Consider the following 57,243-nt stretch of genomic DNA (forward strand, 5'->3'; position numbering starts at 1 on the left):
AACAGATGCAGTCACCTATTACATAGCGAAAGATATGGTTTCAATCTTTACAGTAGAAAAGCCAGGCTTTAAAAAGCTGCTAGGTACAGTTGACCACAAATATCAGCTGCCAAGCTTCACGTGCTTCACGGAAGAGGCCCTGCCGTGATTATACACTGCTACCCGCGAAAGACTGGCAGAGAAGCTGGCTAGTGTTTCTTATTTTTCCACCACAGCCGATCTATGGTCGAGCAGAACATTAGAGCCATACCTAAGTTTGACAGTCCACTACATAAACGAAGACTGGAAATTGCTAAATGTCTGCCTCCAGACGTCGTACTTTCCCAATGATCATACGGGTCTCAAAGGGTCTCAAAGACTCTCTGGCATCGCGGAAGATGAGCAAAGACCGACAGGTGTGCATGACAACTGACAGTGGGAGCAACATGATAAAAGCACTGCGCTTGAATAACTGGACCCGCCAGCAGTGCTTTGGGCTCAGGCTTCACCTCGCCAGCGCTAAGCGTGACATTGGATAATTAAAGTGCATACAAAATAGTGATGTTCAGGCCAGCTGTAGGCGAATGTGTTAGTAGTTGTGTCATTCTGCCAGTCCAATAACAAATAACCACAGGCTGTTCTAATTATAACAAATTAACTAAATTAATACATTTTCAATCAAAATTATCATATAAATTACATATTCAAACAGCTTGTGGTCAAACATTCCTAAACAACAGAATAGACGTGTGGGGGTGTGTGTTGTTCAGTTGTTTTGCACAAATAGGCCTTGAGGTCTTGTATATTTTTTAAATTTTAATAAAGAAAATTAAGTTAAGAATTATGTCTTGGCCTTTTTTAATTTGTTTAGAGAAAAACAAGAAATCGAGATATATATATTGTGAATTGTCCAAACCTCCGATATTACTTACAGGCCATATCACCCAGGGCGACTATCAAATGCTTCTCAAAGATGCCCTCTAGTGGTCAAACTAGCACTAACCAGCATTAATGGTCCCAGTGCTTCACACTTAAATAAAGTGCCATTGAATTCTGTCGGCACCATGCAAACTGTACCGCAGTAGACTGCAATTTTTAAAGGACGAACCACTGTAGCCTAAGTTGGTTCTCTGACACAGTCACATAGCCTACATGTTGGTTCTGACACAGTCACATAGCCTACATGTCAGTGGCGTGCCGTGGGCCTGGGGCCTGGGCCTTCAGTGATGTACTACACAGTCCCACCCGAATTAATCCACCTCATTATGATGCCATGGCTCTAGAAACTATACATTTAGACAGAAACGCAGTATAACCAGGCGTTGCGTCACCTTGAAATTGACAAATTGACATTTTTGGGTAAACAGTGTTTACCCAAAAACATGACACAATCAATGAGTCTTTTCAATATTTCCCTTCACCTTTTCATTGTGCAGCTCCGTTGCCCTGCGCGTTTGTTCTTTGAGCTGTCGATCCACTCCGGTGTCCCCAAAAGTTTTCAAAAGCACCATTGCTTGTTAGTGCCCAGCCCTACTTTGGTGTCTCGTTGCTGCCTTGGTTAGACAACTCAAGTTTGCAAAGCCAGTGTGGCTCCAAACACCAAATCGATCACTTGCAAATAATAGGCATTCCCAGCAGTACAGTTTGCAGTGCTTCTCGGAGCCAAGGAGCCTGTGAGCCATTGACAGCGCTCGTAGTTGAAACTTTGAAAGTGGCGAGCGAACGAAGCACTTTCCCGCCTGTGACAGGCTTTGTGGCGTCGGGCGACCTCTCCTTACAATGTCTAACTTTTCTTGAAAAGTTCGTCTTGAGAATGGCGTTATAATTATATCCTCGACCAAATCGATATCTTCTCCTCCTTCCGCCATTGTGGGTTGAAAAAACAGCTTAGTAGTACGCAAATTAATTCGTTTATCAAATTCAGTTTCCTAGATCTCCATAGGACCTGCCTCTCAATATTGGTAATCCAATCAAAAGACGTGCACGCACTACACCTGCTAGCTGGCTCCTGTGTAACACTGGAGCCAGCCAGAAGGCGTACAATAGCCAACTCTAAAGCTGATTGGTTGACACTAAATTTTCATTTCCATTCACTATAAGCTACAAGCGCCCGCACTGTTGATTCTGAAGGCCCGAGGGCAGATTTTAGACCCCTGGCAACACATGATGGCTGAATATGATTGGATAAAAGATCTAACATAAAGACCAGCCCTCAAAATCTCAACCTGGGGCTGGAAGCAGTGCAACCAAGAGGAAAGCTATGAAATGAAGAGTATAACTCTTACTCTGGGGAATAATTTAATACATATTTGTGGGAAAATATATTTAAAAAAAATATATATTCTGATGATGTTTAGGCCAGCAGAGAAGGCCTTGCAGGCCCTGACGGCCCACCACTGCTACATGTTGGTTCTGACACAGTCACATAGCCTACATGTTGGTTCTGACACAGTCACATAGCCTACATGTCGGTTCTGACACAGTCACATAGCCTACATGTTGGTTCTGACAGTCACATAGCCTACATGTTGGTTCTGTAACAGTCACATAGTCTACATGTTGGTTCTGACAGTCACATAGCCTACATGTTGGTTCTGTAACAGTCACATAGTTTACATGTTGGTTCTGACAGTCACATAGCCTACATGTCGGTTCTGACACAGTCACATAGCCTACATGTTGGTTCTGACAGTCACATAGCCTACATGTTGGTTCTGTAACAGTCACATAGTCTACATGTTGGTTCTGACAGTCACATAGCCTACATGTTGGTTCTGTAACAGTCACATAGTTTACATGTTGGTTCTGATACAGTCACATAGCCTACGTGTTGGTTCTCTGAAACAGTCACATAGCCTACATGTTGGTTCTGTAACAGTCACATAGTCTACATGTTGGTTCTGACACAGTCACATAGCCTACATGTTGGTTCTGACACAGTCACATAGTCTACATGTTAGTTCTGACAAATCAAATCAAATTTATTTATATAGCCCTTCGTACATCAGCTGATATCTCAAAGTGCTGTACAGAAACCCAGCCTAAAACCCCAAACAGCAAGCATTGCAGATGTAGAAGCACGGAGGCTAGGAAAAACTCCCTAGAAAGGCCAAAACCTAGGAAGAAACCTAGAGAGGAACCAGGCTATGAGGGGTGGCCAGTCCTCTTCTGGCTGTGCCGGGTGGAGATTATAACAGAACATGACCAAGATGTTCAAATGTTCATAAATGACCAGCATGGTCAAATAATAATAATCACAGTAGTTATCGAGGGTGTAGCAAGTCAGCACCTCAGGAGTAAATGTCAGTTGGCTTTTCCAATAGCCTACATGTTGGTTCTGACACAGTCACATAGCCTACATGTTGGTTCTGACACAGTCACATAGCCTACATGTTGGTTCTGACACAGTCACATAGCCTACATGTTGGTTCTGACACAGTCACATAGCTTACATGTTGGTTCTGACACAGTCACATAGCCTACATGTTGGTTCTGACACAGTCACATAGCTTACATGTTGGTTCTGACACAGTCACATAGCCTACATGTTGGTTCTGACACAGTCACATAGCCTACATGTTGGTTCTGACAGTCACATAGTCTACATGTTGGTTCTGACACAGTCACATAGCCTACATGTTGGTTCTGACACAGCCACATAGCCTACATGTTGGTTCTGACACAGTCACATAGCCTACATGTTGGTTCTGACACAGCCACATAGCCTACATGTTGGTTCTGACAGTCACATAGCCTACATGTTGGTTCTGACACAGTCACATAGCTTACATGTTGGTTCTGACACAGTCACATAGCCTACATGTTGGTTCTGACACAGTCACATAGCCTACATGTTGGTTCTGACAGTCACATAGCCTACATGTTGGTTCTGACACAGTCACATAGCCTACATGTTGGTTCTGACAGTCACATAGCCTACATGTTGGTTCTGACAGTCACATAGCCTACATGTTGGTTCTGACACAGTCACATAGCCGACATGCAGGTGTTCCCCTACCTGTTCTTTGAGAAGCTTAGCACAGTTGTCTGAATGGGGACCGCAGAGAGCGAGACGTCAGGCTACACAAGTTCTCAATGGGCATCTGAATGGGAAATGCAAAAGGAGGTTGAATGAGACCGGTACTGTCAGATTGATTAACTATGCAGTCACTTTACCTTACCTCTACCTACATGTACATATTACCTCAATGACCTCGACTAACCTGTGCCTCCGAGGTACCCTGTATATTGCCTCGTTACATGCTGACCAGACCGGACTGTCGCGTGTGCGAGTGTAACGGATGTGAAATGGCTAGCTAGTTAGCGGGTACGCTCTAATAGCGTTTCAATCAGTTACGTCACTTGCTCTGAAACCTAGAAGTAGTGTTGCCCCTTCCTCTGCAAGGGCCGCGGCTTTTGTGGAGCGATGGGTAACGACGCTTCGTGGGTGACTGTTGTTGATGTGTGCAGAGGGTCCCTGGTTCGCGCCCGAGGTCGGGGCGAGGGGACGTACTAAAGTTATACTGTTACACGAGCGTCGCAAAATAAATCTAGAAATCCATGTTATTCAATTATTGCACTCACACTGCTCGCGCTCGCCAACGAGCGTCTGCGATGCTAAGGGCTAAATTAGAAGTTATTCCTATTTCTGACCCAGATCGCGCTGAAAGTCATCTCCTCATTGGTTTATAGAAGCAGGTACCCACGTGCCATCTCCTCATTGGTTATACCCACGTGGGTGATTGAAAGACAAACTTTGTTGCCGGTTGTCGTGGTAATACTATGAAAGTTTAGATGAGATCACCATATAAATTCAAAGATGAAAAAGCCTGGAAGGAGGAGAGATGACTAGAAACGATTCAGTTGGCCGTTTTATGTGAGGATTAATTGTCGGAGTAGAGGTCCTTGTGCATTTCAGGTAAAATAACATCTCAATGTTTATATCCCAGGACAAATTAGCTAGCAACAGCAAGCTAGCTAAATAGGTCTAATTAACGTTAGCTAGCAAGTGCAAGCTAACTAGCTAAATTGCCATACATGTTTAATGCTTTTCGACCTGTCCCCAAATTAATGTCATTGGTTCAGTTTGTTTTGATATTTTAACCTGCATGTCGTGATCGCGTTTGGTGTGTGGGGGAAAAATACATTTATGCACAATAGCGCACGCGCGCAGCCGGTTTGGGTTCCGTGTTACTGTTACTCTTTTAAAAAATATATTTTCATAAGTAGTTTACTTCAGTTGATTTAGTAAATACTTTACACTAGTTTTTTCTTAAAACGGCATTGTTGGTTAAGGGTTTGTATTCAGCATTTCACTGTAAGGTCTACCTGTTGTATTCATCGCATGTGTCAAATCAAATTTGATGATTTAGATCTCAAAATGCTAAACAGTTAAGCTAGCTAAGGTTAGCCACCGGGTTTGAGCAGTTAACTACAATGACATGACCCACTTCAATACTTGGCCAGGTATGTGAGTTAGCTAGCCTCCTCAAAATAAGTAATCAGACAAGTTGATCAACTCTGGGAAGTAGCTAGCTAGTTAGCCTAGGGTCTCAGCAGCAGCTCGAATGTCAAGAACTGAGTCCGTTTGTTTATCTGTCAGAGGAGCCATGGCATCTGTCCGCCGGTCCAACTGTGACAGTTTTTCACGCCTTTCTTAATCTGTCAGATCCAGGAGAGAATGGTCTGTGTACGCCATCATCATCCTCCTCAGCAACATCCAACGTCAGCGCGGTCGTCGCTATTTACCACAGCCACAAAGTCATAAACCCCTCTTATTTCTACAATTTACCTTTTTAACATTTCATTTCAAACTTAACCTTAATCCTAACCTTAACCACACTGCTAACCTTACGCCTTAACCTTAAATGAACACCAACAATACATGTTTCGTTTTCATACAATTTTTACTTTGTGGCTGTGCTATCTAGTGGAAACCCGTCAGCAGCAGACTAGGTCCTGTTCCGGGAAAAGGGCGGAGTTCCAAAAAGGGGGAGGACTGTGACTATAGCTTCCAATAGTATGACTATTTTCAGAACACATGCAGACTTCATTGGTTGAAACGTTGAAAGGCTTAAAACGTTGCGGAAATTGAGGTGATAAATTAGGATTTATGCTCAGTTGGAATTTAGTGAACAGTGTTGTTCCAATGCAGTTGAAAGTCTGTAACATCAAATCAAACTTTATTTGTCACATGCACCGAATACAACAAGTGTAGACCTTACCGTGAAATGCTTACTTACAAGCCCTTAACCAACAGAGCAGTTCAAGAAGAGTTAAGAAAATATTTACCAAATAAACTAAAGTAAAAAATTATAAAAAGTAACACAATAACATAACAATAAACGAGGCTATATACAGGGGGTACCGGTACCGAGTCAGTGTGCGGGGGTACAGGTTAGTTGAGGTAATTTGTACATGTAGGTGGGGGTGAAGTGAAGTGACTATGCATAGATAATATACAACGAGTAGCTATATAATCAGCAGTCTTATGACTTGGTGGTAGAAGCTGGGGGTAGAAGCTGTTAAGGAGCGTTTTGGTTGTAGACTTGGTGCTCCGGTACCGCTTGCCGTGCGGTAGCAGAGAAAACAGTCTTTGACTTGGGTGACTGGAGTCTCTGACAATTTTATGGGCTTTCCTCTGACACCGCCTATTATATAGGTCCTGGATTGCAGGAAGCTTGGCCCCAGTGATGTACTGGAGCCACTACCCTCTGTAGCGCCTTACGGTCAGATGCCGAGCAGTTGCCATACCAGGTGGTGATGCAACCGGTCAGGATGCTCTCGATGGTGCAGCTTTAGAACTTTTTGAGGATCTGGGGACCCATGCCAAATACTTTCAGCCTTCTGAGGGGGAAAAGGTTGCCATGCCCTCTTCATGACTGTTTTGGTGTGTTTGGACAATGATAAGAACGTTGGTGATGTGGACACCAAGGAACTTGAAACTCTCGACCCGCTCCACTACAGCCTAGTTGATGTTAAAGTTCGGCCTGCCTTCTCCTGTAGTCCTCCATCAGCTCCTTTGTCCTGGCACCACACTGCCAGTTCTCTGACCTCCTCTCCATAGGCTGTCTCATCGTTGTCGGTGATCAGGCCTACCACTGTTGGTTCGTCAGCAACTTAATGATGGTGTTGGAGTCGTGTTTGGCCACGCAGTCGTGGGTGAACAGGGAGTACAGGAGGGGCTAAGTACACACCCTTGAGGGGCCCCAGTGTTGAGGATCAGAGTGGCAGACGTGTTGTTGCCTACCTTTACCACCTGGGGGAGGCCTGTCAGGAAGTCCAGGATCCTGGATATGCTGAGCTGTAGTCAATGAACAGCATTCTCACATAGGTTTTCCTTTTGTCCAGGTGTGAAAGGGCAGTGTGGAGTGCAATTGAGATTGTGTAATCTGTGGATCTGTTGGGGCGGTATGAGAATTGGAGTGGGTCTAGGGTATCCGGGAGGATGCTGTTGATGTGAGCCATGACCAGCCTTTCAACCATGACCAGCCTCTTTATGGCTACCGAAGTGAGTGCTACGGGGCAGTAATCATTTAGGCAGGTTACCTTTGCTTCCTTGGGCACAGGGACTATGGTGGTCTGCTTGAAACATGTAGGTAATTGCAGACTCAGTCAGAGAGAGGTTGAAAATATCAGTGAAGACAATTGCCAGTTGGTCGCGCATGCATTGAGTGCACGTCCTGGTAATCCATCTGGCCCCGCGGCTTTGTGAATGTTGACCTGTTTAAAGGTTTTGCTCACATCGGCTACTGAGAGCGTTATCACACAGTCATCCAGAACAGCTAGTGCTCTCGTGCATGCTTCAGTGTTGCTTGCCTCGAATCGAGCATAAAACGCATTTAGCTCGTCTGGTAGGCTCGCGTCACTGGGCAGCTCGCGTCTGGGTTTCCCTTTGTAGTCGGTAATAGTTTTCAAGCCCTGACACATCTGACGAGCATCAGAGCCGATGTAGTAGGATTCAATCTTAACCCTGTATTGACGCTTTGCTTGTTTTGAAGGTTCGTTTGAGGGCATAGCAGCATTTCTTATAGGCGTCCGGATTAGTCTCCCGCTCCTTGAAAGCGGCAGCTCTAGCCTTTAGCCCGATGCGGATATTGCCTGTAATCCATGGCTTCTGGTTGGGATATGTACGTATGGTCGCTGTGTGGATGACGTCATCAATGCACTTATTGATGAAGCCGATGACTGAGGTGGTTTACTCCTCAATGCCATTGGATGAATCCCGGAACATATTCCAGTCTGTGCTAACAAAACAGTCCTGTAGCGTAGCATCTGCGTCATCTGACCACCTCCGTATTGAGCGAGTCACTGGTACTTCCTGCTTTAATTTCTGCTTGTAAGCAGGAATCAGGAGGATAGAATTACAGTCAGATTTGCCAAATGGAGGGCAGGGGAGAGCTTTGTATGCAACTCTGTTTATGGAGAAAAGGTGGTCTAGAGATTTTTTTCCTCTGGTTGCACATGTGACATTCTGGTAAAAAATTTGTAAAACTGATTTAAGTTTGCACTGCATTAAAATCACTGGCCACTAGCAGCGCTGCTTCTGGGTGAGCATTTTCTTGTTTGCTTATGGTCTTATAGAATTGGTTGAGTGCAGTCTTAGTGCCAGCATCGATTTGGGGTGGTAAATAGACGGCTACGAATAATATAGATGAGAACTCTCTTGGTAGTCAGTGTGGTCTACAGCTTATCATAAGGTACTCTACCTCAGGCAAGCAATATCTCGAGACTTCTTTAATATTAGACATCGCGCACCAGCTGTTATTGACAAAAAGACACACACGCCCATTGAGGAAACTCTTTGACATTGTTTCACTAAACAGAGGAATAACATAACCCAAAGCATCAATTTGCATGACAGCATAGAAGCACTCACTGCTGTTGCCCATCGCTCCTAGAATTAGATTAATAAGAATGTTGGTATCTGCTACCTGGGTGGAGTTGAGTTGAGAATTCTTGGCTAGGTAACAGACACTGTTAGTATGTGTAATGTGTAGGTAGATTGTAATGTGTGTGTTTTACCTGCTACCATACAGAGACAGTGACATATACCACCAGGTGGAGCCCTGGATCAGATTTTACATCCAATAACTGATTTTTCCACAACCTAAGGATATAACTAGGCATACGGAACACTTCTGTATGACTCTCAGAATTACAATAATATCAGACAAAACTATATCAAACTGTACTGGTTTGTAAATCAACATAGGTTGTGCTGAATGTATTTTTAAAAGAGACACTTATACAAAGAGCAATCCCAGAAGTACTGTCTGTGGAATGTTTTGTGAAAGCAAGAACCCTTGAACCAGACTGACAGACTCGTTGACGGCCACGTGTTGTGTCTAATCAACCACTTTATTATGACGGGTATATGAGACAGTTTCTGCCCCCAGCATGCAGTCTGTCTAGACGTGGATCGATAAGTCCCAAGAAACTTCAGAGATCTGCATCTAGTAATGACACAAACATTAGGCAGACATACATATCACTAGTTTCGTCTGTGTTTCCTTCTCTGTAGTTTTTATGCTCTGTTTTCAACCAAACAATCTGCTTTTATTTATGTGAAATGTTTATCTTCATAAGGGGCTCCTGAGTGGCGCAGCGGTCTAAGCCACTGCGGGTCAGTGCTAGAGGCGTCACTACAGACTCTGGTTCCATTCCAGGTTGTATCACAACCGGCTGTGATTGGGAGTCCCATAGGGCGGCGTGCAATTGGCCCAGCGTCATCCGGGTTAGGTCATTGTAAATAAGAATTTGTTCTTAACTGACTTGCCTAGTTAAATAAAGGTTAAATAAATAAAATATATATATAAAAGAGTGGGGGAATAAAGGAGAACATTCAATTACATAGATAATGTTCTTCTAACAGAATGTTCTTTCTTTGTTGTGGTAGAAAAACAACCAATTTACCGTCAGTTAAAATATAATTTTCTTCCCCAACGTTGATATGTTCCATGTTTCTTCGCTATTCCCTGGAAAAATGGTGAATGTACTGTAAAGTATATCCAAGACATATAATCCACATCCGATTATACATTTCAAATAATAATTTGATATAAAAATCACCTGATATTGTTGCTTAATAAGTCTTTCCAATATGTGTTATTCATTAATACAGTATGTTAAAAAATATAGTGTTTAAGACTACAGCTTTAGATTGTTCATCAGTCATCAAATAGTACACCGTATTGATGAAGCAATGTATTTGTTTCCTTACTTCTTTTGAAAAGGATCTTACTGTATGACTACTTGAACACCATCTTTGCTTCATAATTGCATCAGGGCATTCAGACTGCTGTTAACCCCATTCTGTGTCAGATTGCATGCAAATCCACTGTTCTCTCAATGCTCTGAAATGACTAAATGTTCATGCAATAAAATAAATAGGATTTCTTGAACCATGTTTTCAGTGACTTAGATAACCTCTTAATCAGTTGGCATGGATAGAATCTCTTTCTATCCCCTCTCTATTGGGATTGTCTCCGGTACCGTATCACTGAAACAACCGCCAACCTCGGTGAAGCCACAAGCCAATACTTTGTCCAAGATTAAAGGGCAGATTTAATACGTTCCATCCTGCCTTAGCTGTGTTTGTGCATTAGTTTTGAATACACAGCTTGTCAAGTTCCTGACCTTATTTCCTTTGTTTTGTCTTTATTTAGTTGGTCAGGACGTGAGCTGGGTGGGTATAGTCTATGTTCTATGTTTCTAGGTTAGGTTTGTCTGATTGGCCTGATATGGTTCTCAATCAGAGGCAGGTGTTTTACGTTGTCTCTGATTGGGAACCATATTTAGGTTGCCTGTTTTTCACTATTGGTTTGTGGGTGATTGTTCCTGTTCGTGCGTTCATGTGTTCTATGTTCACTAGTTCAGGACTGTAGCTTCGTTGGGTTTCGTCTGTTTATTGTTTTTTTGTTCGTATTGAAAAAGTATTCCAATAAATATGGAAACATACCACGCTGAGCTTTGGTCCTCCTCTCTTTCCACCGACGAAAGACGTTACACAGCTACAGTCCAACATAGAAACATCTTATTCTGAAAACTAGGTAGGCCTAACTACTGCACCTGCTATTTTCACCCTGTATACTTTTATTTAAACAAATAAAGGAATGTTATTGTACTGTGTAAATACCTCGTTTTTCAGCTTGTATAATGTTATTTAAACAAATAAGTGTATGTTAAGCTACTGTGTAAATAACACAAATGCACATTTGATCAAATTGACCAGCAATACTTTTTCACAGTCTTTAAATATTATTTTTTTGTAAACAAATTATTTACAGACGTCTCCAATCAACATCATTCTAGCTGGACTGTGTTCGTGCACTCGGGCTCTGTCATGATCCATGTCACGAGGGTGTCTGATGGTGAGGTCACAGTAAGTTCACATCTTTTTTTAAGTCTACTACTAGTTGAAAGGATCGGGGTCCCAGTGGTCTTACTGGAGGATAAAAAGAGATGTCAGAAGGAATCTCATCACAGCTTAATCGTTGTTGTACGATGCTGAAGTGGTCTGTAGAATAATAGCGATACAGCCACCTAACATTCATGAGACCTTATAATCGGTGAAATGAATCTAAGACAAGAAATATCAAGTGGTTTTCTTTGTTTTGCCTACAGTGTGTGTCTGAATTAAATGAAAATTACAGTTAAGATTAGGTAGCAGACAAATAAAAAGCATTATCATTACAATTCACACTTTATTTATGTAATTTTATTACATTTTTAACAAGGAATGTGTGAAAATAATGATGCATCGGAAAAAGTCAAATTGCTCAAATACCAAACGTACCGGCATATGAACATACAGAGCCAACACGTGAGAAGAAAACATTAAGGTATTTACAGAGATTGCACATGTTGTATTTAATTACAATTAAGACATTATTTCTGTATTGAAATTTCACTTAAAATGGCTTTTCTTTAAAAATTTACATTTTCAACATGAATCAACTTTTTTAACATCGTAGTGCTTTTTTTTGACAAAGAGATGAAGAATTGTTTCTTTGTGAGTTTGTCAATTATAGTCAAGTGCATTAGAAGTGCTGTGATTTTAGAATTGTAAAAGAGGCAGATTAACTATTAAAATAACTCTTAATGTGTTTATTTTCACAAACATCATCCTAATACATAAGAAAAATCATAGAGAGGATCTTGTATGAAACAGAAGATTGTAGATGAATACTCCTGTTATAACTGCTCTGTAATCAGAGGAACTGGTGTCATGATGACATGTCAAAATAAACAGGTTACACGTAAAACATTTAGCAACATGCTGCTAACGATTGATACATGGACAAAGATCAACAATCTACTGTATGTGTAAGAATGAAATAAACTCCTCTCAGAGCTTTTAATTTTGTTTTATTTAACTAGGCAAGTCAGTTAAGAACAAATTCTTATTTACAATGACGGCCTAGGAACAGTGGATTAACTGCCTTGTTCAGGGGCAGAACAACAGAAAAACATATTACCTAGTCAGCTCAGGGATTCGAACTAGCAACCTTTTGGTTACTGGCCCAACGCTCTAACCACTGCCTGCTTAAAAATACTGTAAATTTGACTGAACTTCAAAAGGTTATACCCACCGTCCTCTCTAAGCGCATCCCAAAACCAACAAGCATAAATATAGCAGTGAATATCAATGTGTTAAGCAAGAAATAAAATCTACAATATTTTTTTAACCCAATAAATGGTTTCCATAAATAATAATAAAAAAAAAAATGTATTTGCTTCTATAAGAGCATGATTGGAGACTTATCTGGCACCATGGCTTTGTTCTGTTTCATACAGCATGGATGGTGTGACACAAAAGGCAGCCAGGTGAGGCTGAAGTGGGTCTGTTCTGCTCCCTTTGTGTCTTTGTGTTGCATCAGCTGGTCTGTTAATCTTGGCAGTCTGTCCCCTCGAGGTGGTCTGGGATGGGCAGCCCCGTGAGAACAGTCAGACACTTGTTCCACACGTTGAACACGGGACAGACTGGCTGAGCGAAGGTGATGTCGAACGTGTACAGGTGCTGTGAGCCGGCGCCATCGTAGAAGGCCAGGGAACCGGCGTCGTAATCCAACAACACCCCCACGCGACGCAGGTGGGGGGACGGCTCGATGGGCATCTCCTTGCTGTTGTGACGTACTACCCAGGAGTTGTTGCATCGAGATAATACCCACGAGGCCGAGTTCTTGCCGACCCACTCGTGTTTCGGTGCTGACTTGTAAGCAACGCCCACAGCAAACCTGATGAAGATAGAAAAATAGCATGTTAATGGCTCGTTCTCTAGTAGAGGTCAAATAGCACCTGTGGGAAATGACAGGACTCCTAGCGTCCAAGAGATTTTTAGATTTCAAGATTGAGTTTTATTATAGTGTAACCAGAGACTGTGATTGGACTTCCCAATCTGAATCTCACACACCTTTGTCTCTCCGTATGTTCTAGTCTGAGGTATCTCAGGCACGACTGGTCCATATTCTTACCATGTGCTCCCTCCTATCAAGGCCTCCCAGTAGTGGCGCCCGCTGTCGATGTACACGTTCCCCGTGACGCCGTAGCTGCCCTGGCTGGTGAAGCGGTCCTGGGTGTGGCTCTTCTTGGACGACGTCTCGTCTCGCTCCACCGTCAGGTTGTCGTGGGAGACCTTCAGCTTCTTGTGAGCAGACTTTGGGTCCAACTTGAACGGCTGACCTGTGAATGGACCATAGATTAATTAAGAAATAAGGCCCGAGGGGGTGTGGAATATGGCCAATATACAACGGCTAAGGGCTGTTCTTAAGCACGACGCAACGCGGAGTGCCTGGATACAGCCCTTAGCCGTGGTATATTGGCCATATACCACAAACCCTCGAGGTGCCTTATTGCTATTATAAACTGGTTACCAACGTAATTAGAGCAGTAAAAAATACATGTTTTGTCAAACCCGTGATATACGGTATGATTTACAACGGCTTTCAGCCAATCAGCATTCAGGGCTCGAACCACCCGGTTGATAATTTAACAGTAAACTATAGTAAATACGCTAGTAAATAGTAAATATCTCCATATGTCAATATCTCCTAAGACGCTTGATGACGTCAGCACGGTACTGGAAACTCTGACATACTGTTGGTCTTGAGCTTCCCAGGTACACTGCTGCGACTCCCTGCCTGGTTGATAGCTTTGACCATAAAGATGTACTTGGTGCCACACTGGAGTCCATGCACTGTGTAGTGGTTCTGCTTGATGTTGGGCACAATCATCCAGCTGTCAGCTGAGTTACACAAACCTAGACCACAGACAAAGTCAAGTCAGTTAAATAACAGGAGCTACAACCACTGTATTGTAACAAACACACAAATGTAACAGGCATTCGTTGACATAACAACACCTTCGATTAATACTTTGTTGTCGTCAAATCAAGATTGTGGTAATTCTAGCATCTGTATTGTCATAACCACTTACGGCTGTTATTTCTCTGCGTGATCCGTCGTACACAATAACATTGCCAGTTCACTGTAGTATGAACGGGCACTGGGGCAGAATAGGGCCAATTGCTTGCAACCCTTGCTAGGGTGATCTGTTCCAACAGTCTGCCACTTACATGAGCCGCAGGGAAACACAAATCTCCATCTGGATTGGAATCTGTCTGACTCAGCCTATATACTCTGGCCTGGATCAGTCTCTAGCAGAGATACACAGCAGAGATCTCTGATAACCTTATTATAATTTTATTATCCAATGAAAGGAAAGCATGGTTGTTGCCTCCCTTCTGAAATGAAAAAATGCTTTATTTGATCGGAGTAATGTAATGACCCCCCCCCCCCCAAAAAAAGCTATTCACAGCAGGAGCCACTCAGATAGTCTACCTTTCATGATTTAACCGTTTATACCACAACAGGCATACTGTACAGTCACACAGCAAACTGTTCTGAGGAGATCTAGGACATGCTTTGTGTACTTACTGACGACATTGGCTTGTCCAGTGAAGATGGCATACTGCAGCTCATAGGAGACGACACAGAACTCGTCATCTGATGTCCAGTGAGCAGTGACGGTGTCGTACGATGCTGTACATAATTCCTCCCGGATTATTGGGGGATTTGGTGCTGAAAATAGAAATATATAGTTGTTTTTCTTCACGTCTCTGGTATTTGTCAGTTATTTAGGACAACAATGATGAACAGTAGACATACTCACTACACTACATTGGATTTACAACAAAAAAAAATCACTCTTTTTTTTATGACCAAAATGGGTTGGATATTTGGGTTGGTAAATAAATTCTAGTCCACTCTTGCAAGGCGTTGTGACTTCATTGGCCAGTTTGCAGTTGTAAATGAGAACTTGTTCTCAACTAGCTACCTGGTTAAATAAAGGTGAAAATAATCAAATCAAATTGTGCCGTGTAATTCAGTTGGTTAAGTTACTGGCCATAGAGTTAAATGTAGTACAGAAGACATCCTGTGGAGAATTCCCTAAAAGCCAGAACAATCCAAATCCAATTCATTCAACTGTAAACGAACCCTAAACTGTTAGTTTACACCTGTAGTTTACAAAGCATGTGACAAAAACAATTTGAGAAGCTACAGTGTAGATGTTTTTCTATTTGACTGCTGGAGAAAATAGATAAACAGAGAAATTGCACTGTACCAGAATGTCCCATTTCAGACAGACCTGAGTTATAGATATGTCCTAAATATAATTCTGACTGAAAAGATGGAAAAAGATGGATAACAGGTAGAATTGCGTTCACCTGTGAGGTAATCCAAGCTTTCCAGCATTTTCTTTTCCCTTGTAAAGTCCAACGCAAACGTATCAAAGGTGTCATTCAGGTTTATCTCTGGTATCAGGATCTGAGAGGATGCTGTTGCCATGGACACTCTAAAACACAACGATATATAATTCACATGACATTTCTCTCGTTACAACCTGGGAATCTGTCAGTTGAGACTGTTTGGAGCATTATCACAACAATCAGTTGACTTGATAGCTCACCTCTCGCAGGTGCTTTTGGCTGTCTGCAGGAAGCGGGCGTGGTCTGTCTCCCTCAGGGTGTGATCCGCTTGAGTGATGAGGGATGACGATCTCTCGATGATCTGCTTGCAGGTGGCGATCTGCTGGGCTAGCTTTCGCAGCCGGATAGCCTGAGAGGAAACAATGGATTATTGAATACCGCGGTGCAAGGACAGACCAATAGACTGCTGCTACTGCGGCTCCAGAAACGACTGTACTACAGCAGGTTAAATTGAGTTGACAGTTCTTTATTTAAAAGGTCACAATCGAGAGGTCATTCGATTGTACATAATCATGTCACCATCTTTCTCGAATTCAAAAAACATGCTTTGCGTGTTTTTATATAATCAAATTTGCATCGGCCATCATGATTAGCCAAGTGATCAACTTTGAGGATGGAATGAGAAGTATCTACATCATCCAAAACATCACCATGGTAATGGAACATGCCTGCTTGCCCCGTCTGTCCATCGTCAGGGAGCAGAGAGGAGAGAGCAGAGAGGGGAGAGGGGAGAGCAGAGAGGAGAGAGCAGAGAGGAGAGAGCCAAGAGGAGAGGAGAGAGGAGGGAGCAGAGAGGGGAGAGCGGAGAGGGGAGAGCAGAGAGGAGAGATCAGAGAACAGGGAGCAGGAAGCAGAGAACAGAGAGGAGAGAACCGAGAGGAGAGAGCAGGGAGCAGAGAGGAGAGAGCAGCGAGGGGAGAGGGGAGAGCAGAGAGGGGAGAGCAGAGAGGAGAGAGCCAAGAGGAGAGGAGAGAGGAGGGAGCAGAGAGGGGAGAGCAGAGAGGAGAGAGCCAAGAGGAGAGGAGAGAGGAGGGAGCAGAGAGCAGAGAGGGGAGAGCGGAGAGGGGAGAGCAGAGAGGAGAGATCAGAGAACAGGGAGCAGGAAGCAGAGAACAGAGAGGAGAGAACCGAGAGGAGAGAGCAGGGAGCAGAGAGCAGGGAGCAGGAAGCAGAGAGGGGAGAGCAGGAAGCAGAGAGCAGAAAGGGGATAGGTGAGGGGAGAGAGCAATGAGCAGGGAGCAGAGAGGAGAGAGTAGGCAGCAGAGAGGAGAGAGGAGAGAGCAGGCAGCAGATGAGAGAGCAAAGGAGAGAGCAGGGAGCAGAGAGGAGAGAGCAGAGGAGAGAGCAGGGAGCAGAGGAGAGAAGAGGGGAGAGCAGAGGAGAGAGCAGGGAACAGAGAGCAGGGAGCAGAGAGGGGAGAGCAGGAAGGCGAGAGAAAGGAGAGAGCAGAGAGGAGAGAGGAGAGAGGAGAAAGGGGAGAGGAGAGAGCAGAGGGGAGAGAGCAGAGAGGGGAGAACAGAGAGCAGGGAGCAGAGAGCAGAGAGCAGCCTCCTGACTTTGAAACGAGGCACGGGGCGAGGAAGGAAGCAGTGTTCCTCAGAGGGGCCAGATCACAGGAAACAGGTCTGATGTGGCTCTGACACTGAACATGGCACAGCATGCCAGCGGCATCCCCCCCCACCCCCCCCACCCCCCCCTCCCGAGCCCTCTCTAATGACACTTAATGGGGGGAAAGGAAGGGAAACCACTCAAGGAGCAGAGTGGATTTGTTTCAGATGCATTAATGCTGTGTTAACTCTCCTCCATTACTACCAGTGAGCTGGCATACTACAGAATACAATACTGTATAGCACACACAAAACAAAGCTACTCTAGTTAGATCAGTCACATAGCGATGACCTGACAACACTGATTTTCATCAAATAGGAATTCCAGAGTAAATGATGTTCGTCATACATTCCATTAAAGAAGCAAGCAGACTCTTGCTTATGTTTGCCTCTTGAGGTACATTGCAGTGGCACTGTGGCTCCCGAGTGGCGCAGCGGTCTGAGGCACTGCATCTCAGTGCTAGACGCGTCACTACAGACCCTGGTTCCATTCCAGGCTGTATCATAGCGGTCTGAGGCCACTGCATCTCACTGCTAGAGGCGTCACTACAGACCCTGGTTCCATTCCAGGCTGTATCACAGCGGTCTGAGGCACTGCATCTCACAGCTAGACGCGTCACTACAGACCCTGGTTCCATTCCAGGCTGTATCACAGCCAACTGTGATTGGGAGTCCCATAAGGCGGCGTGCAATTGGCCCAGCGTCGTCCGGGTTAGGGTTTGGACGGGGTAGGCAGTCCATTGTAAATAAGAATTTGTTCTTAACTGATTTGACTCGTTAAATAAAAGGTTAAATAAAGGTTAAATAAAGGTTAAATAAAATAACACAGTCAGTGAAAGCTGTGCATGTCTAGCAGAGATGTACGGTAACAACATTCATCCTCAGCCTTTATAGAGGGTTAGTAACCAAAAGGTTGCTGGATCGAATCCCCGAGCTAACAAGGTAAAAATCTGTCGTTCTGCCCCTGAGCAAGGCAGTTAACCCACTGTTCCCCGGGCACCGAAGACGTGGATGTTGATTAAGGCAGCCCCCCGCACCTCTCTGATTCAGAGGGGTTGGGTTAAATGCAGGAAGACACATTTCAGTTGAAGGCATTCGGTTGTACAACTGACTAGGTATCCCCCTTTCCTTTTCCAACTTGGAGGCAGAGTGTCACGCCCTGACCTTAGTTCCTTTTTTATGTCTCTATTTTGGTTTGGTCAGGGCGTGAGTTGGGGTGGGCATTCTATGTTGTTTTTCTATGTTTTCTATTTCTATGTGTTTGGCCTGGTATGGTTCCCAATCAGAGGCAGCTGTCTATCGTTGTCTCAGATTGAGAACCATACTTAGGTAGCCTTATCCCACCTAGTGTTTGTGGGTAGTTGTTTTCTGTTTAGTGTGTCTTCACCTTACAGAACTGTTTCGTTTCGTTCACTCTCTTGGTTGTTTTTTTAATTATTGCAGTGGTCAGTTTATTTATTAAAATTAACATGGACACTTACCACGCTGCGTTTTGGTCCGATCCTTCCTATTCCTCATCCGACGAAGACGACGATCGTTACACAGAGGAAGAGGAAGACTAAGCATGCCAGCTCCCAAGAGTTAGACATCCTGACCCATGTGCCCTCCTCAGTAACCGTCAAAACATACTATTGTCTGGGAAATATTCACAGGCTCTTATAAAACCCTGGGCGATGTAGAACGATTACAGGCACAAACAAATCTAGGCCTAGACAAATGGAATTGTCATCGGTCACAACAAGGTGGAATCAGAACATTGTCATCGGTCACAACAAGGTGGAATCAGAACATTGTCATCGGTCACAACAAGGTGGAATCAGAACATTGTCATCGGTCACAACAAGGTGGAATCAGAACATTGTCATCGGTCACAACAAGGTGGAATCAGACCATTGTCATCGGTCACAACAAGGTGGAATCAGAACATTGTCATCGGTCACAACAAGGTGGAATCAGAACATTGCCATCGGTCACAACAAGGTGGAATCAGAACATTGTCATCGGTCACAACAAGGTGGAATCAGAACATTGCCATCGGTCACAACAAGGTGGAATCAGAACATTGTCATCGGTCACAACAAGGTGGAATCAGAACATTGTCGTCGGTCACAACAAGGTGGAATCAGAACATTGTCATCGGTCACAACAAGGTGGAATCAGAACATTGTCATCGGTCACAACAAGGTGGAATCAGAACATTGCCTTGTCACTGATTACATTGTCATTGTAATGTAGTGAGGTGATTTGCCATAAGGGCTGCAATGTCTACTTGCAAGTTTTGACTTGTAGCTGTTGTTGATAGTTGCAAACATCTACAGTATGTGGGAAGGAGGAGGGAAGTATTACCTTGCCCTCGTTTATCTTGGTGGCTATGATCTGTCTTCTCTGATGTATGATGTCCATCAGAAGGTCACACTCTTCAAGGAGCTTGTTCTCTTGTCTTGATGCATTACCCTTGGAAACAGATCAGGACAGGGATATGAATCTACAGGATAAAACATAGCATTTACAGACATTTGTATTTTTTATTTATTTGTATATTTTTATTTAACCTTTTATTTAACTAGGCAAGTCAGTTATTAAGAACAAATTCTTAGTTGCAATGACGGCCTATCCCGGCCAAACCCGGATGACGCTGGGTCAATTGTGCCCCGCCCTATGGGACTCCCAGTCACGGCCCGGTTGTGATTGAGCCAGGAATTGTTGTCGCCCTTTCCTGCAGTCAAATTACCAAAATGCACTCTATTGGCTGCATGGGTGGAATGTTATGAAACCTTTTTTTTTTTACCCATAAAATCTGGTGTTTCTATGTCAAATGTTTTTTTAAATTATTTTAAAAGTCTTCTGTGATGTATACAAAGTGTAATATTGGGATGCAAACTCAACATGTATACATTATCAGCTCTATATCTAACATGGTACAGGTCTCTTCTTTTCTGAAGTCTATAACCAGGTGTGTGAGAGGTAGACTTTTGTTTCAAAGTAGATTTGTTTAAGACTACCAAGAAACACCCTGGGTGACCCTGATTTAGTACAATTAATTAGATAATGCTCATAGACTATAACAAAGCCCCCCTGGCTCATATATAACAGTGCACCTGAGGCAGTAGGCTATCTAGTATTTCCCAGGATAGATCTACACAGCCACAGAGATCCTATTAAATTACATTTCTAGCATGTCATTCTATGTACAAAACGCTGTCACCATACACAGGGTAGCATAGTGCCACAGGCGAGAGTCAGCTGAGCCTAGTCATTGCAACAGTTGTTTTTGCTTTCCCACATACAGCCAGAGGAGCTGCTGGCCCACTCTCTCCTACATCTCTCTCCTTCATCTCTCTGTGGGCACATTGTGTTATCTGTGCCATTTTATTCCTCAATTGGTTCATGCACATATGTTTTGCTATGTCCCATTCATGCCTATACCCCAAACAACACCCTACCATGCACAAACACACACACACGCACGTGCGAACACATACACACATGCACACACACACACATGCACACACACACACGGTCAAATTGGCAATATCACACTTTTTATGTGAGGTTAGCCTACTTTGTATAGTTAAGTTTACTGGCATATCCACTTGACTGTATACCCGGGTCAACATATTCATCTCAGTAACTGTGTCCGTGAGATAGTATGTTACAGTATTCTAACATGTTCAATGAATTTCAAAGCCTTGCATGTCACAGAATCTGGTGAGCTCAGCTTGAATGCTAAATAACAACATTAAGGATAAAAAAAAAATTTTTAACCCCAAAGATTTTTTAAACTCCAAAGATTTTTTAAAATGTTTCTTATCTGACACCTAATATGTTACATTTACAATACAAGTAAAAAATCTAAAAAGCTTAACCTATCAAACAATATAAATGCCACTGAAACTGAGAGCTGTATCATATAGCCTAATATGGAAACAGATAAACATCCTTACTTACCTCCACATGTTGGCAGATCTGGATCAACTTGCCCATCAGAGTTTCCAACTCATTGTTCCTCTTAATCAGATTGCTGAGGTTGGAGTCCAAGGTTTGCTGTGGGGGAAAAAAGAATAGAACAATTATGAACAACAGAGAGAGTCTGTAGCTGAAAATATTCCTCTAGCAAAATGTAAACAGTTAAACTAAATGTGGAAAGAAGGGGAGGAAAAATCATAATCACAATCATGGCTGTCCACTGGAAAAGGACGATGCACTAACAGACAGTCCCTTCATAGGGTCTGGTTGTGTTCCATTTGGTGTGTGATCAGTCAGTCAGTCAGTCAGTCAGTCAGTCAGTCAGTCAGTCACCTCTGAGCTAGCCTCAGTGCCAGAGCTCCCATCATCCAACCTGCTCACTGAGCTGCCAAAGCCGAGAGGTACAAGCAGAGCGTCTGCCAGAGATGTATCCTAGGGCTCAATTATTTCTTGGTATTTTATTACAGATCCCCATTAGCGGCTGCCAAGGCAGCAGCTACTCTTCCTGAGGTCCAAAACAAGATTAAGGCAATTACATACAAAACAAAACGGATACATTATTATACCACTATATATCTACAATACAACACATTATTACACCACTACTCTACCACTATATATCTACAATACAACACATTATTACACAACTGCTCTACCACTATATATCTACAATACAACACATTATTACACAACTGCTCTACCACTATATATCTACAATACAACACATTATTACACAACTGCTCTACCACTATATATCTACAATACAACACATTATTACACCACTACTCTACCACTATATATCTACAATACAACACATTATTACACCACTACTCTGCCACTATATATCTACAATACAACACATTATTACACCACTACTCTACCACTATATATCTACAATACAACACATTATTACACAACTGCTCTACCACTATATATCTACAATACAACACATTATTACACCACTACTCTACCACTATATATCTACAATACAACACATTATTACACCACTACTCTACCACTATATATCTACAATACAACACATTATTACACCACTACTCTACCACTATATATCTACAATACAACACATTATTACATCACTACTCTACCAGATCTACAATACAACACATTATTACACCACTACTCTACCACTACATATCTACAATACAACACATTATTACACCACTACTCTACCACTATATATCTACAATACAACACATTATTACACCACTACTCTACCACTACATATCTACAATACAACACATTATTACACCACTACTCTACCACTACATATCTACAATACAACACATTATTACACCACTACTCTACCACTATATATCTACAATACAACACATTATTACACCACTACTCTGCCACTATATATCTACAATACAACACATTATTACACCACTACTCTACCACTATATATCTACAATACAACACATTATTACACAACTGCTCTACCACTATATATCTACAATACAACACATTATTACACCACTACTCTACCACTATATATCTACAATACAACACATTATTACACCACTACTCTACCACTATATATCTACAATACAACACATTATTACACCACTACTCTACCACTATATATCTATAATACAACACATTATTACACCACTACTCTACCACTATATATCTACAATACAACACATTATTACACCACTACTCTACCATATCTACAATACAACACATTATTGCACCACTACTCTACCACTATATATCTACAATACAACACATTATTACACCACTACTCTACCACTATATATCTACAATACAACACATTATTACACCACTACTCTACCACTATATATCTACAATACAACACATTATTACACCACTACTCTACCACTATATATCTACAATACAACACATTATTACACCACTACTCTACCATATCTACAATACAGCACATTATTACACCACTACTCTGCCACTATATATCTACAATACATCACATTATTACACCACTATATATCTACAATACAACACATTATTACACCACTACTCTACCACTATATATCTACAATACAACACATTATTACACCACTACTCTACCACTACATATCTACAATACAACACATTATTACACCACTACTCTGCCACTATATATCTACAATACAACACATTATTACACCACTACTCTACCACTATATATCTACAATACAACACATTATTACACAACTGCTCTACCACTATATATCTACAATACAACACATTATTACACCACTACTCTACCACTATATATCTACAATACAACACATTATTACACCACTACTCTACCACTATATATCTACAATACGACACATTATTACACCACTACTCTACCACTATATATCTACAATACAACACATTATTACATCACTACTCTACCAGGTCTACAATACAACACATTATTACACCACTACTCTACCACTACATATCTACAATACAACACATTATTACACCACTACTATACCACTATATATCTACAATACAACACATTATTACACCACTACTCTACCACTATATATCTACAATACAACACATTATTACATCACTACTCTACCAGGTCTACAATACAACACATTATTACACCACTACTCTACCACTACATATCTACAATACACCACATTATTACACCACTACTCTACCACTATATATCTACAATACAACACATTATTACACAACTGCTCTAACACTATATATCTACAATACAACACATTATTACATCACTACTCTACCAGGTCTACAATACAACACATTATTACACCACTACTCTACCACTACATATCTACAATACACCACATTATTACACCACTACTCTACCACTATATATCTACAATACAACACATTATTACACCACTGCTCTACCACTACATATCTACAATACAACACATTATTACACACTACTCTACCACTACATATCTACAATACAACACATTATTACACCACTACTCTACCACTATATATCTACAATACAACACATTATTACACCACTACTCTACCACTATATATCTACAATACAACACATTATTACACAACTGCTCTACCACTATATATCTACAATACAACACATTATTACACAACTGCTCTACCACTATATATCTACAATACAACACATTATTACACAACTGCTCTAACACTATATATCTACAATACAACACATTATTACACCACTGCTCTACCACTATATATCTACAATACAACACATTATTACACCACTACTCTACCACTATATATCTACAATACAACACATTATTACACCACTACTCTACCACTATATATCTACAATACAACACATTATTACACCACTACTCTACCACTATATATCTACAATACAACACATTATTACACCACTACTCTACCACTATATATCTACAATACAACACATTATTACATCACTACTCTACCATATCTACAATACAACACATTATTGCACCACTACTCTACCACTATATATCTACAATACAACACATTATTACACCACTACTCTACCACTATATATCTACAATACAACACATTATTACACCACTGCTCTACCACTACATATCTACAATACAACACATTATTACACCACTACTCTACCACTATATATCTACAATACAACACATTATTACACCACTACTCTACCACTATATATCTACAATACAACACATTATTACACCACTACTCTACCACTATATATCTACAATACAACCCATTATTACACCACTACTCTACCACTATATATCTACAATACAACACATTATTACACCACTACTCTACCACTACATATCTACAATACAACACATTATTACACCACTACTCTACCACTATATATCTACAATACAACTCATTATTACACCACTACTCTACCATATCTACAATACAACACATTATTACACCACTACTCTACCACTATATATCTACAATATAACACATTATTACACCACTACTCTACCACTATATATCTACAATACAACACATTATTACACCACTATATATCTACAATACAACTCATTATTACACCACTACTCTACCACTACATATCTACAATACAACACATTATTACACCACTACTCTACCACTCTATATCTACAATACAATACATTATTACACCACTACTCTACCACTATATATCTACAATACAACACATTATTACACCACTACTCTACCACTATATATCTACAATACAACACATTATTACACCACTACTCTACCACTATATATCTACAATACAACACATTATTACACCACTACTCTACCACTATATATCTACAATACAACACATTATTACACCACTACTCTACCATATCTACAATACAACACATTATTACACCACTACTCTACCACTATATATCTACAATACAACACATTATTACACCACTGCTCTACCACTACATATCTACAATACAACACATTATTACACACTACTCTACCACTACATATCTACAATACAACACATTATTACACCACTACTCTACCACTATATATATACAATACAACACATTATTACACCACTGCTCTACCACTACATATCTACAATACAACACATTATTACACCACTACTCTACCACTACATATCTACAATACAAAATCCACAATGCAGCAATATTACAATGTACGTGTGTGTAGAGTGCGTGTGTTAGGAGGTGTCCATGTGTGTGGTGTGCCTTTGTGTGTAAATTAAATCCTTAACAATGAAGACCTGCGCTACAGCGCGATAAAAATGTAAATGCAATGTTCCGGTGTTAGTGGAGACTGCATATTCCGGCCCAATCGGTAATGATCTTTAAATTTCAAGCGTAGTATAGCGGTGAACATTGGCGATACGTATTTAATCAAGCTCTAGGCAACTAAACCATTCATGCATTAATCACCCAATGATGACTCAGATCCAACTCTCTCACAACTTTACTAATTATGACATTGCTGTATAGTACATCCATGACTAGAGTCTATAGCAGCGGTTTCCAGCCTTTTAATGTATGTTCCGGAACCACTAATTCACCGTCAAATTCACTAATTCACCGTCAAATTCTGGAGTCCCAGAATTGTTTTACATAAAATATATTTTGCGTCAAATTTTAGTTTAACACGAATGTAACACGAATGTAACAGATTAAAGGCCTATTGAAATTACTGTATTATTATGAACAATTTACATTGTGAAAAGTAATGTAAAATGTATTATTTAAGCAATAAGACATTCGCGAGGCAGGGCTTTATCATGAATCCAGCCCCAGGTAAATGGCGTTGTTCAGTCAACCCATTTACCTCCTGTGACTGTATTCCTGATACACAGCCCTGCCTTATTGCTTAATTATAAAACTTAACAAAATATTTAAATAACAATGAATTACATATTTTCATTAAAATGTTATTTTGATAAGTCAAGTCATACAATTACATTTTTCCACCAGAAGATATAGTCCGGACAAAAATCTGGTTGTTAGTTATTTTGGTCATGTTGCTACAGACATGTTTTTAGTTCATCCTTAATTGTTTTTGCATAGTTGCTATGCAAAAAGACTGGTCATCCATTCTCAACAAAATGGTTGCTATGCAGGCTGGATAACTTTCTTGTAGCTAGCTAGCTCGCTAGCCTAACTCAAGCCACGTCAGACATTGAAACTGGAATGACAGTAGACTAGCTGCATTTTCATATTTTTTTTTTGCCTTTTTGCTAATGGCATTTACTTGGATATGTCCATGATGCTGCGTGATTTCGACTGGCTCAGGAAAAGTGGTCTCGTCGGCACCGTTCACTATATGTATGGTACTACTGAGCTCGACGTTCAAGAGTGAAACATTGTTTCCGAGGTTGGACAGGCAGACAGTGAGGCTTATATTAACCCCCGCTGTACCAAACTAAATGCTAGGCTTATATTAACCCCTGCTGTACCAAACTAAATGCTAGGCTTATATTAACCCCCGCTGTACCAAACTAAATGCTAGGCTTATATTAACCCCTGCTGTACCAAACTAAATGCTAGGCTTATATTAACCCCCGCTGTACCAAACTAAATGCTAGGCTTATATTAAACCCCCACTGTACCAAACTAAATGCTAGGCTTATATTAACCCCCGCTGTACCAAACTAAATGCTAGGCTTATATTAACCCCCGCTGTACCAAACTAAATGCTAGGCTTATATTAACCCCTGCTGTACCAAACTAAATGCTAGGCTTATATTAACCCCCGCTGTACCAAACTAAATGCTAGGCTTATATTAAACCCCCACTGTACCAAACTTAAAGCTAGGCTTATATTAACCCCCGCTGTACCAAACTAAATGCTAGGCTTATATTAAACCCCCACTGTACCAACCTTAAAGCTAGGCTTATATTAACCCCCGCTGTACCAAACTAAATGCTAGGCTTATGTTAACCCCTGCTGTACCAAACTAAATGCTAGGCTTATATTAACCCCTGCTGTACCAAACTAAATGCTAGGCTTATATTAAACCCCCACTGTACCAAACTAAATGCTAGGCTTATGTTAACCCCTGCTGTACCAAACTAAATGCTAGGCTTATATTAAACCCCCACTGTACCAAACTAAATGCTAGGCTTATGTTAACCCCTGCTGTACCAAACTAAATGCTAGGCTTATATTAAACCCCCACTGTACCAAACTAAATGCTAGGCTTATGTTAACCCCTGCTGTACCAAACTAAATGATAGGCTTATGTTAACCCCTGCTGTACCAAACTAAATGCTAGGCTTATATTAACCCCTGCTGTACCAAACTTAAAGCTAGGCTGGAAGCAAAGGGAAATAATGTGCGAGTTGAGATAAATACAAGAGATGATTCTGACAGCAACATGAACATGATATTCTGATGGAGGTGCAGTGATCGTTTTCAGATGGAACTTTTTATTTTATTTTTTATTTTATATATATTTTTTAATATATATATATTTTTCAGATGGAACTGTTAGCAGGCATAAGTGTGTTTGTGACGGCCATTACAGCACAGCTTGGAACGCTGCTCGTCCAATCAGTATCCAGGATCCAAACAACCAGTTGTTAAGCTCCCAACTGTTCTTCTTTTTTGAAGATAACATTTACATTTAAGTCATTTAGCAGACGCTCTTATCCAGAGCGACTTACAAGTACATACATTCATACTTTTTTTTGTACTGGCCCCCCGTGGGAATCGAACCCACAACCCTGGCGTTGCAAGCGCCATGCTCTACCAACTGAGCCACACGGGGCCACAAATCTTAAAGGCCCAATGATGCCATTTTTATATCAATTTCAAATAATTTCTGGGTAACAATTAAGTACCTTACTATAATAGATTTCCCTAAAAAAAAAAGTTTAATTTTCTCAAGCAAGAATTTTGTTAGAACTGTCTGGGAGTGGTCTGAGTGGGGAGGGGAAAACTAAAAACTAGCTGTTATTGGCAGAGAGGTTTGGAACTCTATTTGTTATTGGTCTTATTAACCAATTTACCGCATGGTGATGTCACCATGGAAAGCCGAAACTCCCGCCCTTGCAAACCTGCTGATAAGAACTACCTGATACATGTGTAAATATTAAGCACATTTTTTTCCTACTGAGCTATTTACTTTATGTTCGTATTATTATATTTTCTTATTTCTTATTGTTGTTGCATTGTCCAGAAGGAACCTGCAAGTAAGCATTTCATTGGACGGTGTATACCATGTGTATCGTGTACATACGACTAATAAAACTTTAAACCTGAAACTGTGTAGATTGTATTTTCAACCAGCAACTATCAGGAAATAACACTGATCAGATGTTTCACACTTTTACAGCAAGTTTCATCAGCTGTTGTACAACACTGGGCCTCAAATAAATGAATACAAAATTCAAAAATTAATTGCGGACAACCTGCAGTGCCTCTACGGACTACTGACCCCAGGTTATAAATATTTGGAAAGTTCTTTTTGGCTGTTATGCATTTAAAATGTTCCTTATTTTACATTGACATGTTTGTTATTTAGCAGATGCTCTTATCCAGAGTGATTAACATTCATCTTAAGATAGCTATATGAGACTTAAGTGATAATGCCTGAGAAGCCGACTTCGTCTCGGGCCTAACAACACCCGTGCCAGTGTAACCGATGTGAAATGGCTAGCTAGTTAGCAGTGGTGCGCCCTAATAGCGTTTCAATCGGTGACGTCACTCGCTCTAAGATCTGAAGTAGTTGTTCCCCTTGCTCTGCAAGGGCCATGGCTTTTGTGGCGCAATGGGTAACGATGCTTCATGGGTGTCAGTTGTTGATACGTGCAGAGGGTCCCTGGTTCGAGCCCGGGTCGGGGCGAGGGGACAGACGAAAGCTAAACTGTTACACCAATTTATCCTCCAAACACCGGATTCAAGGGCATTATCACTTTGATACAATGGGTTACCAACATATTAAAATAATGATTGACATTTTCATTAAAACCATTATTTTTATGAATGTATTCATACTATTTCATCCTTCCACAAGATATAGCCCCGACACAAATATAGAGTTCGTACCCAAGCCGGCTGGTTGTTTGTTCTATCGGTTCGGTTGCCAGAGACGCGACCCAGTCGTTCGTTCTAAATGTTCCATTGCCATACTGGCTGGCAACGTTCTTATCCCTTCCTTGCTAGCTAACCAACTACGGCTAACTTACAGTCACATCAAATAGCGCAGCTAGAATAACAACAGTAGCTGCATTTGCATTTGTTTAAGCTGTTTTCCAGTAAAATGTATTTGGACACATCCATAACAATGAGTTAATGAGGCATGATATCGTCTGGCATAGAAAATGTACTCTCGTCAGGACACTGTTGTTCAGAGGAGCTAGCCAACAACACAGTTAACACAATCACTTCAAACTGAAGCTGGAAAGACTTCAAACTAACTGCACTTTGTTTCTCGTTTTACCTTTTTTCAATTTACATTTCTTTGTATATCTCCATAAAAATTATGCCAGGTGATTCATGATTTCGACTGGCTGAGAAACGCTGCCTGTCTGTCTCGTCTCGACTCCCGACACGTTTATTACTATGGGACAGCAGGAGTTTGAATTTGAATATTGAATATTGAAACAATGTTACAGATGTCGGAGAGACAGACAGCAAGGTTTATACAAATCTCTGCTGTTGAATACTGAATGGTAGTCTAAAATACATGTAAGATAATGTCTAGATGCTTTTTATAGTGGTGATCAAGTTTATAAATTGCCTGGCTGGGCTGATGAGACAGTGGATTGCGCAGTCAGATGGAACAGAGTAAATAGGCATTTTTAACATCATCAATTTAGTCGGTGGTAACTTGTGGAATAGACACCGGCTGGAATTCAGTTTTAACCAATCATCATTCAGGATTAGACCCACCCATTATATTAAACCACATATAACAGTCAAAGCAAGTACATTTTATGTTGTTTGATTGTCTTGCACAACAATGTAGTATTACTCTTCTCTGTTTTAACTTTGCTCCAAGGATTACTTTGTCTTTCCACCAGGGTTAAGCAGTGAGGCATAAGGAGAATACGAGAACATTGGTTTGATGTCTGAGAGGGTTATTCGTTAATGGTTATATAATCCTGGATGGACTTAATATTGGGATTACGCTCCAGAAGAATTGTTCCATGTATGGGTCTATAGATAGCATCATGGGCTTACCTCCCTGAATGAAAACAGCAAGATAATACCAAAATGGACTGTTAATGCCAGAACACTTTGCTCAACAAAACAAAGAATTTAAATCAACTGCTTGTTGAAATCCTAAGGCCTATGTTGAAGTAATTGTCCACCATGTTTTTCCCCCTTGGTTTTATCATATTAAGTACAAGCCCTTCGTATTGCAACGCCATAAAGTCATTGTGATATATAGAGTGCATTCGGAAAGTTTTCAGACACCTTCCCTTATTCTACATTTTGTTACGTTACAGCCTTATTGATTAAATAAAAACAATTCCTCATCAATATACACACACAATACCACATAATGACAAAGTGAAAACAGGTTTTAGGAAAAAAAATACAGAAATACCTTATTTACATACATATGCAGACCCTTTGCTATGAGACTGGAAAATGAGCTCAGACGCATTCCTGTGTCCATTGATCATCCTTGAGATGTTTCTACAACTTGATTGGAGTTCACCTGTGGTAAATTCAATTGATTGGACATGTTGTGGAAACGCGTACACCTGTCTATATACAGGTCCCACAGTTGACAGTGCGTGTCAGAGCAAAAATCAAGCCATGAGGTCGAAGGAATTGTCCGTAGAGCTCCGAGACAGGATTATGTCGAGGCACAAATCTGGGGAATTGTACCAAAATATTTCTGCAGCATTGAAGGTCCCCAAGAACACAGTGGCCTCCATCATTCTTAAATGGAAGAAGTTTGGAACCACCAAGATTCTTCCTAGAGCTGGCCGTCCGGCCAAACTGATCAATCGGGGTAGAAGGGCCTGGGAGGTGGCCCGATGGTCACTCTGACAGAGCTCCTGAATTCCTCTGTGGAGATGGGAGAACCTTCCAGAAGGACAACCATCTGCAGCACTCCACCAATCTGGCCTTTATGGTAGAGTGGTCAGACGAAAGCCACTCCTCAGTAAAAGGCACATGACAGCCCACTTTGAGGTTGCCAAAAGGCACCTAAAGGACTCTCAGACCATGAGAAACAACATTCTCTGGTCTGGTGAAACCAAGATTGAACTATTTGGCCTGAATGCCAAGCGTCACATCTGGAGGAAACCTGGCACCATCCCTACGGTGAAGCATGGTGGTGGCAGCATCATGCTGTGGGGATGTTTCTCAGCGGCAGGGACTGGGAGTCTAGTCATAATCAAGGGAAAGATAAACGGAGCAAAGTACCGAGAGACCCTTGATGAAAACCTGCTCTAGATCGCTCAGGACCTTAGATGGGCCAAAGGTTAACCTTACAACAGGACAATGACCCTTAGCACACAGCCAAGACAACGCAGGAGTGGCTTCGGGTCAAGTTCCCGGAATTGAACTCGATCGAACATCTTTGGAGAGACCTGAAAATAGCTATGCAGCGACGCTCCCCATCCAACCTGACAGACGTTGAAAGTATCTGCAGAGAAGAATGGGAGAAACTCCCCAAATACAGGTGTGCCAAGCTTGTAGCGTCATACCCAAGAAGACTCAAGGCTGTAATCGCTGACAAAGGTGCTTCAACAAAGTACTGAGTAAAGGGTCTGAATACTTATGTAAATGTAATATTTCATATTTTTTTATTTTTTTTAACGTTTGTAAACATTTCTAAAAACCTGTTTTTGCTTTTTCATTATGGGGTATTGTGTTTAGATTGATGAGGAAAAAAATATATATTTTATCCATTTTAGAATAAGGCTGTAAAGTAATAAAATGTGGAAAAAGTCAAGGGGTCTGAATACTTTCCGAATGCGCTGTACAGTACAGTATGATGAAAACAATTGAAGAATTTAGTAAACAGAGAACTTTGGAGAACTGAAGGTGTCTGTGAAGTCACTGTTTAGCTAATGTTGGGAAGCTCTCTCAGGTCGGCCTTTTCACATTGCCATTTCATTAGGCTCTGTGCTTCAGCGTGCACAGAAATAGCATTTTTTTTATTTTTTTTTATTAAACTGCTCATCAAAATTATTTATTTATACCCAAGCAGAGGTGACGAAAGCAATTATAATTGCTCTGTGCTGCCTGCTGTGGATGGATGGATGGAAGGTGCCTGGAGATCCATAGAGCCCTGGCTGGAGAACAGCTGATGCAGCCTCACAGAAACAGCCCATAACTCCATGATAAATGCTCTAATGCAGTTCATAAAGTTTAAATGGACTCATTATGATAATTTAATCGGCTGAAAAATACATTTATTTTATACAGCTGTATGTCTAGTAGTATGTTTGCACGTCTAGTTGTATAATGCACTTGAAATAATTGACTTGGTGAAGAAAACATCATGTGATGACATACGGAGTCATAAAGGGAATAGTTATGGTTGGTTAATACTGTTGCCAGGTCAAAATAACATTGCTTTTATGTAAATAGGGTATCTCCCCGTCTCGCCTGTCTCTCTTCCATAAACGTTTGACAGTTAGGGTGGCATGCCAGTTGGCATTTCAACTCCCAACAGGAGATAAAGCATCCACTTCCTCTCAGAGATGATTTATCCTGTGCCATTCATTTGAAAGTGTTTGGATCCCTGAAGAACCTCCCTGTCCAACCCTGAAAGACAGACAGCAGGCCCAGACTATATAACCCGCTCTGCCAAGAACCTCCCTGTTCAACACTGAAAGACAGACAGCAGGTCCAGACTATATAACCCGCTCTGCCAAGAACCTCCCTGTCCAACACTGAAAGACAGACAGCAGGCCCAGACTATATAACCCGATCTTCCAAGAACCTCCCTGTCCAACACTGAAAGACAGACAGCAGGCCCAGACTACATAACCCGCTCTTCCAAGAACCTCCCTGTTCAACACTGAAAGACAGACAGCAGGCCCAGACTACATAACCCGCTCTTCCAAGAACCTCCCTGTCCAACACTGAAAGACAGACAGCAGGTCCAGACTATATAACCCGCTCTGCCAAGAACCTCCCTGTTCAACACTGAAAGACAGACAGCAGGTCCAGACTATATAACCCGCTCTGCCAAGAACCTCCCTGTCCAACACTGAAAGACAGACAGCAGGCCCAGACTACATAACCCGCTCTTCCAAGAACCTCCCTGTCCAACACTGAAAGACAGACAGCAGGCCCAGACTATATAACCCACTCTGCCAAGAACCTCCCTGTCCAACACTGAAAGACAGACAGCAGGCCCAGACTACATAACCCGCTCTTCCAAGAACCTCCCTGTCCAACACTGAAAGACAGACAGCAGGCCCAGACTATATAACCCACTCTGCCAAGAACCTCCCTGTCCAACACTGAAAGACAGACAGCAGGCCCAGACTACATAACCCACTCTTCCAAGAACCTCCCTGTCCAACACTGAAAGACAGACAGCAGGCCCAGACTATATAACCCACTCTGCCAAGAACCTCCCTGTCCAACACTGAAAGACAGACAGCAGGCCCAGACTATATAACCCACTCTGCCAAGAACCTCCCTGTCCAACACTGAAAGACAGACAGCAGGCCCAGACTACATAACCCACTCTTCCAAGAACCTCCCTGTCCAACACTGAAAGACAGACAGCAGGCCCAGACTACATAACCCACTCGGGCCAACTCCATTTCTCTGTTACTTCCTTCAGATGGACTTCCTTCAGCCTTTTGAGAGTTGATGCACTGTAATCGTTGTCACTGGCAAGTCATCTAAATTGTGAATTTCATTGTTTTGTAATGTGAATGTAAGGTGTGACACTTTCCAGAGAAATGCTCTCTTTTGTCATATATTTACAGAGTTCTGCTTTGTTTCTTACATCTGGAAATAGTGGACTGCTGATATCATATGCCAGGCTATCATCTGCCTTTTTACAATCGGCACAGTCAGAACTAACACTGTCCTGAGATCAGGTGGTAAAATGACAGAAAAGTTGGCAGAACAGTTTTCGAAACACAGACAGTGACCTGACCGGTCAGGTTTTTGTCAGGAAGGAAGAGAGACTGAGCAAGCCAAAACCAAAGGTATGGGACCAAAAGCATTCCTCATCCAGAGGAAGCAGCTATTCCTTCCTCTCATCATGTCTGAATTGATTTAGGAAAATAGAAATCCATCGCAGGGAACTGTCTAAACACTAAGAGCATTACAATGTACTATAGCTGAGGCACACAGTTGTATAATTTATCATTATAGTCTAACGGAAATTAATTTTAAAAATATGTCATGAAGATGAAAAACATGTCAGATGAACGTGAGGAAACAATGTAGAACCTTTGGAACTTGAACCATAACACATACTGTTCCTTCTAACTCTAGAACCAATAATGATACTTTTAACTACAACCAATAATGATCCTTCTAACTCTAGAACCAACAATGATAATTTTAACTCTAGAACTAATATTCATAATTTAACTAGAACCAATAATGAACATTTTAACTCTAGAACCAATAATGATCATTCTAACTCTAGAACCAACACCATCGAGAGCATCCTGACTGATTGCATCACTGCCTGGTATGACAACTGCTCGGCCTCCGATCGCAAGGCACTACAGAGGGTAGTGCGTACAGCCCAGTACATCACTGGGGCCAAGCTTCCTGCCATCCAGAATCTCTATATCAGGCGATGTCAGAGGAAGACCCTAAAAATTGTCAAAGACTCCAGCCACCCTAATCATAGACTGTTCTCTCTGCTACAGCACGGCAAGCGGTAATGGAGTGCCAAGTCTAGGTCCAAAAGGCTTCATAACAGCTTCTACTCCCAAGCCATAAGACTCCTGAACATCTAATCAAAGGGCTACCCAGACCCCTCTTTTACGCTGCTGCTACTCTCTGTTTATAATCTATGCATAGACACTTTAACTCTACCTACATGTACTGTACATATTACCTCAATTACCTCAGCTAACCGGTGCCCCCGCATATTGACTCTGTACCGGTACTCCCTGTATATAGCCTCGTTTGTTATTTTACTGCTGCTGTTTAATTATTTGTTACTTTTATTTTAATTTTTTTTACTTATCTATTTTTTTACTGACCACTTATTTTTTATTTATTTTCTTAACTTCTTAAAGCATTGTTGGTTAAGGGCTTGTGACAAATACAATTTATTTGATTTGATTCTTCTAACTCTAGAACCAATAAAATTGGAAATATTTTTACCCCCTCCCCTCTCTTTCTTACTTTTATTTTGCTTAACATAAGAGATTTCAGACATGTACAGGTATCTAAATACTTCTGTTACGTTTATGATTTGCATTCCTTCTACATTAGCCAGAGAGCACTACATTGCATGTTCCTTCTGGGATGTAAACGAATAGAGCTAAGATGTGGCTTCGCAGTGGGTAACATCGGCATACTTGAGTCCAGCTTGTCAAGACTTGGAGCATGCTAAGTGCAATTCATTTAGCAACGCTGCCTTTTTGCAGTGAGGTCTATGGCTGCATCTCCATATAAATTAAATATCTTTGTCTTTTCATAAAGTCTCTGTTAACATTATTTATTTAGGTTATTTTGTACTTTGGCTGTTATATATTTTATATGCTTAAATTCAAAAAGGTGAAGCGGGGTGAATAATCATTTTTGTAAAAGATAAAGCCTCTTAAAAAAAATATTTAAAAACTCAAGACAATAGCCCCATGTGAAAGCGAGGGAGCACAAAGGAAAATGCTGCAACCACAAAAAAATGAATCCTTGTAGACTAAAACAAACAACCCCTAAAACCTGGTCATTCTAGTACTATAGACTGACTCAGGGACACAGTATGACAATACCTTGGCACAGAGGTCAGGGGGGAATTACAAACAGACAAAAAGTAATCCCACACAAGACAAGGGTATTAACATCTGGATAAAGAGTAATGAGCACCAGTTCTGGGTTTGTTGGTTAGTTCTGACATTTGCTGTCATGCTCAGAATAAGTTCATTCGTTTGTATCTGAAGAATGAAGGAGTTGACATGGCCACGGATGTTGTAATCAGATATAATGTAGGATTTGTGCTGACGTGACCACCTAGTAGGTAGAGTATCTTACAACTGGCAAGAAATATCAGAAATGCAGAGCTCGAGTTTGACCACAACTACATTAAAGTCTGCCACTCTTCCTTTTCGATTTATTTAACATTTATTTAACTAGGCAAGTCAGTTAAGAACAAATTCTTATTTTACAATGACGGCCTACCCCGGCCAAACCCTAACCCGGACGACGCTGGGCAAATTATGCGCCGCCCTATGGGATTCCCAATTATGGCAGGTTGTGATACAGCCTGGAATCGAACCAGGGTGTCTGTAGTGACGCCTCTAGCACTGAGATGTAGTGCCTCAGACCGCTGCGCCACTCGGGAGCCCTGAGTGACATCAGTCAAATACAGAACAACAGGAAGGAGGGGAATGAGCCCTGAGTAACATTAGTCAAATACAGAGCAACAGGAAGGAGGGGAATGAGCCCTGAGTAACATTAGTCAAATACAGAACAACAGGAAGGAGGGGAATGAGCCCTGAGTAACATTAGTCAAATACAGAACAACAGGAAGGAGGGGAATGAGCCCTGAGTAACATTAGTCAAATACAGAACAACAGGAAGGAGGGGGATGAGCCCTGAGTGACATTAGTCAAATACAGAACAACAGGAAGGAGGGGAATGAGCCCTGAGTGACATTAGTCAAATACAGAACAACAGGAAGGAGGGGAATGAGCCCTGAGTGACATCAGTCAAATACAGAACAACAGGAAGGAGGGGGATGAGCCCTGAGTGACATCAGTCAAATACAGAACAACAGGAAGGAGGGGAATGAGCCCTGAGTAACATTAGTCAAATACAGAACAACAATAAGGAGGGGCTTGTCATTATCCTTCACAATCGCCTCGGTTATGATAAATATGTAAATCTTTTATCTATTGTGGAACTAATGTGCACTTTTTCCAAATGGATAACTTTGCATAGAATCAAATACAGTATGAATTTAAATAGTAATCTCCCTGGGGGCGTTATGTAAAAACCTGATGGTAAACTATGTTCCAGAGTACATACATTATCTTTATAATGTATATATACTGTATGGCACTACTCGTTACTTAACTTCTTATGGCTGCAAGGGGCAGTATTGAGTACCCTGATAAAATGTGTCCATTTCAAACGGCCTCGTACTCAATTCTTGCTCGTACAATATGCATATTATTATTACTATTGGATAGAAAACACTCTCTAGTTTCTAAAACCGTTTGAATTATTTCTCTGAGTGAAACAGAACTCATTCTGCAGCACTTTTCCTGACCCGGAAGTTCAAAGTCTGAAATCGATGCTCTCTTCCTCTTCCTGCCTATAAATGGGCACAAGAGCTATTAGTATACATGCACGTCATACACCTTCCTCTGGGTGTCAAGAAGGCTGTGAGAGAAGAAATGAGGTGATTATCTCGATCTGGGATGGAATAAATCCTCTTGGAATGACGTGTACCCCAGTTCCGGTACTCTGAAGAACGCGATTTGGACAGTGGGGTTGCCTTTTGTTTTGCTGACGTTATAGGCGACTATTATTTCCGGCTTTGATTTTATTTGATACATGTCACCATATCATCGTAAAGTATGTTTTTTCAATATAGTTTCATCAGATTATTGAAATTTTTTCGGGAGTTTTGCCGTGTTCCGTTCTCTTCCGTTTGTTTACATGGAGAGATCCGTGCAACCCGGCTAGCGCGCTTGCTAAATGGAGAGAGAAAGTTGCCATTCTGAATCCAAACAACGACTCATCTGGACAAAGGACACCTTGTTCAACATTCTGATGAAAGATCAGCAAAAGTAAGACCCAATTTATGATGTTATTTCATATATCTGTCGTAATGTTTCTGGCTATTGTGCTAAGCTAATATAACGCAACATTTTGTTTTCGCTGTAAAACACTTAATAAATCGGAAATATTGTCTGGCATCACAAGATGCCTGTCTTTCATTTGCTGTACACTATGTATTTTTCAGAAATGTTTTATGATGAGTAATTAGGTATTTGACGTTGGTGTCTGTAAATATGGCTGCTTTCGGTGCAATTTCTGAATGTAGCTGCAATGTAAACTATGATTTATACCTGAAATATGCACATTTTTCGAAAAAAACATATGCTATACAATAAATATGTTATCAGACTGTCATCTGATGAGGTTGTTTCTTGGTTAGTGGCTATTTATATCTTTATTTGGCCGAATTTGTGATAGCTACTGATGGAGTCAAAAACTGATGGAGTAATAAAAGTGGAGTCTTTTGCTAACGTGGTTAGCTAATAGATTTACATATTTTGTCTTCCCTGTAAAACATTTTAAAAATCGGACATGTTGGCTGGATTCACGAGATGTGTACCTTTCATATGCTGTATTGGACTTGTTAATGTGTGAAAGTTAAATATTTAAAAAAAATATCTTTTGAATTTCGCGCCCTGCACTTGAAGTGGCTGTTGTCATAAGTGTACCGACGTCGGGCTTGCACGCCAAACAGGATAAACAAAGCAGATATCACATAGAGGCCGTGAAGCCACCCATAGTAAAATGTGGACTATATTCTACGGGTCAGGTTTACAGAGCATTTGCACCTGTGCAAAATATTATCCTGTTATTTTCAGAGGGGAATAAAAGAGCCCAACATTTTTAGATTTGACCTTGATATAACTTATTGGTATTGTTTAGTCTGCAGGTTTTATTCCCCATTGAAAATAACAGCTGTTAACTCTTAGTAGACCTGTCCCTGAATGTGGAGTTGGATTAATACTGTAGATACCGTAGATATCTCCTGGTCTGCTTCCTCCTGTTCACTCCTCTCACTGAGATAGCAGCCTGGAGTTCTCTGCACAATGACAGCATGATCAAACAAAGGAAACACCGGTTAACGCTGATGCTCTGACCTCGATCGCCATAGTGTTGCAATCTAAGATTACCGCATCTCAGTTTCACTGGGATTCTGGGACCAAGCTTGGCATTCTCTTTGTTTTTGGTGAAAGGCCAAGCAAAAAGTAGTCCGTGTGTACTATGTAATGCAAAATCTCTTTTTGTTATTCATGCATAAATAGTGTAACATTCGTATTTATTTGTGAAAAGTCCTGAAGTCTTTCAAAGCCATGCAATGGTGTCCATGTGGACCTTAGAAACCCTTCATCTAGACACATTATTACACTGACTTCCCCTTTAATAAAGGTGTCCATGTGGACCCTAGGAACCCTTCATCTAGACACATTATTACATTATTACACTGACATCCCCTTTAATAAAGGTGTCCATGTGGACCCTAGGAACCCTTCATCTAGACACATTATTACATTATTACACTGACTTCCCCTTTAATAAAGGTGTCCATGTGGACCCTAGGAACCCTTCATCTAGACACATTATTACATTATTACACTGACTTCCCCTTTAATAAAGGTGTCCATGTGGACCCTAGGAACCCTTCATCTAGACACATTATTACATTATTACACTGACTTCTCCTTTAATAAAGGCATTGGCTAAACACTGCCTCATTCAAATAAAACATCAATTGGCTATCAATCAACTGTAAAAAAAAACGCTAATAGATATTGCTACTGTAAATACAAAAAAAAAATGAATTTACTGATAAAATACTTAGATACATGTTGTTCAACAGAATGTATAGGGGTTAAGGTCTACTGACATCACAGCCCTATTTGTTGTGTCTCTTGATAGAACTTGTCAAATGTGAGGGTACATTTCCATGTGAAAGGCTAACTATAATACACAGCCGCATGGTTCTGCCTGGTAATAAAGCATTAATCGCTCCCATGAGGTTTCTGGAGCCATGATCGAGTCCCATGGCGTGTTGGCAAAATACTAGCCCACAAAGCCCAAACGTCAGTGCTTTGACAGGAGCTCATTCAAGTCTTAAGTGCAAGGAATGCGTGGCCACCTTTTTGTGTGTTCCAGCTAAGAGCCTCTCATGATACCATATTAATATGGACACACATGGAGGGAAAGAGGTTAGTTCAACTTAACCTGAAACCAATCATTATTTATTGGTTGTAATTTTGTGGCAAAATTTTATATTTAAGCCGCTAAAAGAAAGTGTGATGGTGTGTGATCACTCCTTGTTCCCAAAGCTCTTGCTCTTTGAAATATTAACAGACATCACATGAGTTTACTGCTGCTGCATTACTGGGGAAATCTGACTGAATGGGGAATTCCATTTGACATGTTTCTAATACTGTTAGCTTTGTTTTGACGTGTCGTAAGCCAAGAGGGCCAGTAGATACAGTATTACACAAAGCGTATAACTGTGAGTTTACCTGATTGTATTGTTCTCTTGTGCTACACTGTTTCCAACCACAATGACTCCTGATTTACACATGAGTCTGAGGAAACATTCCTCGTTGGTTAGCAGAGGATATTAATAGGAGATAGACGATTTATTGAAATATTGGATCCTACCTCAATTTTAAATCTTAAAATGCCCTTGTCATGATGCCTCTATGAATTGTGGAACAACAGGGGTTTTTTCACGCTGCAGTATGTCACATAGATTTTTTAGGATAAGGCAACATTTGGAAAACAACACAATTAGCAATCACATTATTTTTTGCATCTCTGAAAATGTGTGTGGTGAATCTCAACAAAACAAAAAAAGAAAGGTCAGATATTGAATCTGATGTGACAGGCAATTCAGGCACAATATTGTTTATCTAAAATACCCAAATGTTTTCACTTGATTTGAATCAAATATGATTTTTTAATACCACCATTTATTCCACTCAGTGGACACAAATTATTGCACATAGTGAGCTCTTCACAGTCAGTCATTAACTTCTCATACTCCCCAGACATTCCTGAAGCTGTGTACAGTATAGCATAGTACAGCACAGAGCATCTCTTACCTTGAGTTTCTCATAGCGGTCGCTGAGGGCGGCTACTTGGTGGTCCCGATGCCGACCGACCAGTTTGCACAAGGCACAGATCAACTGTTCATCTGTGACACAGTACATGTTCACCTTCTCGTCCTCGTGCTCCAGACACATGAGTCCCCTGATGTGGCAGTCCGACATGGGCTCGATCAGACGGTGGCTGGTGAAGGGCTTCTTATTGGGGTGGGTGGCCTTCAAGCATTCATCGCAGTAGGACACCTCACAGGTGACACAGGTCTTGACGGCATCCTGGGGAGGGTCTTGCTCACAGAACTGGCACTGCACCGTCTCGCTGGGGGAGGTCATGGCCGAGCCGTCCGGGGCGACCCGCTCACGGCGAGTCTCGCTGGGGGAGTTGGGCCCGCTCACGGAAGCCTTCTGGAAGCGGTCGATGATGTTCTGCAGAGTGACGTTACGCTTCAGTCCCTCTAGGCCCCTCTGGTTGAGGGTGATGGCATAGCGACAGGTTGGGCACTGGAAGGCGCTGATGGACTGCACAGGCTCGTTGGGGCTGCAGTGGGAGATCAGGATACGGTGGGCACAGTTGAAGCACAGGCTGTGAGCGCAGGGCAAGAGCAAGGGGTCCTCGAAGAGCTCCAGACAGATTGGGCAGGTCAGCTCCGACTCCAGTGTTTCCATCTTCACACACAACAAAGCGATGTCGTCAGCGAAATCCAGGGAAGCTGATCAGCTATCTGTAGGGATGACATGGACTTCATCATTAGAGAATGGGAGAATGGGAGAGATAGAGAGAGAAAAAGAGAGAGAAGCAAGGGGTTCAAAAGGGTTAAACAGTAGGGGGTTGTCAACTTTCCCAGAATATAAATTAATGAGTAGTCTGACCACATTCCTAATCTAAAGGGAACTGGAGATTACTTGGTGTATTAGAGGAATAAATAGCAATTATTGGATAACACATCTCTGGTATCTTCATCGGGGGTATTGCATGAAATGCAGACACTTCTAAATTGAGTTTCAGTGTATTCTAAACCCCTTACAGAAATATAAATTAAAGCTCAATCGAAATTAAACTTGTTTGGTTAAAAGTAAAGCAATCCATGTAGATATTGAGTTCCCTAGAACTAATTCCTACAATATTTTATAGGGAGGCACATCTGTCCATAGTTCCTGTGATGCAACAGCCAAACAAAAAAGACCGAAATTGGTAAAAAAACAAAACAAACGCTGCATATTTTATAAGAGCTTTGAGTTGTTTTGATGATATAACTCTGGAAACACCATAAATGAGTCATTTTCGTCAAGTGGCCCATGTCTATGGAGAGGCTTGGCTAGGCTAGCTAGCCCAGGGCAGTGAAGCCAGGCAGCTCACTGAAGCAGAAGTCCCTGCCTGTTCACGGCTGGAACTCCTTACTGTGACTGTCCTGATGGACACAGGGCCTTTGTTCCAGGCCAGTCAGACACCCCAGCTGCGAGTGGATGCGCTGTGCCCGTCGCGTCTCCCTGTGTGAACTCTACCTCCACGCATTATGTATGAAAGAAGGCAAAAGCTCATTATCAGGCCAGCCGGGCACAAGTGGTCTTTGAAGTTGAGGACACAGAAACTCGCAGAGAGCTATAGCTAAGGACGGGTTTGTTCTCTCCCCCTGTTCTGTTCAAATCCGCAGGGACACTCAGTTAACCTACTGGAAGATACAACTGTTGCACTCGTCTCACATGTCTGTGATGTAGACAATATGAATTCATCTGTGGGGCTTTGTTGTGCTACTGTTGGTGCTTTGTCCCGGGACATGAAGTTTGTTTTAACAGAAACCTTCTCTCTGTTATCCAAGTTGATGAGCCAAGTCAAGCTAAGGAGGGTAGAATTAGTGTGCCCAATGTTCAAACGTGATGTCAGTACTAAGTACTAAACATAGTACTAAACATATGGTAGAGGTTACTGTATAGCAGTTGCCAGAAATACACTCAAATATTATTATGGCTTATGGTTTCCTCCACAAAAAATAGAGTCTATTTTTAATGCAATGTTAAATGGTCCATTTTAAAATGCACAGTGCACACAATATAACATTTTGATTGTTTGTACACTGAAGTAAACTAATCTGGTGAAATGGAAGTTATAAAATTTCGACAGTAAGATTACTTACAAAGTAGATTAGTGCTCATGTCTACTAAGAATAGTAGTAGAATTAGAAGTGTCTACTTAATCCACACAAGATCACTGTCCTGTTGTAACGAAACTCTAGCTCTTCCTCCTCCTCGGACGAGGAGAGGAGAGAGGGATCGGAAGACCAATGTGCAGCGAGGTATGATGACATAATGATTTAATTTATTAAACAAGACGAAAAAACGAACTACACTTGAATAATTAACAAAATAACAAAACGACGTAGACAGACCTGGACATGAGAACTTACATACAACGAAGAACGCACGAACAGGAACAGACTACAAAACAAACGAACGATACAGTCCCATGTGGTACCAACATACAAACACAGGAGACAACCACCCACAACAAACAATGTGAAACAACCTACCTTAATATGGCTCTCAATCAGAGGAAACGTAAACCACCTGCCTCTAATTGAGAACCATATCAGGTAACCCATTAACCAACATAGATACACATAACATAGAATGCCCACCCCAACTCACGCCCTGACCGACTAAACACATACAAAACAACAGAAAACAGGTCAGGAACGTGACACCTGTAATGTCTGTCTGTCATCCTGTTTTTATCAGATTTTATTGAATCTTTTATTTAGCAAGTCAGTTGAGAACAAATTATTATTTACAATGACGGCCTACCCCCGGCCAAACCCGGACGACGCTGGGCCAATTGTGAGCCGCCCTATGGGACTCCCAATCACGGCCAGTTGTGACACAGCCTGGAATGGAACCAGGGTCTTTAGTGACGCCTCTAGCACTGCGATGCAGTGCCTCAGACCGCTGTGATACAGCCTGGAATGGAACCAGGGTCTGTAGTGACGCCTCTAGCACTGAGATGCAGTGCCTCAGACCGCTGTGATACAGCCTGGAATGGAACCAGGGTCTGTAGTGACGCCTCTAGCATTGAGATGCAGTGCCTCAGACCGCTGTGCCACTCATAGTGTGGGTAAGTATTCCACAAAACAAACACAACTCGACTGACACGTACACTCTTAGAAAGAAAAGGTGCTGCAGTATATCTAGAACAATATTTATGAACTATTATTTGCCTTCACTGAACGGAGACTTAATCATTTACTGGGGATGTTCAGTCACACATGGCTGTTTATTTGCATGCTACTGTTGTATTGTAATTTGCTTTGAGGAAATGTACAAAAATATTCAGATAAAAAGGGTGTACCAAAAAAAGGTTCTGCGCTGCCCTCATAGGAGAACCCTTTGAAGAACCCCTTTTGGTACCAGGTAGAACCCTCTTGGTTCCAGATAAAACCCTTTTGGGTTCCATGTAGAACCCTTTCCACAGAGGGTTCCACACGAAACCCAAAAGAGGTCTTCCTGGAATCAAAAAGGGTTCTCCTGTGGGGACAGCCTCAGAACCCTTTTCGAACCCTTTATTCTAAGAGTGTACGTCTGAATATTTTCGTACATTTCCTCAAAGCAAATTACAATACAACAGTAGCATGCAAATAAACAGCCACGTGTGACTGAACATCCCCAGTAAATGATTAAGTCTCCGTTCAGTGAAGGCAAATAATAGTTCATAATATTCAAAAAAAGATCAAAGAGCTTTGCGTGAAGTGCAAATACTGTACATAAAGACAAATGTCCCGGCCAATGATGTCATCCTACAAACTTACAAAAGCCCCAGAGTTACACTGAAACCCTGTCAAAGTAGACTGTGGCAGAAAGCCAGAGGAGAGTGCTTCACATCAACTACACCTTACTCCACTCCTCCTGAAAGTTTTCTATTCACACGCAGTTTACTTTACCCACCGATGGATTCCCTCCCGCTTTGCACTGCAGAGACATTTCGGTTGAGGGGAAAACTTCTGACCAAAATCATGAAAACGTATTAAAGGACATCAAAGGAAACACCCCCCCCGTAACGAGAAGGCGGCGGTATGCAGTAACAGACGGTGGAGCATCCAGATGACAAAAGTCTTCGTCAGGCAGTAATCCTGCTGTACCGGAGCACGGCTGTCATTAACCAGGAACCAGAGACAGAGAGCAAAAGGTAGCCAGCACAACAGGAAGACCTGCCCCACAACTCCAGGACAGACAGCTCCACCTACAGTAGGAGAGCTGGCCAGCAATCACTGGAAATACAGGCAGAGAGAGAGAAGAGAGAGAGGAGAGAGAGAAGAGAGAGAGACAGACAGAGACAGAGACAGACAGAGAGAGAGACAGAGAGACAGAGAGCGAGAGAGAGAGAGAGAGAGAGAGAGAGAGAGAGAGAGAGAGAGAGAGAGAGAGAGAGAGAGAGAGAGAGGCAGGACATAAGCAGAGACAGAGTTCTCCAGGACCACAGGGGGGTAGGCCTAGTCAGTGTAACTCTGGCCCTCACACAGGACAGGCAGGTCAGTGTCCTCTGTCCTCTGATCCCTGCCCTCTGAGCTGTAAACCAGAGAGGAGACAGAGAGGAGAGAGTCAGGATCAGTTTCCCAACGTGACCGTCTCCTCTGCCTCTCTAGCGGCACAATGCTGCCCTGTGTGGTGGAACTGTTCTTAGCTCTGTCACCAGGGATTAAAAACTGAGAAAGGCTGACGATACACATGCACACAAATACACACGCATGCAGGAACGCAGGCACGCACACACACCCGCAGGGGATGGGTTGGGATTGGAGCAGGGACAGGGGTCTCTGATTCCCTCTCCTCCCAAACAACAAGCTGACCTGGAACACAGGGATCACATCCCCAGTCTGAACTCTTTCTCCCTGCTCAAAACGTCAGTGCTTCTCAAATGTCTCACTGGGTTGAGGCAGTAAGCATACAAAGTTTCACAAAATCATCATTAGATTACAAAAGAGAATGAGAAATGTAAGAATTGCTGTTTCAAAGTGAAACCATTACATTTCTCGACCCCTCCGCAAGACTAGTAAAATCTGTAAAAATGTGTCTCTCCACCACATGAAACTTCCCAGTGTGTTCATGATAAACCCTGTGTTAATCTGGTCCGGTGTGTTCATGATAAACCCTGTGTTAATCTGTTCTGGTGTGTTCACGATAAACCCGTGTTAATCTGTTCCGGTGTGTTCATGATAAACCCTGTGTTAATCTGTTTCGGTGTGTTCATGATAAACCCTGTGTTAATCTGGTCCGGTGTGTTCATGATAAACCCTGTGTTAATCTGTTCTGGTGTATTCACGATAAACGATGTGTTAATCTGTTACGGTGTGTTCATGATAAACCCTGTGTTAATCTGTTCTGGTTAATCTGTGTGTTCCCATCACTCAAGTTTTATAAAGTGGGGATGGATCACTTTAAATTAAGGAGGGTACCATCTACCATCTGCTCTCCATGTGCCTCCCTCCCCTCCCTCCCTCGCTCCCACCCTCCTACCCTCCCTCTCTCCCTCCCTCGCTACCTCGCTCCCACCCTCCCACCCTCCCTCCCTCCCTTGCTCTCTCAATCCCCTCCCTGATAGACAGATCCATATTGTAGACATTCTAGACATCTTGGTGAACACAAAGCGGTGGGTGTGAGAGTGAGTACCATATGGTGTTGGAGATGGCATCGGAATGTCAATGGCATTCCCCTGTCTGATTTCCTGTGAAGCCTCCAGCTGGGCAGCAATACCTGCTGTACTGTACTGTAGTCTAGTATACTGTAGTGTAGTGTACTGTTGTGTATTGCAGTGTAATGTAGTGTAGTGTGCTATACTGTACTGTAGTGTAAAGTACTGTACTGTAATGTAGTGTACGGTAATGTACAGTAGTGTACTGTAGTCTAGTATACTGTAGTGTGGTGTACTGTCGTGTATTGCAGTGTAATGTAGTGTAGTTTGCTGTACTGTACTGTAGTGTAAAGTACTGTAGTGTAATGTAGTGTACGGTAGTGTACAGTAGTGTACTGTAGTCTAGTATACTGTAGTGTAGTGTACTGTCGTGTATTGCAGTGTAATGTAGTGTAGTGTGCTGTACTGTACTGTAGTGTAAAGTACTGTAGTGTAATGTAGTGTACGGTAGTGTACAGTAGTGTACTGTAGTCTAGTATACTGTAGTGTAGTGTACTGTCGTGTATTGCAGTGTAATGTAGTGTAGTGTGCTGTACTGTACTGTAGTGTAAAGTACTGTAGTGTACGGTAGTGTACGGTAGTGCACTGTACAGTACTGTAGTGTATTGCAGTGTAATGTAGTGTACTGTACTGTATTGTACTGTAGTGTAAAGTACTGTACTGTAATGTTGTGTACGGTAGTGTGTTGTACTGTTGTGTATTGTACTGTACTGTAGTGTATTGTAGTGTACTGTACTGTAGTGTATTGTAGTGTACTGTACTGTACTGTACTGTAGTGTAGTGTATTGTAGTGTACTGTACTGTTGTGTAATGTACGGTACTGTACTGTACTGTACTGTACTGTAGTGTACTGTATTGTAGTGTACTGTACTGTAGTGTATTGCAGTGTAATGTAGTGTACTGTACTGTATTGTACTGTAGTGTAAAGTACTGTACTGTACTGTAGTGTACTGTATTGTAGTGTGCTGTACCGTTGTGTATTGTAGTGTAATGTAATGTAGTGTACTGTACTGTAGTGTATTGTACTGTACTGTAGTGTATTGTAGTGTACTGTACTGTAGTGTAATGTACTGTAGTTTAATGTAGTATATGGTAGTGTACTGTAGTGTATTGTAGTGTATTGTAATGTACTGTTGTGTAATGTAGTGTACTGTACTGTACTGTAGTGTACTGTACTGTTAGGTAGAGTACTGTACTGTACTGTAGTGTACTGTACTGTTAGGTAGTGTACTGTACTGTACTGTACTGTAGTGTAATGTACTGTACTGTTAGGTACTGTACTGTACTGTAGTGTACTGTACTGTTAGGTAGTGTACTGTACTGGTGCATTTTAGTGTCAGTGAGTTTCAGTGGAGAAGAGTGAGGCTCATCTTCACACACCCGGGACCCAGAGGTTCCTGAAAACATGGTCCTAGTTCCTTTCTACACCTATAGTAGCCTAACACATGCCTGCTATTTAAAAAATAATGTTTTGTTATACACAAAGTCCTCTAGGAATAGTTTCACAAGTATGCAACATTCATGCATAATACTAAATAAATTGATGGCATGCTCCGGAGTGGCGCAGCGGTCTAAGGCACTGCATCTCAGTGCAAGAGATGTCACTACAGTCCCTCGTTCGATTCCAGGCTGTATCACATTTGGCCGTGATTGGGAGTCCCATTAGGCGGCACACAAATGGCCCAGCGTCATCTGGGTTAGGGTTTGGCCGGGGTGTGCCGTCATTGTAAATAACAATTTGTTCTTTAACTGACTTGCCTAGTAAAAAATAAAAAATAGTTCAAACTGTGCTCATCTATAAGAGATATAACACTGAGTCAGCAGACTCATCATACACAAAAATCACACTGCATTAACTTGGATTAGTAAATGCTGCATTAACTTGGATTAGTAAATGCATGGGTGGATCTGAATGATCAATTGCCTTGAAGCCAGCCCCCTGTCTGCCCACTGCCAGCAATGGAAACATGTGAACTTTACAATGAGGCTGGGGCAGGCTCTACAACCAACCCGGGGGGGGGGGGGGGGGGGGGGGGGGGGGGTTGTCACCTACAGTCATTGGTTGGCACAAGACTCACAATCAATAGCCAATAGGACTGTGCATTCACGTGGCCTGAGAGAGAGAGAGAGAGAGAGAGAGAAACACCACTTTTAAAAAGCCAACTAACACTGTGTCTAATGAGTAACCACATCTAGACACCAGCAGCCTAAAAAGAGACCCACAGAGCTGTTGTCATAAAGGTTGTTAAATCCCCGACATCTAGTGCCAGCAGACCGGGCAAGATTAAGTGCAGGAAAGCCAATAATATACGCTTAATAATAGGATAAAGTGTAAATGGTTTATCCCCAGGGCCCAGGCATGCATGGTGGTGTAAACTGCTGAACTACCAGAGAAACAGTACACAGGGATAAGGTTCTCTGCATGTGGGCACTGACAGGTTTTCCAGTTGGGATATATGCACGAATCAAGCATTAGTACTCTACTAAGCAATACGGTGCTTCCGTGAAACTGAATTTGAATATTAGAGCTTCTATTAGAGCTTACAGATGTAGGATTTTAATTTGAGTCAGTTTGCTACAGCAGTAAAATTACAAAACTTTAGAAACCTTTTTAAAACCTTGAATACACTACAACTTTGCAATTCCTGCTATGCATGAAAATGCTCAGCAACAGAAGAGTGATCAAAATTAAGATCCTACATCTCTATAACTAAATATATATTTTTTTTAAACGAGAGCCATACTTGGATTGTTTTTTCTCTCAACTCAAACTCTTTCTAATCAGCTTTGACACGCTATTTGATCATCTATAATGACGACCTTTATCCTTGTATTCATCATTAGAGAGAGAGAGAACTTTCTCTTTTTCCCGGGGCAGATATCTAAACTTGTTTATCTGTAATCCTGTCTTTGTGGCGTATCTGTGACCAATGTGTGGCCTGACTCTGCCCCTTAAAGCACTTGTGTGGCCTGGCTCTGCCCCCTAAAGCACTTGTGTGGCCTGGCTCTGCCCCCTAAAGCACTTGTGTGGCCTGACTCTGCCCCCTTAAAGCACTTGTGTGGCCTGACTCTGCCCCCTTAAAGCACTTGTGTGGCCTGACTCTGCCCCCTAAAGCACTTGTGTGGCCTGACTCTGCCCCCTTAAAGCACTTGTGTGGCCTGACTCTGCCCCCTTAAAGCACTTGTGTGGCCTGACTCTGCCCCCTAAAGCACTTGTGTGGCCTGACTCTGCCCCCTTAAAGAACTTGTGTGGCCTGGCTCTGCCCCCTAAAGCACTTGTGTGGCCTGGCTCTGCCCCCTAAAGCACTTGTGTGGCCTGGCTCTGCCCCCTAAAGCACTTGTGTGGCCTGGCTCTGCCCCCTAAAGCACTTGTGTGGCCTGGCTCTGCCCCCTAAAGCATTTGTGTGGCCTGACTCTGCCCCCTAAAGCACTTGTGTGGCCTGGCTCTGCCCCCTAAAGCACTTGTGTGGCCTGGCTCTGCCCCCTAAAGCACTTGTGTGGCCTGGCTCTGCCCCCTAAAGCACTTGTGTGGCCTGGCTCTGCCCTCTAAAGCACTTGTGTGGCCTGGCTCTGCCCCCTAAAGCACTTGTGTGGCCTGGCTCTGCCCCCTAAAGCACTTGTGTGGCCTGGCTCTGCCCCCTAAAGCACTTGTGTGGCCTGGCTCTGCCCCCTAAAGCACTTGTGTGGCCTGACTCTGCCCCCTTAAAGCACTTGTGTGGCCTGGCTCTGCCCCCTAAAGCACTTGTGTGGCCTGACTCTGCCCCCTTAAAGCACTTGTGTGGCCTGGCTCTGCCCCCTAAAGCACTTGTGTGGCCTGACTCTGCCCCATAAAGCACTTGTGTGGCCTGACTCTGCCCCATAAAGCACTTGTGTGGCCTGACTCTGCCCCCTAAAGCACTTGTGTGGCCTGGCTCTGCCCCCTAAAGCACTTGTGTGGCCTGGCTCTGCCCCCTAAAGCACTTGTGTGGCCTGGCTCTGCCCCCTTAAAGCACTTGTGTGGCCTGGCTCTGCCCCCTAAAGCAGCCGGTTCAATAGAGAGGTCCAACAGCCCACTCCTGTCAAGGTTGACATCAAGTCTGACATTTCAAAGTGAAATCTCAAACTTTAAGAGGCCTTTTTTAAACCTTGAATACACTACAAGTTTGCATATCCTGCTGAGCAGGACATTTTTCAGCAGCAAAAGAGTGATCAAATTAAGATTGTACATATGTATTGATTGTGACATGCCAATAGGTATTTCATTTGTTTAGTGTTGATGTCTTGATGAGGGATATTGATTACAATGTGTGCCAATAAACAATAGCCTACAGTAAGGAGTGTACATGTAAAAATACAATATTACAGTTATGAAATGCAACCGGCTGAAGTAGATACACTGCAAAGGAGTTTGTGTGCAGTTGAGAGAGACAATCCAATGTGGATTTGACCAGAGATAAGAAATTGGAAACAGAGGCCACTAGTTGGATTGATACATTGCCAGTTAGCCTTTAGCCAGCCAAGCAGTCAAGCAGCTTTAGAACAGAGGGTCTGTTAGCTACGCCTGCTGCTGGCAGGGCCGGTCTTTCTGTAGGTCATCCTGGTCAGTAATCAGAACAGCCAAACTCTCCCATTTCCTCTCTGCGGTTTGGCAGGTGGCATCAGCAGGAAAATAGTGTTTTCTTTCCATGACCACATGAACTTTCACTGAATCCCCCTCAGACTCATTATTTTCCAGCAAAGCCCTGGCCCAGCATAGATTTCCTGATAACAGAATTGGTCGCTGTTGGATTGCACTAATCTCGTATTCCAATCGTATGATTAAAATATAATCTAACGTTCTCCCTTGATCCCAAAATACTGTACAAAGTACTCACTGGATTAAAATGAGGGTTTATTATGCATCATTGAAACTACTTCAAAAAATGTATGGGTTAACAAAGTACATATTTTGTCATTCTTATACATAAAGTGTACTGTTTATATTGCTGCATAGTTATTTCAGATTACCACATATATATTGATGGGCAATTTAGCCACTACAAAACAGAGGTAAAAGAGGGACACCTAGTGGCTGTAAACCGCATGACACTGACAATCCCTGACAAATTGACTATTTAAACTGATGATAAATCATGCACTATGCACACAGACTGCCATAATACTAATCTATATTAGTGTCAAACAAAACGTTACGGATGTAGACTCCCAAAGTCATTATTCACTATCCCCGCCTGTACCTTTCCTTGTTGACCTCTTTCAACAACTAGGCTACAATCAACCTAAACAAATCATTCACACACTGACAAGGTTTCCATGGGGATACATGTGATCTAAGAGTGATCAGAGAGAAAAGTCAGGCGTTCCTCTGTTCCACTGGGAGATAGTTAGTTACTAATTAATCAAGGAAACCACCCAGGCTCCAACAAGTCTCCATTTTACACTTATAAAATAATAAAGTAATAAGGAAGTACACAGATAAGCTCTTTTCTAAAACTACAGGCAATATTTTGTTACAATAGTACTGCTTTGAAGCTAGACAGGCAACTCAGATAGCAAACACTGCTATATTTCACTTGTGTTTATCTTATCTTAAGTAGTAAAAGACATTTGGTGGGTCATTGGGAGACACCGGGATATTCTCATTCCCCTGTTAGCACTGGTATAACTCTCATACTGTGGAACAAACGGAGAATGTTATTGGTAATAAACTTTTGAAAAATAACAGCTTCACTCAACACAAAAATAGCTTTTATTGAAATGTGTGCGAGCAAGACGAGAATTATATGAACTGAATAACAATGAAGCCTGATATTCCAACTGCATTCTGCAAATGGAATGTTTGATTAAAAAGACAGGCAACACTTCTTAGGATTGATCTAACTCATAAATAATGTTTTCGTGACAATCAAGGTGGTAAAAACGTTGGTACTGGTATCATCACTGAAGTTGACACACCAGCTTTCCGAGTCACAACGTTCGCAGCTTTAGAATGAGTCACGTCAAAAGTACGAGGATCACAGACAATCCATTGCACATGATCACACACATTTTGCCGTGTTGTACTCTGTCGTTTCACTCACTGCCTCCCTCAACCACTGTGTTATTCTACACTCTGTCGTTTCACCCACTGCCTCCCTCAACCACTGTGTTATTCTACACTCTGTCGTTTCACCCACTGCCTCCCTCAACCACTGTGTTATTCTACACTCTGTCGTTTCACCCACTGCCTCCCTCAACCACTGTGTTATTCTACACTCTGTCGTTTCACTCACTGCCTCCCTCAACCATTGTGTTATTCTACACTCTGTCGTTTCACCCACTGCCTCCCTCAACCACTGTGTTATTCTACACTCTGTCGTTTCACCCACTGCCTCCCTCAACCACTGTGTTATTCTACACTCTGTCGTTTCACCCACTGCCTCCCTCAACCACTGTGTTATTCTACACTCTGTCGTTTCACCCACTGCCTCCCTCAACCATTGTGTTATTCTACACTCTGTCGTTTCACCCACTGCCTCCCTCAACCACTGTGTTATTCTACACTCTGTCGTTTCACCCACTGCCTCCCTCAACCACTGTGTTATTCTACACTCTGTCGTTTCACCCACTGCCTCCCTCAACCACTGTGTTATTCTACACTCTGTCGTTTCACCCACTGCCTCCCTCAACCACTGTGTTATTCTACACTCTGTCGTTTCACTCACTGCCTCCCTCAACCATTGTGTTATTCTACACTCTGTCGTTTCACCCACTGCCTCCCTCAACCACTGTGTTATTCTACACTCTGTCGTTTCACCCACTGCCTCCCTCAACCATTGTGTTATTCTACACTCTGTCGTTTCACTCACTGCCTCCCTCAACCACTGTGTTATTCTACACTCTGTCGTTTCACTCACTGCCTCCCTCAACCACTGTGTTATTCTACACTCTGTGATGTCACTTTCATAATTCCACACTAATGGAATTTTCTAAGTGCAGAACAGCAGAGTGACATCAGCTCTTGAACTACGCCCTGCCTCGAGGCTGAGTCAACATTTTGCTCCCTAACATGTCAACACACTGACACCGAAACACATACAGCACACAGACACCACTTGTTTCTGTGTAAGAAAATATGCAAAACCTGAAGATAAAGTAAGCAGTAACCTCTTTATTTACCTGCCACATGGTTAAAATCCCATTATCCACAAACAGGGGGAAAATAAGAAATGCCTCACAGTTGACGAGTCTGGTAACACTACACTATAATAGGCCAATCCACTGCAACGCTCTGGAAGAACCGTCTGACTCGTCTGTTTTTACCTCCAGTACCAGTATTGACTCGTCTGTTTTTTACCTCCAGTACCAGTATTGACTCTTCTGTGAGTTTCTGGCCCTCTAGGAGGGTTGAAACTGTCTGCCGTGGGCTGCAAACTAACCAATGACACAGAGGGGGGAGGGACCTCTGAGATGGTGGGTGTGTCTGCTCAGGGATTGTGAGCTGAGAAGCTTTGCTGTGTTCAGAAACTATTTCCAAAACGGCACATATGGTGTTACTAGAGAATGTTTATATAATCCAATAACCATTAATCATAATGTATGTGGTTTCAGTGACTTGTCGTTGACATATAGAAACACAGCGGGTAGAGCCACGGTATCAATCCAGTATATCCCACAATGATTATTATACACCACGACACACCAATGTTGATGGAAAACACATAACACTGTCACAATGTGAGGTGGTGGGTCTCGTCCCAGTCCAATGTGAGGTGGTGGGTCTCATCCCAGTCCAATGTTAGATGGTGGGTCTCGTCCCATGTGAGGTGGTGGGTCTCGTCCCATGTGAGGTGGTGGGTTTCATCCCAGTCCAATGTTAGATGGTGGGTCTCGTCCCATGTGAGGTGGTGGGTCTCGTCCCATGTGAGGTGGTGGGTTTCATCCCAGTCCAATGTTAGATGGTGGGTCTCGTCCCATGTGAGGTGGTGGGTCTCGTCCCATGTGAGGTGGTGGGTTTCATCCCAGTCCAATGTTAGATGGTGGGTCTCGTCCCATGTGAGGTGGTGGGTCTCGTCCCATGTGAGGTGGTGGGTTTCATCCCAGTCCAATGTTAGATGGTGGGTCTCGTCCCAGTTCAATATGAGATGGTGGGTCTCATCTCAGTTCAATGTGAGATGGTGGGTCTCATCCCAGTCCAATGTGAGATGGTGGGTCTCATCCCAGTCCAATGTGAGATGGTGGGTCTCGTCCCAGTCCAATGTGAAGTAGTGGGTCTCGTCCCAGTCCAATGTGAGATGGTGGGTCTCATCCCAGTCCAATGTGAGGTAGTGGGTCTCATCCCAGTCCAATGTGAGATTGTGGGTCTCGTCCCAGTCCAATGTGAGGTGATGGGTCTCATCCCAGTCCAATGTGAGATGGTGGGTCTCATCCCAGTCCAATGTGAGGTGGTGGGTCTCGTCCCAGTCCAATGTGAGATGGTGGGTCTCGTCCCAGTCCAATGTGAGGTGGTGGGTCTTGTCCCAGTCCAATGTGAGATGGTGGGTCTCGTCCCAGTCCAATGTGAGGTGGTGGGTCTCATCCCAGTCCAATGTGAGATAGTGGGTCTCATCCCAGTCCAATGTGAGATGGTGGGTCTCATCCCATTCCAATGTGAGGTGATGGGTCTCATCCCAGTCCAGTGTGAGATGGTGGGTCTCATCCCAGTCCAATATGAGATGGTGGGTCTCATCCCAGTCCAATGTGAGGTGGTGGGTCTCATCCCAGTCCAATGTGAGATGGTGGGTCTCGTCCCAGTCCAATGTGAGATGGTGGGTCTCATCCCAGTCCAATATGAGATGGTGGGTCCCATCCCAGTCCAATGTGAGGTGGTGGGTCTCGTCCCAGTCCAATGTGAGGTGGTGGGTCTCGTCCCAGTCCAGTGTGAGATGGTGGGTCTCGTCCCAGTCCAATGTGAGGTGGTGGGTCTCGTCCCAGTCCAGTGTGAGATGGTGGGTCTCGTCCCAGTCCAGTGTGAGATGGTGGGTCTCGTCCCAGTCCAATGTGAGGTGGTGGGTCTCGTCCCAGTCCAATGTGAGGTGGTGGGTCTCGTCCCAGTCCAATGTGAGATGGTGGGTCTCGTCCCAGTCCAATGTGAGGTGGTGGGTCTCGTCCCAGTCCAATGTGAGGTGATGGGTCCCGTCCCAGTCCAATGTGAGGTGGTGGGTCTCATCCCAGTCCCAGGGAAACACTATATAGCCCAGTGACAAATAGCCAAACATAACAATGAATGATGTCACCATGCATCATTACACCTGTACAGAATGAGACTACCGGCCTAACAGAGCAGAAACACCCACAGTGGAACGAAAGCTAGACGTCCATGGTAAAGAGTTATCAAGATCATACTGGCTGTGCTGTTTACCACAGTGAATACATTAGCTTCTGTATGAAAATGTTGTGGTCACAGTCACAACAAAAAAATTCCATCATCCTCAATGGCATCATGATCATAATGCTGAGGTGATGGTAAAGCCAAACACTGGGAAGTTTTATCTTGACTTTCATTAAACTTTACAAGCCACGTGTCAGTTTCTCGCACTGAACACACCCTCATTCCATCTTCCCATGTAAACACACTGAATGGACATGGAGACACAGCGGAATGTATTTGTGGTTGAAACAGTTGACTGAGACAGTGTTGAAAGTCTCCCCAGTTTGTTGGCACCAGTTCCACCGCTCTCTCTCTCTGTGGTCATGTGGAAAAATGCACCCTCTCTAAACGTCTGCAGCTACTAGACATGTTTGGCAGCCGCCCGTTGATGCAATCACATCGTATAACATCTGATCAATGCTAAACCCTGGCCTCCATCCCACCTCCATAGCCAAAGGCTGATGTATGTC

At 42.4% G+C, this 57,243-nt stretch overlaps 1 protein-coding gene across 2 annotated transcripts; it reads right to left on the minus strand.

Annotated features, from left to right (window-relative positions):
• Positions 1 to 11,676: 11,676 nt before the first annotated feature.
• On the minus strand, positions 11,677 to 54,744 carry LOC120058531 (E3 ubiquitin-protein ligase Midline-1-like). 2 transcript variants are annotated; one of them, XM_039007254.1, is made up of 10 exons: positions 54,544 to 54,744; positions 41,730 to 42,451; positions 21,304 to 21,399; positions 19,702 to 19,809; positions 15,949 to 16,097; positions 15,707 to 15,834; positions 14,916 to 15,059; positions 14,078 to 14,239; positions 13,455 to 13,662; positions 11,677 to 13,217 (listed from the first exon to the last, which is right to left on the minus strand). In XM_039007254.1, exons 2-10 carry the CDS (start codon positions 42,393 to 42,395, stop codon positions 12,869 to 12,871), a joined length of 2,010 nt encoding a protein of 669 aa, XP_038863182.1. In that variant the 5' UTR covers positions 42,396 to 42,451; positions 54,544 to 54,744; the 3' UTR covers positions 11,677 to 12,868. The 2 variants fall into 2 exon arrangements, with proteins under 2 accessions (XP_038863182.1, XP_038863183.1); XM_039007255.1 differs by lacking the exon at positions 19,702 to 19,809.
• Between the last annotated feature and the right edge of the window lie 2,499 nt (positions 54,745 to 57,243).

Source organism: Salvelinus namaycush, chromosome 13 (assembly GCF_016432855.1).
Source record: "Salvelinus namaycush isolate Seneca chromosome 13, SaNama_1.0, whole genome shotgun sequence".
Lineage (NCBI taxonomy): Eukaryota > Metazoa > Chordata > Actinopteri > Salmoniformes > Salmonidae > Salvelinus > Salvelinus namaycush.

What these genes read in the sequence shown, in the direction of transcription:
- LOC120058531 (XM_039007254.1), bottom strand. Translation starts at nt 42,395, where the DNA reads ATGGAAACACTGGAGTCGGAGCTGACCTGCCCAATCTGTCTGGAGCTC. An exon ending in AGATCTGCCAACATGTGGAG is followed by an intron (nt 19,810 to 21,303) that starts GTAAGTAAGGAT and finishes TCTGTTTCCAAG; the next exon opens with GGTAATGCATCAAGACAAGA. An exon ending in TTGATAGGAGGGAGCACATG is followed by an intron (nt 13,218 to 13,454) that starts GTAAGAATATGG and finishes TATCTTCATCAG; the next exon opens with GTTTGCTGTGGGCGTTGCTT.